This window comes from Anser cygnoides, chromosome 11 (genome assembly GCF_040182565.1).
Source record: "Anser cygnoides isolate HZ-2024a breed goose chromosome 11, Taihu_goose_T2T_genome, whole genome shotgun sequence".
NCBI classification, from domain to species: domain Eukaryota; kingdom Metazoa; phylum Chordata; class Aves; order Anseriformes; family Anatidae; genus Anser; species Anser cygnoides.
This window is the reverse complement of record NC_089883.1, coordinates 20,353,930-20,425,397: the sequence shown is the minus strand read 5'-3', so window position 1 is coordinate 20,425,397 and position 71,468 is coordinate 20,353,930. Positions and strand designations below refer to the sequence as shown.

The 71,468-nt window shown below is 43.2% G+C and overlaps 2 protein-coding genes across 4 annotated transcripts in view; both read right to left on the bottom strand.

The window, feature by feature from the left end:
- LYSMD2 (LysM domain containing 2) overlaps positions 1–9,747 on the bottom strand; it is a 9,799-nt gene extending 52 nt beyond the window's left edge. Inside the window, exons 1-3 of the mRNA XM_048060140.2 lie at positions 9,435–9,747; positions 5,344–5,681; positions 1–730 (exon numbers count right to left, since the gene is read on the bottom strand). The exon at positions 1–730 is cut by the window's left edge and continues 52 nt beyond it. Coding sequence (XP_047916097.1) covers positions 679–730; positions 5,344–5,681; positions 9,435–9,632 — 588 coding nt within the window. The 5' untranslated portion in view covers positions 9,633–9,747 and the 3' untranslated portion in view covers positions 1–678. The remainder of the gene's footprint in view (positions 731–5,343; positions 5,682–9,434) is intronic.
- A 24,401-nt stretch (positions 9,748–34,148) lies between these two features.
- On the bottom strand, positions 34,149–68,973 carry LOC106033657 (tropomodulin-2). 3 transcript variants are annotated; one of them, XM_048060139.2, is made up of 10 exons: positions 68,822–68,973; positions 58,055–58,260; positions 56,201–56,357; positions 45,201–45,323; positions 43,717–43,803; positions 40,983–41,113; positions 40,251–40,358; positions 39,851–39,994; positions 39,426–39,570; positions 34,149–37,370 (listed from the first exon to the last, which is right to left on the bottom strand). In XM_048060139.2, exons 2-10 carry the CDS (start codon positions 58,178–58,180, stop codon positions 37,336–37,338), a joined length of 1,056 nt encoding a protein of 351 aa, XP_047916096.1. In that variant the 5' UTR covers positions 58,181–58,260; positions 68,822–68,973; the 3' UTR covers positions 34,149–37,335. The 3 variants fall into 3 exon arrangements, with proteins under 3 accessions (XP_047916096.1, XP_013032744.1, XP_013032745.1); XM_013177290.3 differs by lacking the exon at positions 68,822–68,973 and adding an exon at positions 68,065–68,751; XM_013177291.3 differs by lacking the exon at positions 68,822–68,973 and adding an exon at positions 58,714–59,838.
- Between the last annotated feature and the right edge of the window lie 2,495 nt (positions 68,974–71,468).

Here is a 71,468-nt window from a genome sequence, read left to right as displayed (position 1 = left end):
TAACTGCACACAAGAACACACATCTGATATTTCAATGCTTTATCTTACAAAAAAATAATCTCTTGCTGTAACGCTTCCCTTTCACTAGCCAATGTTTGTAGACAGTTCTTTAATAGTAAAGGCTTTAACTAACGAAAACAAGCCAGACTCCCCTTCCTAGAAATAAAGGATGTTCTTATAACCACACAGCCACGTACAGTTCAGAGGCAAGTTCTGCACCCCTGAAGTAGACACAACTTCCACAGCAAGCTTGCCTGTGTCTGCAGAATAAGTAAACTTCCACTTATGGTTTTGTCATTTACAAGCAAACTTACTTAACATCTTAAATACTTAAAACAAATTTCACTTTAACCAGTATTTACAAAGTCTTTACTAAAGATCAACATCCTGCGTAAAGGGTGACCTCAAGGATATATTGTTGCTACCATGCTACAGTTTGCACAGAAGGGGTATAAAGGCCATTGCTAGTTTTGGAAGGCTTCAACCCTTTGTTCATATAGCATAAGGACATTAACCTATGGAAGGCAGAAGAGGTCATAATTTCAGTGCAATTACCCATTCATGACTTGTATAAAGTACATCATGATGATGAGTCCAAAAGACTTTTTTGAATTATTGACCATTTAGTTCTGTAAGAACTGATTTCATGGAAAGTTTTCAGGCCATCCCATCTGTCTTCTAGTGGTGATATGAAGAAGTTGCATAGGGACCTTCCTCATTCTCCTCCTCTCTAGAAAGGAAATGATCATAATTATCAGATCAGGGACAGATATCATGCCTCAACAGTACAAACTTATTAAAATGTGAACAACCACTTTTCCTAACTGATCAAAATAGTTAAGAGTAATTTCCTAAAAAGAACACTGTTGTATACTACGGTTCATTATACATGCCTGGAATTCTCATTGCTTACAAGAACAGAAGGCTAAAAGTAAGTAAAGCTGTAAAGGTTCCACAACATCAGGATGTTTAGAGCTTAACTATTTGTGGTATTACTGATTTGGCACTATTATAAAGGATAAGCAAGTAGAGAGCATGCTGGAGTTCTATTGTTCTATCTGTATCTATTCTATTCTCCCATTTCTCTTCAAAAATAGTATTTCAATTCTACATTTGCTTAAAGCCTTTTGAGTGGCAGAGGATGCAGATGGGCAAATGAGGCAGTAAGGGGAGTGATCCATCAGTTGTATCTGTCTTGATGCTGCAAGGATTTTCCCTGAGTAGATCTGTTAATATATTATCCCTGCGCATCACCCAGTATTGAGACTGATCACTTGGATTTTCTTAGTGGAAAATAGTTGCCTACAAGCTCTAGTGTGATGACTGGATAAACCACAGTAGTATTGCTATTAAACATCCTCAGGAAACATCAGTCTGCTTACTGTTTACTTGACAATACCACCCTTTTAAAAGTGTTCATATATAAAATGGCAGTGCAGCAACTGGTACTAATATGAACATGTTAAGTACTACAAAGACTATCATTTTCTAGTAGTATGTCTTTAAGGATAGGTTCAGTAACATAACTTGGAAGCTGCTGTCAATTCTAGCGTGTTGGTGAGGACTGAAAGACTTCAGTTGTTGTACTGTGAGCTTCAAAGGATTTATTATTCTTAATGCTGTACATGCCTGCATACAAAGGTACTGTTACTCAAATAACCTAATAATGGTACAGGGTATACTATGCGTTTCAGTCATGTTCCAAATGCCATCATGCTGACTTCTTCCTGCTAACTTCTAAACACCATTAACTACTGCTTAAATTTTGTATACCCCCCTAGAATACAAACGGGGGAAAGCATGGAGTAACCAAGCAGCTGAGTAACTTGTTCTCATTTTCACAATCTTCCTCTTTTCCTGAGTAGTCCAGAAAAAAAAAAATCTTAATCCAAAGATATTTCTTGAATTGAAACAACTTGTCAAAATATTAAACCTCCCAGAAAATAAAGTTTTGAGTTAAACTTGCAGTTATTGCAGGGATATGTGTGACAGCAGTACTAGAAAATTAGCCTATCAAAGTAGCAGAACAACTACAATCTAAGCTGTTCATACCTACTTCTCCTGTGAAATATGTCCTTAAACTATGGGCTCACATGGCAGTCTTCAATACAGGGCAGAAGACTGGCATTTGGGTCACAGCCAGCTTTGAGGGGTTTCTGTATGTGGTGGGACGTAAGAATTATGTAGTGGGTGACTGTGCTTGAAGCTAAGCAAAGCCGTGACTTGCTGTAATGTGCACAATAAACTTCTAACCAAGGCTCAGGAATGCTGCAGTTGGCAAGACAGTTTATGGCATTCTGTCCCAGGCTGAAGCGTTTTGCTAAGCGAAGAGGTAATGGTCAGGAAGTACTACTACTGTAGATCTTCAGAGTTGTACATAGCAAGTACAGCTTATTTCACACAGTCTAAAACCAAGCCAAGCTTTATATGAAGTAAGATTACATAGTAGCTTTGGTCCATTGTCCACAAGCAGCAAAATAGCAGTGTGTGTATGTTGAACGACTGAATCTTCCTTTACTTTTAAGATGCTTAAAATAGTGAAGTGGTAAGTCACTGTAACATTCCCCTTGAGACAGAGGGAAAGGAACAGCAAAGCATTACAGTGTTTTATAGTTCTGTCTCTTCCTGAATGCTGCTGCCACTTGGCCCGGCAGGATGCAAGCATAGAAAAATGCCTACTGCAAGCTATTGTATGCATCAGGCCACAACAACAAATGCTAATAACCGCTTTCATAAGACTGAGCACACTTGTGACTGAACAAGGAAATTTCAATCTAATCCTTAGATGCTTCTAGCACCCAAACTTAAACAAGGCACCAATATAAGCTCAGCTTCTGGAAATGTGAGTCTCCACAGGTACTGTCCTTTATTGAGGTATCTCTTTTGTGAGCTGATGGCTAATGATGGTGAACAACTATTGGACAAATTAACTGAACTTGCTGAAGCATTTAAAACTTGTAACACCATATTCTTTCCTAGACTCAGTTCTAGGCAACAAAGCTGGTGACAACATAAGGTTCTGTTCCAGTGCTGCATGCCATTTAATTATATTGTCTCATATAAGCACTGATGATTAGAGAGGCTCTATTCAGTTACAAGGTTTTCAAAATCAGTCACTGAAAAATGCAATTGCAGAAAGGTGTGACCTGTTCCAGAAGCATACATTTGGCCTTAAGAGTTCTAGCCTATCACACTCTGAAATCCTAAGTACCCTCCAAAGAGCTTGCATTAGATCTCTGGTGTTCTATCTGATATAATAAGCATCGCTAAACTCAATTTCAGTTTCAGCATCCTGAAACATACCTAATAGCATTTTGGGCAAGATGAAGCACTAGCATTTTCTCAAGCTACTAACTTGTGTGCCGTGTGTGGAATAAAACTAGTATCTTCCATAATATGCAAATATAAGAGTTCTCTAAATATGCTACAAACAACTTGTGCATTTTTTGGCCTATTATAAAAATACTGTCCGAAACAAAAACAGGGCTTCCTGTCTCAGGCTGCTCACCTAGGGCTGTATCTTGAATAAATCTGCTTGCTACAGGGATTCATTAGACAATGACTTCTTGGTCAGTGAAACTCCAGTAAAAGTAGTATTATGTGTAGGTCTAGATGTATTTTTCCATGAACTAAGAGCAAAAGGCAGTTAGCACAAACTGAGTAGATCACATTCTACGATCTCTAGCACTTGTCTGCTTGCATGGCTATTGAAGCTTAACTTATCTAAATCTATACCTGTGTGCTCCTCACTCTTTTTACCTAACAGCGAGAGGCTTTTGTTGGGATTAAGTTAACTTCAGAAGTTAATATATTACATTCCTTTGAGAGTACTGAAATGAGTTCTGCACCCCTGAAGTTATAATATTCAAGAGTTATAATTAAAGAACAATTCACCATAAGCCCCCTTTGTAGCACAGGACTGTTGCTGACTCTGAAATAGATACCTGTACCTAAGACAGATACCAGGTAAATGTGATCAGAATTGGTGTATGTATGTGCATGCATTCTTGGTGACTTTAAGGCAGACCAAAGTAAAGAGCCATTTGAGATGTCATAACATCTGTCAAATCAGGCTGACAGGTACGGTGAGATGTTATGACTTCAAGTTTTGGAGCTGATTTAAAAAAAACTGCAAGCAGAAGCAGATGTTCTTGGTAATGTAACTTGTCCTACTGCATTCCTTGTTTCTGGGAAGGAAACTTTGTAGTGGACCCTTGCTTCCTAAACTGTAGGTTAAGTAGTACAGGAAGTGGATAGTAGTAGTGGTGTGCTGCCTGTGCAGTGTCATTTTCAGCATATAGACTTTGCCACAGCATGAGCAGCACCAAAGTGAATTTTCTTCTGCAAACTTTGTTGAAGGGATGTTAAAAACAACTGCCTTCCTCTGACAGGAACCACAGTTCAATTTCACTCACCTTAACTGCTGGGTCAGCACCTACTCTAATGGATGTTAGATACACATCTAATGATCTGAGAGTCATCAGCAGCGCATATTTTGATAGGAATGCTCTCCGTGGTTTCAAATATAATAATGTAAATGAAAGAGTTTGAAGGAAGAGGGATTTGAGGTACAACAGCATTTTTCTTTCATGTGATCCAGTCAAAACAAAGTAAGTGTGCTAGCAAGATGTAACACTAAAAGCTGCCCAACCTTCCCTGAGAGAGCAGCTCTAAATTGCTGCTGTTCTAGCAACGGGGAGCTGTATATGGAGTACAATAGATTCTTCAGTTGTCTTACAGGATATTTTTCCCAAATGAGGCTTATCCAACTGCTAAATCTGGTGTACTGTTTCCCTTCAAGTTTCTGTCTGTTGAACTTAGTTCAAGTTGATGAAATGACCCTTTACCTTTTTGAAAAAAAGGGACTATGCTCAACAGATTTGGTCCTGGAAGGTATCAGTATTTGAAGTGAACTGGGATGATGAAAGAAGCTTTGTATCAAACAACTTTCTGAAAGCAAAGTATGTATCTGCTGGCACAACCTCTTTCCAGATCTCCATGTGAAGAGAAGAGATGCGAGGTCCCTGCAGTCATACCAAACTGGGTTTGCTTAAATAGTGCTCACTTACATAGCGAGACGCTTTGGAGAATACTGGCCTTCTAGCTTTCATAGGATGCTATTGCACTTCTATGAACAACATACGCTGAGGCAGCTTTTAACTGCCATGTCAAGGCATCTGCTAGTGGTGTACTGTAATTATATTTTGTGCATGATGATTGCATAGACTTGCTCTTGACAAAACTACAGCTGCTATCTGAGATACTCCACAGAGAGGGTCCAGCTTAAGACTAAAAAGCCTTCAGGATGAAATTAAGATGCTTAGTACTAAAAGTTGCATTTACCTGACGCTGTCATCTTTTAGTTTTCTGGCTGCTTGTTTGGATAACTTAATCTGCAAGTCCAATCTCTGTAGAAAATCTTTGGCAGACAGTTCTTCTGGTGCAGTGGGCTGATTGTCAGGTTCTTGAGGACTGGGAGAAGAACTACTTTCTTCCTGAACTGTCACTGGGCCTTCTTCACAAGAAGGGGAGCTGTCAACAGTTTCATTCTCAGGAGACTCCAGTGAATTAAGTCCATTGAACAGTAATGGTTTCTCTGACATAACAGGAATATTCAGGGTTTTCCTCAGAAATATACAGTCATTAGTGAACAGTTTATTTGCCCTCTTTATTTGTTCCATCTGAAAAAGATAGGAAAAATGTAAATTATTAGGTTTTGGCAAAGTATAAAATGCCACCTTCCTGAAGTACTACAGTAACCTTTAGTTAGAATAAGACTCTACTTTTGCAATGATTTCATTAGAGGATTTTTTTGCATTCAGAGACTTCACAGTGGATAGTAAATCTTAGCCTTGTTAACTCAGCGTTCTAGCTTCTTCCTTGCATATAGACTTGATTCCATTGTATTGGTCTTCCCAGAAGTCTTGTACTAGTTGAAGATGCATTTCTTGAATAGTCTTCCAATCTCTGTACAGGCTTACAGGAATAACTTATGAAAAAAAAAATTATATGGCAAAAGCACTGCTGGTTTGGTTTTCATTAGAGTAAGGCTCAGAACTGCTAGCAGCTGCTATAGCTAAACTACTTTAAAAAGCATGGATAAACAAGGGATGATGGTTACCTTGAGCATCCTAGGTCTTGCTGGTTTTGAATAGTGAGTACCACAAATGTTGGAAGAGCTGTATACACTTCATCCATACTGCTCTCCTCTGTCCACAGCTGATGTAATACATTCAGATTCAGCTGAAGTCCTGACTTTCAGTGAGGAGTCAGGCAGTGAAAGGGATGGGAGATTCTAAACAATTTCTGATACAGTTACATAGACTACATGCTGCATGTGTCCAGTAAGCTGATTCTACAGCATGATTAACAAGCTCTTGTGTGTCATAATGCATGTTAACAGCTGCTGCATAACTTAAATACTACTTAAGCAACTTTTAGCCACAATACTCCATAGCCTACTCATCAGCAAATGTTATCTCAGGACAGAAGCAAGAATTCATTAGATGCATCTCTCTCAGTACTAATGTATGAAGACCTGATTGTTCCATACTTAATGCTATTTTTAATAGCATCTCAGGTTGTTCTACAGAGAAAAAGCCCCAGCTGCAGTTCATACTGCTTCCCTACTAAGAATATTAAGTTCTTACTCATCAAATTTTCTTCCAAGTCAGTAAGTTAATGGCATGGTTGGATTTAATAGCTGAGTAACATCGAGTGTCAGAAACTCTTCAAGTAAGAAAAGCTCATTACTGTCCCAGCTCCTGAAGACTGGAGACTATTTTTGGTGAACCTTACGCAGTTTAGAGCCTGTTTAAGTTTCCTCCCAAGCAGAGTACTATCTGAAGGCCAATAAGAAAGCTATGTGACTTAGTAACAAAATCAATAATGGCCATCAGGTGCAAGTTTAAATGTCTATTTTCAAAATTTCTGAAAGTTAGTGCCTTTCTTGATAGTTATCAAAATAATTTAAAATGCCAGCTGGAGCTCTTCTCAATTAAAAATACAATATAAGATGAAAAATAGCTATTTCAACTCCAGTTCTCTCATCAATGGGACTAGGAAGCTGATGCTTCAGTAGCTGATAAATAATGCACTGTACTGCTCTTCTCTATCCTACTGCACTGTAATTCTACCTCTGGTTAATTCTTCCTGGAATATCTTTTAAGTAATCTGGTGGCGTTCTGCACTAAGTAACAATGAAATAGGAAATATGTCTCTAAAGAATGTCCTTTGCAATCCTGAACATGTTACTTGATAGTGTGCACTATATTCTACTCTTTCTACAGCTCTTACTCATACATTCATACGTGTATTGCCTAAGTAGCAGGTAGTTTACTTAGCGCTAGGAAAACTCACCTGATTTGTTAGCTGCAGACCTATAATAACAAATATTGCTCTTAATACTGTAACTGAAAATGCACTAATGCATAAACTGGTGCAGAATTCATCCAAACCACTTCCACCAACAGTGAAACAAGTAGGCCTCATCCTTCTCCCCCACTAGAAGGGATACCTTTGTATGATGGATACAGTACTCTAAGTGAACCATAAATATAATACTAAACATGTGAGCTATTAATTCCAGAGTTAATTTACCCAAGCGTTCAAAGAAGATCTAGTAAACATTATGCAAGATCAATGATATTTGGGGGGAGAAAGGCAGCAGAAGCTGAGGCCAAACAAAGCAAAGTGAACTCCCTCTGTCCAACGTGGTATTTTCATGCATCTTAAATTGCCTATACATATGTCAACTCAGGCACTGGACAAGGATGTCTTTTGCTACACAGTAATTCCCTCTGAGGAAAAGCACATGGGGGAGCTTCTAAAACTAGTAATGCTGGAAGTAATGGCAGCCTAAGATAATTCTGATGTTCCACAGTACAGCAACTCTCACTTTCAGATCAGTATACAGGACACAGGAAGCAAGTGTAATGGCTCCTTAGAGGAAGCCGGTCCTTGTCATTGTGTGAATGTGTAAGATTCTTCATTTTGTTTAAAGCAAACATGTCTGTATGCATTCATACCCTGGGCTGAAACCATCAAGACATTAACAAATGACTAACTTGGTAGTACCCATAGGTTAAACTGACATGGAATCTTCCTTTCTCAGTTTCAGTCTAATGATGCAGCTCCCGTTCCCTAAGCAGAATACTGGCAACACAGAATCGAACAACGAATGAGATCTTCAAAGCCAGCATTCACATTTTAAATGCATCAATAGCACAGCAAAAGTTTATTAACTTTGTTCACATGATGGGTTTATGGTTTTTAAGTTAAACACTTAAGACTGGTTAAGTTTATCTACAACTTTAATTTAGCTGAAATTGTAGAGTGTTTAGAAATGCCTTTTTTGAAACTATTTTGTAATTCATGTACATACTTTTCACTTGCTGCACAGTGCAAATACTTATGTTTTGTTCTTCTCTCAGAAGTGTAAATATTTAGGCCAGAGACTATCCATCATGGAAAGTGTTACCAAAATGTAGTAATATAATAATAATAAAAAAAAAGCAGCAAGGGTCACTTTGCTCTGCCTCAGTACTAAGAAAACCTTTATTTTAATGTAGACCACTGTAAATTCAAAATGCCACTAACTCTGTCAACATCATTTTGTTAAGCTACTTTCTATTTCTTCCCTTAAATATTCCTTTCACAATGAAGGCTGAATGCTGTTTAAGTTTATTGAATCTGGAAGGCCTTAGTAGATCTTTCTGAGCCAGAGAAGGAAATGAAACCCATTCCAGGCAGAACCTCCTAATTCAGGACTGCATTGTACTTCTTTCTCTGGAATGAGCCCAACTGGGAGGTGCTCTTTGCAGGGAGTGTGAAAGTGACATTCGCTGTGTTACCAGTGCCATGCTGCTGACTACGATCAATTGTCTGGCCCCCAGCGGTTCTGTATGTTGGGACTACTGAAGCTGCATTTAGACAGCTCAGCTGGTAGCTCGGTGTGCCCCAAATGAACTGGGATGACAATGTGAGGCGCGGTGTCAGAGCCTGCTGATAGACCAAGTGGCCTGTGCATGGAATGGGCTGGCCTGAGCCTCCCAGTGCTTTCACAGGAGTAAAGTCTCCTCTCCGTAGGGAGCGAAGCAGCACCGCTTCTTTAAGTCACCTCGGGCTGGCGGTGGTTGGCCGATGGGAGGATTGAGCCCTGAAGCTGCTGACAGATACTCTCCGGGTCACAGCTATGTGTCAATCTCGACACAAGGTGTTTTCTCCAGATAACCGTAATGGCCCCGTTCTTCACAGTCTGCAGCGAGCGTAGCGGTGGCTTGCCGTGTGAGCAAGGGCTGGTCGCCGCGCTGAGGTACGCAGCCCGCGGGGTGCGGGTGCTGCGGACAGCGAAAGCAGCAGCAGCGCGGCGCGGCTTCACGGCGGCCTCGGGGCCCAGCTCCCCCGGCTGCCGCCCCGTCCCGCTGCGGCCTTACCGTGACGCCGTACTTGAGGGCGATGCCCTGCAGCGTGTCCCCGGCGCTGAGGCGGTGCTCCACGTAGCGCTCGGCCAGCGGCGCCGCCACGCTCGCCGTGCTGCCGTACGAGCGGGCCTTGGTGCGGGCCAGCCGCTGCGACAGCTCGGCCTCCGACTCCGGCCCGCCCGGCGGCTCCTCCCGCAGCGACTCGGCCATGCTCCCGCCGCCCCCTCAGCGCCCTGCGCCCCGCCGCCCCCCGGCCATGGCGCGGGGCCCGCGCCCCCCCCTCGGCCGCCGCCCGCCGGCCCGGTAACGGCGGCAGCGGCACGGGGCGGGCTGGCGGCCGGCCCGCCCTGAACTGCGCCGCGAGCCGCACGGCGCCTGCGCGGGGGCGGCTGAGGCGGGGCGGGAGCCGTGAGGGGAGCGGGGCGGCTGAGGGGAGGTGGGAGGGCGGCGGGGGGACCCGCGGGCTTCTGCCTGGCGTGAAGGGTCGCGGGGGGGCTCCGGGTTTTCTGTCAGTGCTCGTTCCCTAGAAATCTGCGCACAGAGTTTCTTTGGAAGCTGAGCCCTTATTAAGTAATAAGCTTCATAACAAATGGTATGGTCTGTATATAAGGTGCTCATGTGCATGCATGCAGGGTACCAAAATACTAGGGCCACACATACGCAGGGTACCCAAATACCAGGACGTGCCCTATGCAGCCCTCTCAGGGTGGCTGGATGAGGGCAGGGCTTCTGGACCAGCTGCCCTCCAGGCCTCAAGCCAGTGCAATGCTGGAAGTGGTGGGTAACAAACACCATGGTGCATTTCTCTTCTGGAAGCTCCTAGAAAGACAGACCTGGCAAAACAAAAGATATGTAAGAGCTCAATTGGTTTATGTGATAACATCAGCATTCCTTAGTGCAGTGTGTATCCACATAGTTACTTATGGATATTTATGTCAGCTGACAATATCTAGTTGTGGCTTTTAAATGGGTTGTGTTCACTGACTGTATCGTAGTCTCTTGAAGGAATAAATACAGAAATGAATGATCTGACAAAGGCTGTTAATCTGGCCACCAGTTTCCATGCATGTGTCAAAGCTGCCCTGCGAGACGCACTGGTTACTGGTAAGAACTGACACAGCAGCACCTCACCGTCACATGAGAGAAGCCAGCGTGACAATCCCAGAGTCTAAACAAACAACAGCAGGCAACACATGGATAGAGCAGAAATTGGTTGCAAAAGTGCTTAGCTTTAATTTTTCTGCAGCTATAAAGCATATTTGGGAAGTTGTAGGAGTTGTAGGCTACCTTGGGATATCCAATTGAGGCTATACCGGCTCTGTAAAGAGCACCAGATTAATTGTGACCTCTGTGCTTTCAATTCCTTCGGAAACTAGTCAGCCTGCTGACCTGCATCAGCTTTCAGCTGCGGCCCACCTAGCGGGAGAGCTGAAGAACTGCAGGGCAGCCTTATTAAAAAATTTTGCTTTGTGCAGACATGGCTCAGCCTCAGCCTCTGACAGCCGATCAGCGGAAGCTACGAACATCCGGATGCCTGCCCGGAGCTGGAATTACTCTGACCAGTTACTTCAGCTAAGCAGCTTTTAGCACAGGGGAGTTGCAATTCAATAGAATGAAAATGCCATTCGGTCTTACTGATACAGTGAGTTGAATGTGTAATATCAGTTTGAAAATGCATTGTATGAGTGTAGTAATATTGGCTGCAATGTTATCTTAAAATCTATGTGGAGTGTGTGCAATACACTTTAAATCACTGTCACACCTGAGAGCAGCAGCAGCCCTTGCATTAATATATGGATACTATAGTTAATGCTGAAAGCTTTATTGTAGTAATACACCTTTTGAAGGATGGGTATGAGTGATTTTTTTTTTTTTCTTCCTGGAGTTGCCAAACTGTGTTCTTTACATCAGCAATTCATAGAGATGTTTGTTTCTTACCCCTCAAACCCAGAGTATAGCTGGGAGAACACTTGGATTCGGGATGTTGCCAAGATACCTGATTTGACTAGCTGTCTGCCTCTTCTCTAAATAAAGTGAATACCCTTGGAAACAAGAAAAAGTTAAATATTTGAGCCAGAGCTTAAATTAGGAAGCCCATTTTTACCTGCAAGCATTTCTTGTATGCATTGAAAGCAAGTTACAGAAGAAACTAGAAGTGCCTTACTGATGACGCTTTGTTTTTTAAGGAAGGAAAATGTTAGCAGTGAGAACGGGGTGTCTGTTCTACTGAGATGTCTTCATGTCTGTGACCTTCAGAAATTTGAGGGAAATGCTAGCTTGCCCAGGGCTTTTTGGTTTGGGGTTGTTAGCTGCCCCGTCTGTGGCTGAAGCTCACCAGCTTCCCAGTGTCATGTCAGCTGGGCCTGGAGTCGGTGCTGTAGTACGATTCTGCATTGTGCCTGTGCTGCCTGTTTGTTGGGTTGCCCTGTCTGACTCCAGACAAGGTAACAAGCTCCTCTGGCAGGCTGCAGGTCTGCATTGATTACCCATCCCCAAAGGTCTGATGTAGGGTTACCAAAATCGACGCACTAGAAATAACTCCTGCTGTAGCTTTGGGTTTCTCATTTCCCATAGTAATGTTCTCCCTACTGACCTCCAGATCAGCAGCTTACAGACATATCCAGGTAATTCCTGATGGATGGGGCTATGAGGCAATTAAAGCTTTAATTGCAGGGTTTAGTGCCTGGTCATGACCTCAGTTCAGCAAGGAAGTTTTTTGGCAGTACTGTCTGCTTCTTTCCTCCCTGTTCTCTTCTGCCCTTCCTGTTTCTGTGTTGCAGCTTCTGCCGCCTGAGCTTCTAGTTTGGAGGAGCTGTTCTCGCCCAAACCTGTTTCTTGCACTAATCAGTAATTCTTTAGGTAATGCTTGCACTGAAGTCACGTAACTAGGGGTTGCTCTAATCAAGTTTGTATGGGATGGAGGGGTTCACTCCTGAGTCATTCTGAGCTTGTCTGCAGACATCATTGCCTCTATTACTCATTTCATGTTTCGGAGGTTATTGCTGCAGCTATAGCAGTTGGAAACATAGTTTTTTAAATGAAAACTTTCACTTTAGACACCTCAACTAAGTACTGTGGAGTGTCTGCCTGACATAAGAGTTTCTTAGAGTTAAATCTGTGGAGAAGTGGAAACCTCTTTTTGCTTTTTCCCTGGGGACATATTCAGACCTAGATAATGGGCCCTGCATTCTTGTATAAAATCATTGTACAGGAATTGCCTATGGACAAAATTATGTTTAACTACTGCTTTGTAAGTATTGTAGCATTAGCTCAAACGTAACTGGTAATGAGTAATGCATTCAGTTAGGGACACTTCTGTCTCCTCTTGTCTATCTAAATTAGCTCTGAGGATGAATTTTCAGTAGAGCTTCATGATGAAACTTTAAGTAACCAACAGTATTTAAGTGTATGCAGTCCATTAACTGTCAGTTAGCATTGGGTATAGCTGCCCTTTTATCTTTGAAAATCATCCATACCTAGGTCGGTAACTGCACAGTGGTTTTGATTTATTTACTTCAGTTTGTTGACCTATATAATGGTTCTAAAGGTTCAGGAACCAAAGGTTCTAAATGGTTCAGGAAGGTTCTAAAATAGAGATCAGTATCAACTGAGTCTAGCTAAGGCAGCCTGTACAACTTAATGGCCAAGTAGAGAAGACGATGCTTTTTAGCTAGGTAATCATTCTGTTAATGATCAGGTATTCATCAGCTGCTTTGTCAGTAAAGAAACCTTGGGCCAAATCTACATTTCAAAGGGTTAAATGAAATAGAGCATTATCTAACTTCATTTATGAAGCAAGCTCAGACATTACAACTTACAGTATTTGTACTGATGGGGGACAGGGTTGTTCTAACTTCAGGAACAATATACAATCATCTTCATGGGTTAAATATGTGGGCAGGATCACAGTAACTAGGACAGAATAGATGAAAATAAGGCTGCCCTTGGCAATGGGCCATGTATCAAGCTGTGCTGCCCACCTCTGCTCATGTTGCAACCTCTGACCAAAAAAAACGGTGCAGTGTAGGACAAAGATCAGAGACAGTTTCTGCCTTTAAAAATAATAGCCCTGGGTTCTGGAATTAATTGCAACAAGGAGAAAAGGTCCTGTATGAATTTCAAAGGGTAGGTGAGTTTGTCTGAACTGATGCATGTTACTTAAGCTGTTCACATATTCCTCATCAAAATAAGCATGTTGCAGTAGCAGCTGCGAGCTGTTATTAATATTTAACACCCTTAGCAGGGGTTACTATGGGTTTCTATATTAAGGTCATAAGAGTGTTGCAATATGTGCTGTGAGTTTATGTTCTCAGGGCTTTTTTGCCTTATTGTGTAAAGTGCTGGTAAAATCTCGTTTGTTCCCTTTCCCTACCATTTGCAGCAGCTGAATACCTTTCCCAGCTGCATGCTGGGTGCATGATTACCCGTGGAAGGACTTTGCACTTCTTCGTTGCCTCTAGTTTTTCTTGTACACCACCTGCCACTTAGGAACGTGAATGCTGCAAGTCCCATGCTGATGGGAGCAGTCTTGCACAGGAAAGCATGTGAGTGGTTTGGGTTGTGCTATTACAGACATGTTCCATTTTCTCAAAGCATGTGGCTTCTGGTATCAGCTGCTGCAAAATGATACCAGCCAGTTTCCTCTTCCTAACCACATCTTATGACTGATTTTTGTTTATGACCTGTGCATGCTGAAAGGGCAGGCAGCCCTTGGGTGATTCATAGTTGTTCACACTGAAAATAGGTGGGGTGAACATGTAGGGTAGAATCACTGTTTGGCACACCTGTGAGGAGGCTGTCCATGGCTGTGTTTGACCTTGGGTTATGGGGCCAGAAGCCAGTACCCAGCAGAGCACTGCAGGCTTAGCAGACGGGGGGTTGCTGCTGACATTGCAGGAGGAGTGTGGGACAAGCTATCCGATGACCCTGGAGGGACAGCCGCTGGCCCCAAAGCTGTGTTCCTGTCCAGGTCTTTTTTAGCCTTTGTCAACTCTTCCTTTAGGTCATAAAGTCCTTGGAAATCAAGCTGTGTATAGCACTGCCTGGCTAATAAGTTGTCAGGCAGGGAAGTCAACAGCACAGGAGGAGGAAATGTTTGGAGCAGCAGCATATGTCCATTAGCATCACAAGTGCTATTCTCCACTGCAGTGACTGTTAGGGAGGCACCCAGGGGCACGAGCTGCTGTCCCTCAATGACGTCCGAGTTAAATGTGCTGTTCGCAGCTAAACCATCAGCCTATAACCTTCTTTAATGCATGCCTTGCTGATTGCTATACATAACTTGCTGCTGCACACACAGATGGATATGTGTTGACTAACCTCTTCATACATCGATAAAAGCTCCCCTTCACATTGTGGTGGTTTTACTGTGCTAGGCAGCTGAACACCACAACCGCTCTCTCACTCCCCCTCCTTAGAAGAGGAGGGGAAGAAGTAAAGGAAAGAACAACTCACAGGTTGAGATAAGGATAATTTAATTCAAGGGAAAAAATAATTATTAAGGAATTATTATTATTAATTAAACAATTTAAAGGGGGAAAAGAGAGGGGGAAAGGGGGGAAAAAAAAAGTAAAGGCTGTGTGGAAATGCAGAGGAAAGAAATTACTCTCTGCCTCCCACAAATGAGCGATGCTTGACCACGTCCTTGAAGCAGGGCCTCAACGCATGTAGCCAGTGTTCAGGAGGACAGATGTTTTTGCAATGAGAGCCCACCCTTCCCCTCTTCTTCCTTTTTCCACCTTTTATTGCTGAGTGTGACATCATATGGTATGGAATATCCCTTTGGCTGGTTTAGGTCAGCTGCCCTGGTGATGTTCCTTTCTCACTTTTTTGCCCACCCCTTAGGAGAGTTAGAGAGAGTCCTGATGCTGTGCCAGCACTGCTCAGCAGCAGACACAACACTGGTGTGATACCATTGCTGTTCTAGCTGCAAGTGCAGAGCACAGCACTATATGGGCTGCTGCAGGGAAAGTTAACATCCCAGCCAGACCCAGTACACACATTTAGTCAGACTGTCAGTGACGGGAGATAACTAGTAGCAAATCTTTTGCCTCCCAAGGTGGCTCATAGATTCACAGGTAGCAATGCCTTGTGCTGCTTATCTGCAGTGAAGTCTTCATTGAAAACATGGAGGTAGAGCTGTGTGAGGACAACTTCTTGAGCAGTTCCTGGATAGCTGTCTGTTTATCACTGGACCCCATGACACCATTATTTGATTTCAATTCTCAGAGTGAAACTAATGTCAAAATTATTCTTGCATATAGCATTAGAAAGTTAGTCATTGCAGAGTATTTCAGTGGTTCAAAGTGTTTAACTTGGCTCCCATATGTTTCTATTCATGCTGCCTTGCCTTTCTGTGCTAACTGCTTCTTCCCAGGTGCTTCCTCTGTTCATGTGCACCTGCACCCAACCAAGCCTTGTATGCAGCATCCTCACCGTCAGCCCACGCTGCTGAGCCTCTTGGTTATTTGTGTGCTGACTTAACATCTTCCTTTCACCACTGAATTCAAATTCAGTACAATTAACCCCTGCTTTTGCATCTTAACTAAAAAAAAAGCAGTTAATACGATAAATCTGACTGTCACATGATAGTGGCACCTCCACTGGTGTGTAAATCCGGCAATAAATGTAAGGACGACAGCTCTGTGGTGAGAGAAAGCTGTGCAGAATGGTCAGAGGGCTGGTAATAAGGGAGTCTTTCCTTGCCCCATTGCTTCTCTCTGAGTGGCTTTTTCAATCTGAACATCTTTGGACAGTGTTTTATTGGAAAATCTGCAAACAGATGCCTCACCACAACAAATGTTTTTGTCTAAATAAAACAACTTCTTAATATTCATTTGCCAGAGTGGGTGTTTTTTAGTGTCATTCTGCACCTCACTTGCTGAGGTAGCTCCAGTCACAGCTGAGCCAAAGGGAGCTTTCTTAATTAAAGGAAGAAATGCAGAGGAGAAGACTTGCTTATTATATATTGCAACTAGTTTTAGGATTACTTTTTTACAGACAGATTTGTATAACCTGTTTCCAACAGGTCAAGAATAACTTGTTAATTTTATATAGGCTTTTAACTCTGCTTAACTTTGCTTTAGTTCAGAGAGACTTAAAAAGCCTTTCTAATGCTTCCCTCAGTCAGAGGGTTCAGTAAGGACTGTCTTCTATGGAAGTGTATCTCAAACTGATAGTCAGGGATCCAAATAAGCTGTCCAGAAATTCCCTAAGAACATGAATAAGTTAGCAGACATCCAGAAATCCAGGTCGGCTTATCAAGCTTTTCATCCCCACATGCTGTCTATTGAACTATGCCTGCTCTGCCTTACGCCTCCTTACTGACCCTATTTCTCTCAAATGTCCATCCTCATCTTACACTTCCATCATTTTTTTTTTTTGCTCTGTCATTGTCTTCAAAGAGGATCTGGCTTCAGCTCTGGACTAAACCTAGCGTAAGGCAGAAGCTGAACTACCAGTAGGCTTGGCTCCCTAGACGGAAGTAAACAGGAGTCGGTGACTCAAGTGATCAAGAGTGCAACTCTTCTGAAACTTAAGCTGAACGCTTTCAGCCTCTCCCAGATACCCACTGCCTCTTAAGCCTGCAGAAATCCCACCAATGCCCTGCCCAAATGAAAGAAGATCTCGGGCAAGCATACAGATGTCAGCCCTTGCATGTGTCTGGCTTTGGGGTGGGAAGTGCTTGTAAAGAACAGCAGTTGAAAATAAGAGGGATTTTTGTTTGCTTTCCTTGAAGGAAGCTATTTGCAAAGATTAAGAATTACCTTGGAAAGAACAACTCTCGTTAAGTTTTTCCTGTGAGTCTCTTCCAAAATTGCCTACCTTCACTGACCACAGATGAGGCCCCAGACTACAGCTCCCAGGCCGAATGGATGTCCCTTGTGGCTGCTCCTCCGGGGCAGCCTGCCCTGCTGCAAAGGGAGGAAGAAGATGACAAAAGCAGTGATGAGGGTGCATTTGAAGCTGGGCAGCAAGTTTCTATTCCAAGAGCTTTTTGCCCTCTGAGCTGTTTACTAGTGCATGTTTTCTTCCTGTGGGAATGCGTTAATTGGGCCTAATCAGCCTTGTGGCTCATGTTATCACTTAGTGTCCAACGCGGGAGTGTGTTTTTGGTGTGTGCCTATTTTTAGCTCGTGTAAATAGGGCACTAAACTAGCAGTGTTCATACTTCTTGTAACAGGCTTCTCATCTGGGGCAGTGAGGAGTCAGTCTTAAAAGGACTGTGATGGTGTTATGGGAAATGAGGTGTGATGGCGGGTGAAGTGGATCCTTGTTTTGCATGCTGACAGTTTCTGGGTGCTGTTCCTTAACTTTTAAGGCGACAATTATAACAGCAGTCTTCTGTGATGTGGTAGAGGTAGAGCTGGCGGATCTGAGGGAAAGCTAGCTTGTTGCCTTTGCAGTCAGCTCCCGGCTGAACACGCTGCCCTTGGGAGGAGATGGAGTCTTGAAGGAAACTGGAGGATTCAGGACGCTGCTTTGACCACAAGCACTCTAAATGTAATCCGTATGAATGCTCCCAGCAGTAACTCATGCTGCTTTGTCTGGACTCATTCCTGCCTTTAACATACACTACAACTTTGTAGAAGAGTATTTTCTGTGACAGGGTAAAGATCTCTATGCCTCTCCAAGCAATACTTAGTTGTGCTCTGTCTTCCCACAGCATTTTCTTCTTGTTCTTCAGCATTTTCTGTCTTCTTCTCTGTTAAACTCTGAGCAGGCTCAAGTCAGAAACCCCTTACAATGACACCTGCCGAGGGAATGTCATGTAGCCACGTTCCTGTGTGAAGGTAGCCACTGAACAGCTCCAGAGATCTGAGCTGAAGTCGGAACACAAGATGAAGAGTTAAAGGGATAATGGTGGCTTGCAAGAAAGCAACTCAAGGCATTACTGCGGTTTCATACCGTGCCTCTCTGATAGAGGTTACCATCTGTACAGCAGTGTTGCTGGAAGCAAAAGGACACTGGCTCCTCCATCAGTAAGTCACAGCTTAGTGCTCCAGATGCTTGTTTTTCTGGGCCATTAGAAGGTGTGTCAGGGTGTGACCTGTTTTGTCTGTAAATTAAAAATCAGAAATAGGAAATGAGGAAGAGTTTAAGTGAAGGGAGTTGTGTCTTTTGGGGAGTACTTCGTTTTGACATTCATGGTATATTTGAAGAATATTCTATGTTTCCACACTTCATTATAGACCAATTGTCCAAAGGGATTATATATATCCCACCTGTATGTTATTCCTGACCTTACCGGAGGAGCTTACATCCTAATGAGAATGTTCTCAAGTCCTTATGTTTTCCAAAGGACAACAGATTGTGCAACAGGATGGTAGCATTTAACAGTACATCAGAAAAGCACTATGTGCAAACACCTGACTTTCTTTCTGCATTGGCACATCTAATTAGCGATAGACTTGTTTGTTCAAGCATTGGTATGGTTTGTGAGGTCAGATATAAATAATTGAATAAGGTCCTTATAATTAGTTTCTTCCTCCTCTAAGAGTTTCAGCTGCAGAATCCCTTCTAGGGAGTCCTTCAGGACTGATTATTTCAGTGTCTGTGTCTTCCCTACCTCACTTTCCATCTAGGTCTCTTTAAATGCCAGGTTGACTTTTTTTCAGCTGCTTTTTTCCCCACTCAGTGCCCAGCCCTTATCCTGTAAAGTACTTGCTGCAATGAGCAGCTAACTCTTGCTCACCACCCTTTGAGTGATTAGTCTTTGTAATTGTTGTGTCTGTGTATATGAAATACAGCATATCAGTGTGTGTGAAGGTCTCTCAGTCTGTGAAATGTCTGTCAGATATTGCCAGGAAAATAATCTTTTTGATGACTTGGCCCGACGGAAGACTGCCTGTACTGAGAAGATCTCTCAATGATTTACATCTCTATTTCCAGTTGCTGAGAGCTCCTTAATTAAGACTCTGGTACTGGCCATAAAATGTGATTATTTTCCACATGATCATAATGGCACTTCATGTGCTTTTACCCGGCACTCTCTGAAGTCTCATTAAGCCAGAGTAGAGCATGGGAATACTGTCTGGGGCATTTACACCACAGGCAAGAATGCGGGAAGGAAACACCCTGAATATTATGGTAGTATGTCCAATACTGGCTTATGCTCTGAATTCATGAACATGAGTGTCAAAGTTGCAAGCAGATATTATGAAATCTAATTCTAGAGTGGAATGTTGATGTTTGAAGCAGTGGTTAGCTGTGACATTAAAACAGCGATAGGTCAGATGTTGAATGTCAATGATTAGGCTGCATATATATGGAAGTTTGGGTGATGGTAGTTCCTGGAAGCAGTTAATTTTTACTGGATTTGCAACCAGAAATACTGAGCTGGTCATCCAGGGTCAGACATAGGCCAGGGCTGCAATGAGAGGAGCCAGAGCCAAGTGTCCCTGAAATTCTCTGAGGTAGACTGCACCGGTTATATTGGATTTCCCATTTACTTATAATGCACGTGAATGCCTTTTGATGCATTTAATTCATTCACATTTATTGTGAATTGTAAATGTGAATAAATTAAATGCATTGATATAGAAAGCAAATGTGTGATTTTTAAGAAAATCAGTCACTGTCACTATGCTAAAATGAAAAGCATCCTGCTTACTTCTATCAGAAGTTGTAATGACATCTTGTTACCATGGAACTTCCAGTTTTATCTACTCAAAAATGGATTTTTGGTGGGCAGGTAATCTAAATAAGGCCATAATAACATTATACTATAGCAATGTTGGACATAGGCCCAAACACCCATGAATATATTAAGTAGATTTTTACGCTGAAATAATGGGCAAGCATAAGCAGTAACTATACAGTGGCAAAGAGTAATAAATAGGAAAAATAGGTTAATATGCTCACTTGGAAAGGAACAGGCAAGCAGTTTCATTGTTAGGATTCATATTTGAATTCCATCCTTCTTGTGAAATAGGAATGAGATTAAAGGAAACGTTTTGCTTGGTGGGTGGGATAAATTGAGGATTTTTGTGAAAGCTTTCTATAGTGTTTTCTATAGAGTTTAGATGCAGTATGGTGGCAGAAGATGTGAGATAGTGAAACCTGAATTGCAATAGAGACCCACTGATTTCTCTGCTTACATCAAACAATTGTTCCTTCCCTTAAATTTCAAATTTGGTGATATATAGCATCTATGCTGGTGTCTTGTCTTTAAACATTCATTTGAAAGGAAACAAAGGAAATCGGAGAATATTAGCAAAACACACATGCTCACTCCTTGCAATGCAGAAAATGCTTTTCCAGTGCAGAAAAGCTTGTGACTTTTTTGTTCCCTTTCCTGGCTGAAATACTCAATTACTTTTGGCTTTAGTTTCCAAGCTCAGCCCAGCATCCATTTGTTACTGTGCAGTGAAACTGTGTATGATACTAACTAGACATGGCAGCTCTCTTCTAAAATAGACTGCTCCAATCTGTCACTTTATTCTTTGGCACCAGGGATTTTCATTTTCCTGAGATGAACTCTGCTGCTGGCCATGAACCTGATGGTGTGGAAGAACTGCAGAACAAACTGCGGCAATCAGCTAATTCACCTGAGCAGAGCTGCAAGACCTACTTCATCATGTGAGTGTTCTCATCCTCAGCAGCTGAATAAACATTTCCAAAACAGTGACTGAGCCAATAGGAGGAATTAAGTGAGAGCCCAAACACACTTTGCAAACACCTGTGCTGTTCTCAGTCATACAAATTTGCTGAAACTTGCCTCACATCATCCTTCCTGCTAAACAATTCTTTCAAGTTGCTCTGAACCAATTCCCAAACTCCATGTCATCTGAATAGGCGAGTGAGCCTGGAAAGATATCTTTAGGTTCTCAGGGCCATCATCTGCTTCCTGGTGAGCATCCCTGGTAGGTTTGTTTCATGGAATTCATTAGCATTTAGCATTAAGGTTGACGTTACTTGTAAAATTATACAAACCCATTGAGGTCTACCTGTTAGTTAAGCTGATTACAGTTGCTGGGGTGCTTTTCTACTTCAAAAATGCAGCTCAATCACTAATGTGGTGCTGTGAAGAGATGCCTTTGTTTATTATACATGTTGCAGTGTTGCTCAGTTTCTTGCTTGTAGAAGAACATGTCTCCTAAAAAAGGCAAAAGGTAAAGGAGGGGGAGCACGGGCCAAAGGAGTCCATCTGCAGAGCAAAGTGATGAGTTGTCTGTACCCTACAAGTACAAAATGCAGAACTCACCTCAGTTCCAGAGCTGGAAACAAAAGCTCAGAGACTTTGGGCATGTGTCAGGACTGGGATTGGCATAGCCTTCTGAAGATGGATGCTTTGTAAAGCCATGTCTCTGCCACTCTGGTTTTGTGTAAGAAAAAAAGTAGTTATTGTCATGATTTGGTCCCAAGTTTGTCTGGATCCTGAGGAGTTAGGAAGGTATCGTGGGATGGATGTTCAGAATCTTGTTGCCTCAGTCCTCTTCTGCAACACGATACAAGGTGATCTCTGCAAAGAGATCCTACTAGATTTTTTTTCTTGCCAGTATTAGTCATAAAGATTAAACTCAGTAAGCCGATTGCCAGGATTTAATGCATGAATTCAGAAACAAGATGTACTGAATATACTAATTTCTTCAGTGTTATAAGTGACCTAGTTGCCATCTGCTTTCATTAATTACCATTTTAATCATCTTTCACATGGAGGTTAACTTTCTTTCGTTAAAAGTAGGATTTTTTACAATCGCTATTTCTACTTACTCGTGACTGATTAGTATGAAATTTAACTAGAGTACAGAATATGCAAGAAAAAACTAAGTAGGGTATCACATATTGTTTTTCATGTTGAGGGAGATGTAAAATGTAATCAATCCAAGGTAGCACTTGCGGAAAAATAGATTAAATCCAAGAAAAAATTAGGAAATATCTGCTAAAATTGTGATTCTCACTGAAAGATATGAGTAGACATCAAGTGGTTCTGACGGTATAGTTTCTGTGAAGCTGCATGGTTTTTCATGTATCAAGTGCACTTAGTCATCTCCGTGAGTATTTGTACAAATGGCTCAAACAGCATGAGAACTCCTATAGTAAACAATTATATGCCTCCTAGGGCAAGAATGAGTGCCTTAAAATTAGTAGGCAGAAGGATAATGTTCAGCAGTAGCTCTGAGATGCTGGCTCTGAATTAGATACTAAAATTGGAATCTTACTTCACAGCTCTGAATAGCAAAAAGATGGATTTAAAGAACTATTTTTTAACTGCCAAAATAACTGCTTGAGTTTGGCAAATAATTCCTACTTGATAGAAAAGGTGTTGTGAATTTCAGCTAGCTCAGTTATACTAAGATTCTTCAGCCCGTACTGTTTTACTGAAGTAACACAAATACAAATGTTTAATTGTCCTGTGAACTGAGATCACTGTTAATGTAGTCATAACTGCAAAGAAAAATAATGGCAATCACTGAGGCTGGGTTGTGCAGTGACCTTTTAGATCCATGGAGTTTGCAGCTATTGGAAGGTATTGGTTGGAAAGCCCTTTCAGTAGTGGACTCAGAAATATGTCCAGTACTGAATTAAATGCTTCTGTCCAGAAGTTAATCAAATTAAAGAAAATGCTGCTTTCCCTTATTGGTTTTTGGATTCTTCATATAATGCATGCTGTGAATACAGAGGATGTCCTCTAGTGTTTCAGTAAGTGCTCTGAAACAGCAGCTTTCATCTTTTTCTTGATAAACTTGTGAAATGCTTTTTCTTTTTTTCTTGATTAAGAGGAGTTGATGTTTTGGTTTGGTATTTACATTAAATCTGAAACTGTAAATGAATCCCAGGTTCTTTCAGACAGATCTTTCTCTGCAGCAGAGCGGAGTTGTAGTTGAGTTGGCTGTGATGGTGCTGGTCCCCCGCGTGGGATTTCAGTGGGGAAAGCACCTGCCAACAAAGAAGGGGGTCTGTGGAAATAGAAATAATAGAACTGCCATTTTATTTTGAATCTCTTTGCAATGGTAGTCACATGTTTGCTATGTATTTGTGCCCTGTATGGCACACTGGGTCCTCCCGTTCAGCTGAGGCTGCTAGGCTCTGTAAAACATAAATAGCTGTCACAAATGCACATGCAAGCTTTAGAGCTAGTTTTGTAGCTTTTAATTGATCCAAGTGATTATCTATCTACAGTGAGAGCACTACCCGAGATGTTCCAGCACAGGGCTTAGACTCATCATCTTAAAAGCTTCTTTATTAATCATAACTCTGTGTCCTTGAGTAATTTAGAATCTAACAGCATTGCAAATCTTAAGATTAACAGTCGAAACCTTGTAATGATGGTTGGTTTTGACGCACATCTGAGGTAGGTACTATTACTCATCCTCACTTGGACTATAACCCTAGGTCCACTGTGTAACATTGTGTAGCTCTGTTCCTTCATCACCAGCTCCTCACCTAGCTCTGTGAACAGGGAGGCTTCTGGTGCTGCATGCTAAATCTGGCTCACAAGGAAATCAGTAGAATGTGTATTCAGAGCTCATGTTTCAAAGGTGAAGCCTATGGGGATCAGAGTAGGATACCCATTTAATTTATTTTTCCAGAAGCGATTGCACTAAAACTTGTTTGCAGCGGGTGATGCCATGCCATATGGGTAAGTTGGTCACTTCTGACTGATCAGCAATTCTCATAACAAATGTTTGTTTGCAAAGATTTCTGCTCGTCATATGTTGTCAACATACACAAAATCAACTTTTAGTTTCACTGACAGTCCATGAAGTTTCATTTTAAGGTATCAGCTGTTACCTTTAGCATTTCCATGCTGGCCTCGCCAGTGCTGTATCAGGTTCTCTTGTCCCGCTTAAAAACTCAGATCTTCTAGAGTAGCAGGATTTCCTTAGAGTGACCTCTGTCTCCCTCCATCTTCCCTGCTTGTGGCTTTGTTCTGGGTGGCTGCACCTGGTTTGGGGGTGAGGCAGCTAGTGTTTTGGCTGGGCTGTTACATCCAGCAGTGTAATGGTACCTTGCAGCTGAATGGCAGCTACTGTTGACACTGAATTTCAGGAGACTTAATGCTGGTCTGTCACCACAAACTGCGTCAGTGTTTCCTACCAGTTCCTATACCTTGTCTCCTAATAAAACCATGAACTCTGATTAGTCTGGGGTGTGAAATACAACAAATCTCAGGTCTCTCTGAACTGGTTGAAAACAAAAAAAAACGTGATTCTTCTCCCAGTTCACATATGTAAATGGATGAGATCAAGACAACAAAGCTTGTTCTTTATTACAACTGGACTGGTCATTCTGAAAAATAAACATCTTGTCAGTGTCATCCTGGCAATAATACCTGTAAATAGGTTACTTGCACCTTGTTAACATCAAACCCCACAGTGTCTCGGGTCTGAAGTGAAGGACACGTCTCATTGAAGAGAACGCTTCATGTTAGTCATGTTTTTCATCTGTACCTAGACTGGTTTTCCTCAACTGGCCTTCAAGAGAAGGTGATCTTCTGGGGGAAGAAAGAATGTGTCCCTGCTCCTTCCTGAGCCAAAGTCACTCCTCAGCTCCGCGGTCTGCCCTCCGGGCTCCCTGCTGGGCAGGACACTCACTGCCCTCAGTGATCGACAGGAGCAAGTTCAGCAGGAGCTCAGCCTTGGCGGAGCATCTTCTGGGAGGCAGAGCACGCTGCACCTGAGCAGTGGGGTAGGGAGGGAAATCCAGGTGCTGATTTACATCCCTCAGGGCTCAGATTTCAAATGGGTAGCTTGGTACAAGCCAGAGCTTTTAGCTAAAGGCTTGGCTGTATCTGGAGGAGTCTTTTCTTTTGTGTTATCTGCATTAAAGGCGATCACTTCAGACTTTTAACCTTGAAGCTGAATTGTGAAGTCTTAAAAGCGACAGAGCTGTGGTTGTATGCCTCACCCTGAGTGACTGCTGGCCACCTGCCTGCACGCTGTGCATCCTTTCTTACTGTGGCTATCCAGCAATCAGGGGAAGATGCTGCTCTCGTTCTGCATCCTGTTACATGCCTTAGTATCCATTAGCAGCACCATTTATTGTAAAATCTATATTTCATGCGTAAGAAAGAGATCAGCTTAAGGGCTGCCTGCTGCACACCATGCTGGTTGGATCTCAGCTGCCGTGGAGGTGCTGCCCAGGGTGCGGGAGCTGAGTCGGGCTGTTCCTGCTGCTCCTGTTGCCTGCGCCCGTGGGGTGATGCCGGTGCTGTTGTCACCCCCACCCCGGCTGTGAGCAGGGGCTTCAGTGACTCACTGCAGAGGTGTTCCTGATGAGCTGCACTGGGAGACAAATATGTGGCTAGTAGATAAATCTTCATGGACAGGGAAATGCATGAGGCTTGGCAGGTTAGAGAAATGTGTAAGGATGCGTCACCTGAAAATTATTTTTAATTCGTGATGCTCTATGTATTCCTCAGCTCTGGAAAAATCTTGATGCGTGCACAGCGAGGTTCACGCACACAGCCCAAATCTCTTCTGCCTCCTTGTGCTGCTTCTCTTCCCCGTTGGTTAACCGTGAGCTGTTTGTCAGCCCGCAGCCTTGTTGTTAAGAGGCAGACCCACCGTGCTGTCCCTGCAAGGCAGCAGCCGTGCTCGCCTTCCTGTGCTGCAGTAATGTGGGGAGCTGCATCGCACGGGGCTCCCTGCTGGGTGCCAGCACCTGATGCAGAGCTTTTTCTTTCTTGTTGCCTGTAAAGTCTGCTGAGGAAGTGTCATCACTTGCCTCTGCAATAAGTTGATGTTAATTAACAGGTGATTGTGGTGTTTCCAACAGTACACGTGAGTTCCCCCAACAGAACAGTGAACTACTCCCTGTTTGGTGGCAGTGACAGGAAAGGATGAGCAGTCAGTCACTGCCTGCTGGGGCTTTCCTGCATAGTATAGGAACACCCTCTGTGTCCTGTGCAGCAGATGCGAGGATTTCCATGTACAGCTCAGCCTAGCAGCGGTGTTTATTTAAGGCTCTTAAAAGGAAGATGCTTCCTTTTAGGTCTGCTTCAGCACCGACAGCATGCGTGCCTGCAGTGCTGGGCACAGCTTGGGTGCCGCCAGGTACAGGCGCTGCTCAGCTGGGGGGCTGTAGGGCTCACCCCAGTTGTGCAGTACCTCCATCCCTCGGAGCCAGGTAGAAGTGTTGCTATTTGTACCCTTGGTAGTATCTAAATTCTTTGGGGGATTTAATTTCAGAGCAGTTTTGTTCAGAGGAGGAGATCCAAAGGGTCATCCAGAGGGCCGAGCAGCTTGGCGCTGGCTTACATGCTCTGAGATGAATTCACTTGCTGAGGTCTCCTCTGTTAAGCTCCAAGTGGAGCAAATGATTGGGCTCCCTGTGAATGGCCGGAAAACAACCTTGAGCACTGGTGCCAATGCATTTCAATATCTGACAGACCTTGTGTGCCAAGCTGCTCATGTGTCCAAGGGTAAAGCCAATCACCTGCTGATATCCCCCCACCCCCTGAGGAGCTGACAGACCTTGTGCTTTTTACTTCTGCTACAGCGGCTGGGTTTTGCTGTCACTGTGTGGAAATATCTGCATGTATTCTACCTAATTCATTCCTGTCATTGCATCTCTTACTCCCTGGAAGAGCTTCAGAGTCAGTTTTTTTTGTTTTATTCCAAATGATGCAAGTATTTGGTTTGATTAGATTATAGGCTGGGTACTGGTATGCAAGTTAAGAGCATCAGATACACAAGATGCCAGAGCAGGTGGCGCCGTAGTCCCTGCTACAGAAAAGATGAGACAAAAAAGAATCAGTTTGTAAAGAAAAAATTCTGTTTCCAAACAGCAGAAGCTGATTAACTCACAGGGACAGCAGTGCCCTGTACCATCAGGGTGGCTGAGCATGCACATGGCCTTTGGAATAGCTTGTCTGACACTGAGTAGCATAACTGGATGTTACAATGACTGTGCACATTAGTGGGAAAACAATACACTGAACTCTTTTCACAAGTCTGTTCCTGTTTTCCTTGGCACCCAGAACTCCTCCTTGGATGTTCTTGCAGTGATTCACCCTGACGCCAAACCAGCAGGACAGCCCAGTGTGTCCTTCGCTTTGCTGGCACAGCAGGTACCTCAGCTGCTGTCTCTGGGGACTGCTCCTATCCTCAGCGGTGGCCTTGCACAAGTTTGAGTCCTGGCTGTCTTGGAAACAGTGCATCTTCCATTGTACAGATGTTAAATGTAAATCCTTCTGACTTGCTCATTTAACGATGCAGTCAGTTTGAGAGCTTCGAAAGTAAGGGAAAATCATATTTTTAAATGGAATTTTCTCATTAGTACAAACATAGAATAGGAAGTAACTAGAAGATATTAAGTACAACTATCCCATTTTAATGAAAAATGTATACCAAAAGAAGCAAATGCCTTTTTACTAATGTCATCACATACATGTTTAAACCTGCAGTCTTTCTCCTCATAGAAATGATCTCAAACTCTGAATCTCTAATGCTGTGAAAGCAGCGCTTGCTCCTGGCAGGTGGCATCACCGCTTTTGTCCCTGGTGCCTGGTTTGCTGCAGCTGCTGAGTGCTGTTGTCTGGTTGTGGGCTAAAACTGCCATTTCCCTCTGGCAGGCACGGTGCTGCTGTGCTCCACAAATGCATGTGAGACACTCCATAAAAGCCAGTTAAGGAGAGCTGCCTAAATGGGAGGTAACTAGGTCCAGCTTTGTAAGAGGTGCTCTTGACCTTATTACAGGCTCACAAAACTCCCTGCAGTGTGTTTAAGAGGATGCTGCAGTTGTTAGCCCAGATCAGCCGGCACGTTTGCAGTGTGAAGGTGGGGAGAGCTTAACCGGGGCTTTGATCAGCGACCGTGCCTCAGTCAAGTCTGAACACCAGAACATAAAGGTGGTTATTTTGAGGGGTCGTTCTTTGTTGTCTAGGGGGCTTGACACACTTGATGACACTTTTCACCGGCAGCCTAAAAGCCTGCAGAAAAACCACAGGATAGGATGGAGCGACTGTGCCGCCTAGTGGGGCTGGACCCCGCGGGGGGCAGCCATGGGTAAGGCTCGGCAGCAGCGCCTGTGGGGTCTTCGTCTTTCTGACCCGAAACGCAGAGGTGAGTGCTCTACGATGAGGAAGCACACTTGGCTTCTCAGCAACCCAGTTAATGTGGATGACGAACACCAGCGGCTGTGGTGTGCCAGTGTTGCTGGAGCACAAACTAGCCAGGAATGCCAACACCCCGCTTCACCAGGCATCTGTGACTGGTCATCTCCATCGCCTGAAAGCTCTTAATGCTGATTTAGACAGCTGATGAGTGTATAACATAACCTTTCTATGGGCAAATGACAGAATTAACACGAGATTATCAGGTTTGGGGAATTCCTTCTGTGTGTGTGAGCATATATATATGTATGTATACGCACACATCATGTTCACCAGCATAGCTTTGAGAGTCCAAACAACTTTTAGAGCTAGGAAATAAACAGTTTGCAGTATAAAATGTTACTTCCAGATTCTGTTCAGGATAGCAATGCATTTATTATTAGAAAAGATCAAGAGAAAAGCAATATATACAACTGCTTTAGCTGTAAACTTTGTCTTCTCCTCCCTTGCTCATTTACCAAGCCTACCTAATGTCAGGCTTGCTAAAGTCAAGCAGCTGTTATAGGAGACAAGCAGACCCTCACTAAGGGAGGCCCCTCATGCTGCTTTTCTTTGGGCTCATGCGCTTTACTGGACTGGAAGAGACAAGCATGAACATTGAAAGTACTTTGCCATGGTTGGGAACCAGCTGAACACAGTTCTGCTTTTACCCCTCTTCCTCTTCAAATAGGAAACCTCAGGTGCAGTTCACCATTCCTCTTTGCTCAGATATGGATGAATGCTTGCTACAGCTTAATCAGAGATTAGAGGGACAGATTCCTTGGCTGGTTTTAATATGCAAATACTAATATCTATTAAAATGGTTAAGAAGTGGGTGTTCGTTGGAGAGCTGTGTCTTAGTGGTTGCTATCCGAGATCCCTGACCTGGTGGAGTGTTACAGCCATGGTTCCTCCCCACAGCCTGCGTTTGGGTGGCAGCCTGCTGCAGGGGTGGCAGCAGTCTGATGCTGGGCACAGAGCTCCTGGCTGCGCTTAGAGGAGTGCAAAGAAACAGATCAGAGCTACTTGAATATGAGAGAAGACAAAGTCAGCTTGCACCTCGGTTTCTTGGAGGTTGTAATAAAACTTCCTAGAGTGTCTGTGCATCAGTCAGAACTGAGAAGATTGATGTACGGGCAGATATATCAGATTAAAAGTAAGGGACCTACATGGCAGCAGCAGCAGGTGGATGGCCAGAGGTCGATTGAGCTGGCTGCAGTCAGGCTGTCACTCCAGATCACATTCATACAGGCTGACCCGGCGTTCCTTGTAGAAAATAAAGCACCTGGGCTTTGCACTGCTGTTGCTCAGGCTTGAGAGAGGAATGAACAGATTGGAACACTGGAAGTATGAGGATACACACTCAGATTGCAGAAATAATATCAATCTTGTAAATAAGTTATTTTTCAGCTGTTTATACGTGAAACTTTCATACTGAAAAGAAACAGAAAGAAAAGCTGACTCCAAAACTGTTCAGAGTGAGAAGATGGAACAGAATATCTGTGTTCCCTGACACAGATTGCATTCATGGTCAAAATTGCAAGGGACTTCAGCACAACCCATGTAAAGAATGATGCAGGACCAAACCCAGTTTGTGAAGAACCCTTTCCTTTTTGCAAAAGCTATGATGCCTGTAGAAATAAAATCCTATCTTGGAGATGGGAACCGGAGTGCGTGACCTTATGAGTGGCTCTGCAGCTGTATTCTCTGATTTTGTTATAATTGAAGAGCTGGGAATTTTCCTACATAGTTCCCATGAGCACTCCCTCTGATGTTAGGCCCTACAAATCCCTACAGAACCACATCCTGGGACACACATGTGTATTTTCTCACTGAGATATTTCCTCATTTTCTTTGTCTCATCCCTTTTTTATTTTTTTTTCTTGGCATGCAAAAGCAAAGTCGAAAGATACTGTGATATTTCAGAGTTAAAGCAATGACATAAATAAAGGCGGTCTTCGGGCAGGGAAGGCGTTTTGTTTCTTTGTGCCTTTTGTTTAGTCAGCAGACAGGAGGAAATGTGAACCTGCTGGGAGGGAAGGGTTGAAAGCAAAAAGTTGGGCTTCCTGGGAAGCCACAGGTATGGAAATCGGAGGTGGGTGTTTACACTCCGTTACTATTGCCCAGCCAGGATGAGGTGCGCACTTCTTTACTGCTTCTGTCCCTGCCTGTGGCAGGGGGGTGGAATTAGATGATCTTTAAGGTCCTTTCCAACCCAGACCATTCTCTGATCCTCTTGTAGCTGGGAGGTGATCTGTGCAGGGTTTGCAAACAATCGAAGGTACAGCTGGCATTATTACAAGGGAGGGTTATTAAGAATAGAGAGAGGATAGCTGAAGAAAGCAAGAAGGTGATGTATCTCTGTGAAGGATAACATGCTGGTATCCCACTGACTGCTGGAAATAGCTACTGTTGATTGCTTTTGATTGTAAATGGCAATCACTGTAATGGCAATACAGAATTAGTAAAATCTTCTTGGCTGAGATGTTCACCTGTAACAGAGATTATTTGTGAAGACCCATTTAACAGTCTCTGGGATGGCTCCTAGCTGTCTGCCCCCTTCACCTGCCTGTTCCCAAACTTGTATGTCTGTTGGCTGAACTGTGAATTTCCCTGGGACTATAGAGCCCACAGTCTGTGAGGATATGTTCTGAGGTTTCTTTTGAACTGTCCTTATGCATGTGTAGTTATGTGTACCTTGTGGTGCCCAGTAATGTGCAGTACGGCTTCCAAGGGTCAGTGTAATGATTTCACTAACAGCCTGTAGGAGTTCTGCAGAGATACCTAAGCAGGCAATGTGCTTGCTTCCCCTGAAGCTTAAAGGGTTTTGTATGCAGCGGGAGAAATCAGTGTATGTTCTCAGTGTCTAATTCTAATGAGGTACTATATGGGAAACTGCTGAGATACTACGTGTGGAGAAAAGAGGAAGGCAAAGAAGTGCCTGTGTACTGAGGCTCATGCCAAGCCCATTTCATAGGCTTCCTGAGCAGAAGCTGGTCAAGGAGGGACCATTTCTCATAGTGCTTCTGCTACGTATTTCAGATACGACATCCTGACCAGACGATAGCAATCTTATGCCTACAAATGCATGTACCTTTTCATTGTATCCCTGTCAACAGTAATCCTTTCAGAACTGATCCTGACTGGGATTTGTTTCTGTGTTGTACAAAAATTTCATAGAAAAGGAAATCATAGATGGCTCATGCCCCATGAAATAACAGTAGCTCTATGGTAAACTAGCTTACAGCAGAAGATGGATTTCTTGATTAATTTTATAAGTAATAGGAGAGCGGCTCATTCTTTGGAAAACGTTATTGGTTTCACTAGAAAATGTTTAGCGTTGTTGAGTGCCACTGCAGATGTGTCAATGATAGATGATTCTCAATGGGACTAATGGAGGGTTTTTTAATCACAAAGCTAAAAATGTGAATTGGGTTCTAAATTTTTCAAAACAGTGAAATCTCTTTTCTGAGTTAGTGATGGAGGAAACATGCAATCCAGTCTTTGCAGCTCCAATGGCACAACTCATAATAAATTGCACTCACTTCAAAAAAGAGCAGCAGTCTGCAGAAATCTATTACTGCTTTGTCAGGTAACTCATCAGAGATCAGGCCCAGTCAGCATGGGTTTATGAAAGGCAGGTCCTGCTTGACGAACCCGATCTCCTTCTGTGACAAAGTGACGCACTTGGTGGATGAGGGGAAGGCTGTGGATGTGGTCTACCTTGACTTCATTAAGGCTTTTGACACCATTTCTCATAGCATTCTCCTCAAGAAACTGGCTGCTCGTGGCTTGCACTGGCGTATGCTTTGTTGGGTTAGAAACTGGCTGGAGAGCCAGGCCCAAAGAGTTGTGGTGAATGGAGTCAAATCCAGTTGGAGGCCGGTCACTAGTGGAGTCTCCCAGGGCTCAGTACTGGGGCCAGTCCTCTTTAATATCTTTATCGATGATCTGGATGAGGGGTTGAGTGCACCCTCAGTACGTTTGCAGACGACACCAAGTTAGGTGTGTGTGTCAACCTGCTCGAGGGCAGGAAGGCTCTGCAGGAGGATCTGGATAGGCTGGACCGATGGGCTGAGGCCAAATGTATGAAGATCAACAAGGCCAAGTGCCGGGTCCTGCACCTGGGGCACAACAACCCCAAGCAGCGCTACAGGCTGGGAGATGAGTGGTTGGAAGGCTGCCTGGTAGAGAAGGACCTGGGAGTGTTGGTTGATAGTCTGCTGAATATGAGCCAGCAGTGTGCTCAGGTGGCCAAGAAGGCCAACAGCATCCTGGCTTGTATAAGAAGCAGTGTGGCCAGCAGGTCTAGGGAAGTGATTGTGCCCCTGTACTCGGCTCTGGTGAGGCCGCACTTTGAGTACTGTGTTCAGTTTTGGGACCCTCGCTACAAGAAGGACATGGAGGTGCTCGAGAGAGTCCAGAGAAGGGCAACAAAGCTGGTGAGGGGTCTGGAGAACAAGTCTTACGAGGAGCAGCTGAGGGAGCTGGGGTTGTTCAGCCTGGAGAAGAGGAGGCTCAGGGGCGACCTTATCGCTCTCTATAGGTACATTACAGGAGGCTGTAGCGAGGTGGGGGTTGGTCTATTCTCCCACGTGCCTGGTGACAGGACGAGGGGGAATGGGCTAAAGTTGCGCCAGGGAAGGTTTAGGTTGGATGTTAGGAAGAACTTCTTTACGGAAAGGGTTGTTAGGCATCGGAATGGGCTGCCCAGGGAAGTGGTTGAGTCACCATCCCTGGAGGTCTTTAAAAGATGTTTAGATGTTGAGTTTAGTGATATGGTTTAGTGGAGGACTTGTGTTAGGTCAGAGGTTGGACTAGGTGATCTTGGAGGTTTCTTCCAACCTAGATGATGGTGTGATTCTGTGAAATCGAAACTGCAGGTAACGAAAATATTAAGCGTTGTAGAATAATAGTTCTGTTTTCCAGTCATCTTCATTTTTTCATTGTGTGCTTCTAGAGCTGTGACATACACTGAAAGCAAACATAAGAACGCTAGTAATACAACCTAGTCTTGGAATATGGGATACAATTTTCTAAACCATGCAAGATGCTGAAGAGAGGTTGGATGCCAGACTGTTACGGTATGTAGCTTTCTAAAGACAGGAACCATATCTCATGTATTTAAACTTCATTGGAGCTGGTACCTTGTCACTACTGAAAATCCCACTCCTGTGCATGTGCAGCTTTAGATGTGGAGATGCACCACAAAGTCTGATCCAGATCCTCTCAGATACTGACACGTTCTGAAAATGGGCATTTAAAACTTCCCATTTATCTGCTTTTGGACAAATGTGCAATTCTTTATGCTGCCTTTTTCCTCTGAGAAGCTCAGAGCTCTGCAAGCATTCACCCAACTGGGAGACAGGGAAGTATTAGGCTGATGTTAGAGTTGTGCAACTGAGGCACAGACAGGCCTGAGGAACTTGCTTTAAATGCCAGGGGAGGTCTGTTACACCCCGGAGGGGAATCCAGGTCTCCCTGCTCCCAGCTCTGGTTCTGAGCACACAGCAATCACTCAATCCAGTGCACATAATGGGGCGGGGAGGGAAGGGGAAGCCTGACAGAAGATCAAGCCATGTGGGAGCTGCAGGAGCCACACTGGAGGAACCGGCCTAATCTGATGTCAGAGCATTGAGGGAGGTCTGATTCAAGGCACAAAACCACAAGAAATTGCTAAAGCCCAATTCTTTATGAATATTTATTTAGAAAAACCACGATGTTGGGGAGTCACTGTTACATAGCGTGGTAATTCCCTTCCTCTTGAGTAATATGCACCACGGTGTGCGCATGCAGTTACTTATGTTCCAGCTATAACATCTTCACCTAGAGTTTTACATGTACACCACACTGTCCTTAGTGCACGCTACCAGTCACATACATGTTAGGACACGAACAAAGTTGAGCTTTTCCATGAAAAAAATGTATAAAAAATAGAAACCAAACTGAAGCTGTCGACACGAGAAGCAATGTGCAAAAGTAGACAAAGTTACTCCTGAAGGTTTGGTTAAGAAAAAGGACTCTTTTGTCCCTGTCCCCCATTCAGGATCAAGTATGCTAGATGAAAGTGTAGCATTAAAAGGGACTAGTCACATCCTGCCCCCCTTCCTGTTACTTGCAGGAATTTAACCAGCTAAATCGTCCTATAAATACGGAAATCTGCCTTCAAGCATCACCATCGTATGCTGTTGTATCAAACAGATCCTTTTATCGATGCATCGTTTGTGATACTCAAGGCCAGAGGCTGACCAAGCCCTTGTGTGGGGCATACAGAGAGGCAGGACAGATGTCCCCGGTCACTGAGAGAGGGGCAGAGGCTGGCAGAGGCTGCCTGGAGGAAAGGGCCAGGCCCTGCCAGTTCTCCTCACGTGCTGGAAGGAGCCAGGGCTGCGCTGAGAGGCGCGTGGCTCCAGGTGCTGCCTGCTGGTGCCTGCTGGGGCTGGTGTTGGAGATGGTGCTCGAATGCCTGAGGAGTCCTCCCCGCAGAGGCAACGTGCCTGTGCAAAGAGCATGGCAGATGAAGGGAAGGAGGTGGCCGCTTGGCCTTCCCGAGCAGTTACCTTGGTCCATGATGCAAACTGTAGCTGGCAGGAATGGAGCCACCTGATGGCGCGAGCATCTGCGTGGCTCGGAACAAAGCTATACAGGACGGCATGCTCCAGACATGGAGAAGCAGCCAGGCCAATCCGTCCTTACGGAACGGCTGCATGCAAACACCGACACTTGAAATGGCAATTAAGACTAGAAATGGATTGCACTTGTTTCCCTTGCACGCATAAATGTACCGTCCTTAAAAAAAAGTTACCGATAAAAAAAATTAAAATACATTTTAAAAAAATGATAGTTGGAATTCCCTTAGTTAGAACAAAATAAAAGAAGGAAATAGGAACAGTGTGATTCTAATCACTGAGGTCTGTCAGCAACCAAAATCTTTTGGCTTTGGGGATGAGGACTCTTACTGCAAAGCCCAGTATCACCCTGCTAATCCACTTGTTTTTTAAGGGCTGCTTATTTAAGACCATGCAGAGTTATGACTGTGTTACAGAACTTGCTATTTTTAAAGGAATATCTGACTTTTTCCACAACAAATCCTGCATGGATCCAGGGAAAATTTCAGGAAGACTCCCCTGTGTTATGTTTTTTACTTGCAAAGCAAAGGTTGCGGCCTTTTTCTGAGGAAGGGAAGGAGAGGTGGAAACTGTAAAGACTAGGAGCTCTCCAGGGAAGTCAACTGTGGATACTATACTTCAGATCCCAACTCAGCAGCCTACTTCAGCAAATTAGTTTAGGCGGGATTGAAGTGTATATTAGTCATTGTGGACCCTGTGAAGGCAAGTATCCTACAGGAAGAGCGTTGCCTCTGACCTACTCATTTCCATGAAAAAGGCATGGAGGGAGAGTGCATCCCGTTAGCTTGCACTCCAGCTCTGTGCAGCCAAACCCATGCTGGGGTCTCCTGGTGCCTGGAGGCTTTCTGCAAGCATTGGATTCAACAAGATGCCTAAGCCAAGTCTCCCTTAGCTTCACAGGATGCTTACAGACAGCCAAAATGAACCCCTGGCTGTTTGTCAGAGGCAACTGTTGGCAGTGTTAAAACAGTGGTAGAGAATAATTCTAAGCTGTAAAATTCACAAAGCAAAATATCAGACTTAATTCTTACTAAAATGTTGATGCTGTTGCAGGCTGGGGTTAGCCACTGCTTCATGAGTGCTTTCCACAGGGTTAAGAATTTGTGCAGCATCTGAGTTAAGGCCTGATTTAGCAAAGCGTTTGTGCCTATGCTTAAAACTGCCCTTACTTAGCCACGCGCTAACACAAATACCTGACTGAAGCCTATAAATAAAGTTCTGCAGTTGGTCCAACTACCCTCGTCGTGTTTTTTCCTGGTGGCACAGCTGCTGTCCAGGATTAACTATTTAATTAACCTTCATCTAAAAGGTCCTGAGAACAGTTCTATAATACTAACATGTACATAAACAACAACTAAAAAAGGTCAAACACATGGCTCAATGCAAAACAAGTATCGCGTAGAATACTTGTTTAGATTAATAGCTGTAAACTGTGCATTCTAGTAAAAAACAAAAACCTGTTGGCCTAGGAAAAAAAGTAAAAATCTAACATTCAAAGTATCCAGGATTGGCAGCACTACCATTACTTTACTCTCTGGGGTAAAGATAGCAAATGCCAGTGTAACATTGCCAAACGATCTACCTAAGCTTATGTAAACAAGTATGCTTTGACAAAGTTGGTATACCTCGGTGTGACCCTGCACTCGGACCGGGACGCATAGAGCCCTGCAGTAGGGTGCTGTTCGGCGCCATCCCCCTGCCCGGGTCCTGGTGCAGGAGAGGGGCATGGGGTGAGACCCCACAAACCTGTGGTGGCGTTACTAGTTCTACTCCTAGGAGCATCCCATTGCAGGACTCAGTTCAGCAGGACTGTACACACAGAAGTAGGGATTGATTATTTGCAAACATAAGGCATTGCAGGACTTGGCCCTAAAGTTTCTATTTTCAGCAGAGGATCCCTTATCCATACATGAGATCATATTTTAACACATGGAAGTGTCTAAAGGAAGGGTCAATGTCACTATACATTATGCTCAGTAACACAGTTAGGATTCTGCATATTGGTTTCAGATATTGTGAAACTTTCATTAAATTCCAACCAACTATGAATCTTTCATAAGAATTAAATTAACTATGGAAGTTAAAAGTGATCAGGCTGCATTTTCAAGGTTAAGAGGAGACGTTAACAGAAACAAGCAACCCCCGTTGCAATGGTTTTCCAGTGTCTTGCCTTCTGACCAGTGAACGCTCTGAGAGTGCAGCTGCTGGCAGGCTCCGGTCTTGCCTTGCATCGGCCGTGGCGTGGCTACTGCCGCTCTGCCTCCACTCGCTTCTTGCGAACTGGGCCAATAAAACAAGAAAAGAGTGGTCAGTATTGCTTTCCTGAGAACATGAGTGCTTTTCTCAGTGACACACTCTTCCCTGTGATGTGCATAAGAAGGAAGGAGCTTCTAACAAATACCCCGCAGTATTATGTCCATAAATGCCATAATTAACGGATCTTACTGCTAAACAAAGTAACACTATCTAAACTGCACTTTTCTATACCACAGACTGTAGGATTTCACCAAGTGTTCCAATCAATAACTTCTCTATGAAAATCAAATTCTGATGGAGAGCTTTTAGATGATGGAGAATTCACCATTTCCAGTGCTTCCTCCCAGTGGCTCCATTTAGATTTTTATTACAGTTTTATTGCCCTCCTTAAAGCCGCTGTGTTCCAACTGCTGTGTTCCAGCCAAGTTGATACTGGTCTGCTCTGGTCTGCATGGCAGTGCTCTGGATTACTTAAGCATTAGGCACCAAAAATTAATAACTTTGTTAATTGCAGGGGTCTCTGTTGTAGGTAAGCAACATTCATAATCTCTTACAAAATAATTTGAAGTGACAGTATCAGCGAGTCCTGGCAATGAGGAAAATATCATACTGGACCTTAAAATGTCTGTTTAAACTTCATGTGCTGTGATCACATCAGCCATCAAATAGTACCTTAAGTAACTCTAGATTCTTACGAGAAACAGAGTAGGTTTAAATTGCTATTTAGCAAAGAAAAATGAGGTAAGCTTTGTGATATGGACAGGATTATTTTGGCAAGAAGACCCATGTGAATGTTTACAGCACTTAAAGCAGTTTACAGCTGGTATAGAGCAGGTGTGGCTAGGCAGCATTTGCTGCTCTGTACTCTAGTAAAAATGCATTGAGTCTCCTCTGACTTGGCCAGATAAGATTAGCAAGGGTCTCCTGTTCATGTGATGCAAGTTGGTGTTGCATCAAACTGTCATGTCCTGTCTTCTGATATTAAAGTGCTTTAGTAAAGAACAAAAGCAGTAAAACTAGATGAATGAACACTTTTCACTACAATAGTCAATAGCAACAGTATATAACTACAAAAATCCTATTACTTTGCTATCAGAAGGTTTATTTCAGGGTGTTTTCTTGGCAAACAGATCGTACTACTCCAAATCTTCATCATTTAATCAGTGTCTTTCAGTGTTTTGTTGTTTTATTCAAAGTGTTCTGCCCTGCTAAACCTCGAATAAAACCATACAATACAAAACCAGGAAAATGAAGGTTAAGTACAGGATGTATGTCTAATGTTAGTCAATTAAATAGTGGAAAAAAAGTCTTTCTCTCTTTGTTGGTGGGATGTTTTAAACACTGTTTTACAAAAGCTAATAGTTTCAGGAACAAAAGTTTATCATGGAAATGCTAATAATTGAAACTGCTAAAACATAATGTTATGCATGAAAGAAGTGGGTTCTAGTTCAATTTTTATCTTAGTTTTCACTGAGAAAAACCCAACCAAAGGCATCATAATTTGGTGTTATCAATCAATTCTACTTTGTAGAGTTTATTGTATTTCTTTATTTTTCCATGAACTAGTCTCGCCTAGCCAGCTCCTCCCTGTGCTGTGTCTCAGGCACACAGGGCCGAGCACACCACACTCAGGTAAAACGTGCAAAGCTTTCCCGTCCGTGCCTGTAATTAGGCAGTCAGGCAAGTTGTCCTTGCTCCCTAGGTTGGCCAGGCATGCTCTGTTGTGGTCAGGGCAAAGAGGTGAGGACTGGGGTGTTCCCTGAGCAAACAGGATGGGTTTGGCTCTCTGCACTGACTGGCCAGAAGAGCTGATGGGGCAGCTGGGAATCCAGGGTGCTCCACAGAAAACACTGCAGTTCCCCCCTTCCCAGCACCAGTGGGAGAAGGATAGTAGCTCTTAATCACAGTAAGATCTTTGCTGTCCTGTCCAATAGAGCTTGTGGAGCTATGCATCACCCCTCATATAGAGCAGATTGGATGTTGCAAAGTTAATGTTGAGCCTTGAGTACAGACAGGAAGAGTTGTGTCTTGGGCTTGGCTCACCAGAACAGCTGATGAATGGATGTAATATTATCTTACCTAGATCGTTGTTTTTAGTGATTGCCGCTGCTACCCTGGTTCTTGGGCCCTGCTTTGTGAACTGGTACCCAAACTTGAGAATCTTGGAGTTCTCCTCCAGCATCTTGGCAATCTCCATCTCTACAGCCGTCCCCAGCTGCTGCCTCTGTTGGTGACATGGTGAAATGTCCCCAAAAGAAAAGAAAAGATTTCCTCTCAAATGAGAGAGAAGTGGTAATATTTCAGTACTGTGATCAAACTACAAAGAGAATCCCTCCCGCCACCTCCAGACATTTGCTCTGGGTTTTATGTTTAGCTTTGACCATTTTTATTTGGATGTTTTCCATGATTTCATTGCCTTGACTTCGCCCCCTCTAGGCAAACCCTCTGGGAATCCGTACAGAAGAGAGACAAAAGGGGACTGCAGTTCAACGCTCTCTCATTACCTGGTTGTCAATTTTGATCTCTGTCAGGGATTCGTTCTCCTTCAGTGCATCAATCAGTGCCAAAATACCGGTCCCAGTGATGAAATTGGATTCTACATTCAGACTCTTCAGTGTTTTGTTCACTTTCAGCATATCTGCAAATGCCTGAGGGGTCAAAAAGAGAGAATGAGATCAACTTCCTAAAAGCTTTAGGAAATGACAGAATCTGTAAAACATGGTTTAGTACCTACAAAGAAATAAAATACAGATAGGCTCAGAAGAGCAGAGATAGTTCAAAATAGACTGCACTTCCATCATGCATAGTATCAGGGAAATTCTGCAAGGGAAAATGACGGATGCATCCTAAAGCATACATTGACCTACTTGAACATTGTTTTTTTCCAAACAGCATTTAACTTACAATAGCTACGGGGTCATTGCTTCGAGTAGCTGCAAGGCTGAATATCTTCACGTGTGTGTTGCTTTCCAAAGCTTTTGCAAATTCTTTCAGTGTTGGAATAGGGATGTTCTGTATTCAGAAGATAAATCCAGTAATTAGGAAAGCCGGTCACAACACAAGACACCAGTTTTAATTGTTAGCAAGCTCATCAATAGCCACAGGCTATGCAATTGACCCATCCCCAGTGCCTTTAAGAGCGCCCCAGCATGGACCGCTCGCACTGTGCTCAGAGCAGCACTCTGAGCCCAGGCGGCCGCCCGCACTAGGCTGCTTTGTCAGCATTGCCTTTAACTGGGTCAGGCCAATGCCAGCACGTGACCCATCTCTGAGCTGCTTTCCTATTTTGCTGCTGGTGGTTCAGAGGCTCCGCATCCCAACTCCTCCTCCATTGGCATGTGTGGGCTAATTGAATTAGGGCAGCAATGATTGTATAGTGCCCATGAGATCTCTTGCTTTACGAGCTGCTAAAGAAAGGCAGCCAGCGTTCACCCCTTGGGCTTTTAATTGGTATCTGATTCAATATCAAGCATTGATGACCTTGGAGCCTTTCAAACAATTCCCTCCACTGCCCTCTCCTATATGTCCTGCTTTTTCGGTGCAGTACAGAGAGAAAAAAAATGTAAAGCTAAAAGGGGGTTGGAAATATTTGAATAAACCCTTCTATGAGGATGTAAGTTAAACCACAGCCCCTACCTTTATGTTGTTCAGGTTAATTTCTGTGAGACTAGGATCATTTGCTTTTATCCTTTGTAAACTTGCTTCCACGTTGGTGGGATTAGGTGGCTCCTCAAAAATGGGCTTGACCTTTTCACCTTTGACCACATCTGCAACACAAGAGCTCATTAAATGTTGACATAAGGAACAGGCACGATCAGTAAGTCTGGCTCTTCAGCTGTCACTTAGGTCTGCGCTCAAGAAAGGGTTTACATGAACCCCAGAACTTGGAAGAGGGGCATTAGTCCTGCATCCCAGCCTTGCCCCTTGACCCTTTGAGCACCCAGAGGCTGCAGCCGCAGCGGCCGGGCAGTATCATCGCAGGCAGTTTCCTCCTTTAGGTACAAAAGTCCCAGCACAATTAGTTAGAGCCAAAGCAGCTTTTAAGGTATAGGATGTAATATACAGCAAGGGCTGCTTTGTTCCCACTCTGACACTTGTAAAGGAAGGTGTGCTCAGAACATAGTCATTGCGTTAGTGAGCAGACCTCTCTGCACCTCCAGATAGCCTGTGCTGACTGAACAGACTGTGATGAGGAGGCCCCTCCGTTCCCTTCTCTAGCCCGATGCTATCAGCCTTACTACAAATGCAATTAGCTCTTGTAAAATTGCAACATCTGCACTTTTTAAATAATAAAACTATCAAAGCATGAAAAGCAAGTCTGTCTGCCAGCACCAAGATATATGAAGTCATTGGGTATTCATGCTCCAAAGAGATACTACTTTGACTGCTGGCAGCTGTGAGCTGTAAATATTCTCAGAAATGCATAAAAATCATAGTTTAGAACATAATTAGTACTTCTAATTCCCAGGCATATAGTTGTGGGGATTAATTTATAAACGCTGACCACCCAAGCCTCTAGAGGCAAGAAAGCAATCTGTCACTGGCCACAAGTATGTTTGAACCCTTTCATTTTACCACAGACAGATCAATGTACTATGCATTTCTGTTCAGTGCAAAGTTCATCCCATATTATGAGCCAAAACAAAACCAATTTTTTTTAGAACTTAGTAGAGATGAAGTCATACACAAACCTTGAGCTGGTTTTCACTTCACTCCCTTTTAACTCATTTTTATTTATTTTTATTTTTACCAGTTCCCTGAGAGACCTTGCATATGCCTGACTAACACTCCAGCCTTCCTAGGGCTTAGGAAGTCAAAAATTACTGGTACAACACACTTAGAGGGTTCGTTGTACCTTGGGTTCAAGGAAGGGAAGTAAAGAAAAACCAGCAGAGTGGGTTTGGTAGTGACACCCAGCTGGGAGCTGGGGACAGACCTGCCCCCATCCTCAGGCTAGGCAGCACATTACTCTCAGTCTACAGTCAGCAGTAGTCTTCATTTTCTACTTCTTGTTGCTTCCCATGAGTTTTATGTTGTTTCTTTAATCATGGCACTGTTTTGCCACATTGGTGGGCAACTTCTGAGCTGCATCTCCATCTTGTCCTGTAGTGTGTCACTTGGCCAAGGGAGGCATTGCTTTTGGACCACAGAATAAAGTGATGTGGCAGGGCCATTTTCTGGTTGTTAAGGCTGCGCTTGGAGCATAGCTTAGCTGACTCACATAGCTGACATTGTGACTCTGTGCAACTAAAATAATTTGAAATCTATGTGGATTAGTAAATGTATGCAGCTGCCTGTTACAAGATAGATGGCAGCCTGCACAGGGCCCCACTAGGGAGCTTGCAGGGAGTCTTAATCCTGAGAAAAATGAAGTGACAAAGTGGCACAGTGTCCTGTCTACTTTCCCACCTCCTTTTTAGCAGTGACGGATGGAAATGAAGGTCCTTGGCAAGACAGTTGCTTTTCTCATGGCCTTGCAAGAAGAAAACACTTTTGAGTACCATTTCCTCAGTAAAGGGCATTCCACAATTTCGTCTCAAAAAGCAAAGTTACCCTACTTGGTATCCCAGAGCTTGAGGAGCCCTGGATTGAGGCTTGGCAGCTCCTAAGCCTATGACAAGCAAAACTTGGAGTGCAGAATTACCCCTCACCCCTGCCAGTTGTTGAGCTAAGGTCTGCTACACCAAGGTCTGCTTTATTTAGTTGTACACATTTCTGGATTTAATAGCTACAGTTCTTTCTGCTGGGGGGGGATTTCCCGACTGATTATGCTTCCCGTACCTAAGGAGGCACATAACAGATGATGTTTAAAAAGGCTGCACAGAATTAATAGGAGGGAGAAGTAGATCCGAGAGAGCAGCCAGGGCAGGAACACCTTCCTGCAGTTTGTGCCACTGGCTGCAGCAAGATGTGATGATTCTGGTCAGAGATGTGACTGCCAGGTTCGAGCCCAGCGGTTAGCAGTTGTTCTTCACTTGTGTAAATGTGCATACTCAGGGTGAGACAGCACGACCTGTGCTCTGGCCATCTCATACCTACAGCTCACTATTTTCTGTCTGCTGCCTAAAATGAAGCGGAATAAAAATATGTCTTGGCTTCTTAAATACTCCCGTCCTTTCAAACACGTCTGCAGAGCCAGATTTTGCTCCCCAGCAAAACAAAGCTCCTTAGGAATCATTTCCCTGCATAGTACTGCTGTCATTATAGATAATTAATTCTAAGATTGTATTTCCTATAAAGAACTCCCCCTTGTGATTAGTTAGGTCAATCAAAGTCAAGCCAAGTTGCATTACACTTAATTAAACCAATACACCCAACCTACAGGTGTCTAAAAGATGATGTATAGCCCACAAAATAAATGTTTGCTTACTTCTCACAATTTCTTTTCCATCTTTACTGCGGGCTCCTCCTTCATCAAATTTAGGGTTGTTGACCATGTTGTGTACTCCAAGAACAGCTATAAATGTGTAAATAGCAGAACAGGATACAATGTTAATGGCAGGAGCAAAGATTGCAGACAAGTTCCCCAGATAAAGAAACCCCCTATAAAACTTGAACTCTGCCTGGTGCTTGTGGGTAGTATGCAGGTCAGGGAAATGCCAGCTGGAAGGAGCTGCAGGGGTCACCTTGTCCAGCTTCCGCCGCAAGCAGGAGTGCTGCCAACATTAACCAGGTCAGCTGTGGCTTTGTCTAGCTGGATCCTGAAAGCATCCAGCGATGGAAATCCCACAGTCTCTTTGGGTAGCTTGCTTCACTGCTAACACCGCTAATGATGTTTTTCAGTAATGTACAGCCTGAGTTTCTTATTGCTCCTCATTGTATTATACCAAAACTCCATAAAAGAAGCTTCAGACAAAGTTGTGTTCCGTGCAAATGAACTTCCCCAGTGTCAGAGAATAAATTGTGCTGTGTTTGCTGGTATTTCTCCCATAAATTGTCTGCTTGGACTTCTTGCTATAGGATCATGCATGAGTTAGAGGTTATGAACTTAATGCAGATTTTTACTGTTATTGTCATGTTTTTGTTATGAACAGTATTCTTTGTTCTGTAAGCACTGACAGTTGTTGCTACAGACTGGTTTTGAAACTCTGGGCAGTAGGTGTGTTCCTGGTTTTCATTAGACTTTGATACCTACAAACTCAGTCCTGAACGGCTGGCTCCCAGCCAGAGCTCAGCAGCACTTGGAACTTGATGCCATGAACTTCAGACTTTGTGCGAGGTGCCAGCTGCATTGTAACCCTGTGATTCCTGCGATACACCACATTTCAGTCAGAGACAAGGCTAATGCATCCAGAAATGTGCAGTGTAGCCAAGAATTACAGAAGATAATGGCAAGATCATGTCCTTTAATGGGACAGTGGAGTAATTACAAGAGTTTTGAGTTTACTGTTGATCCAACCCAGATTCAGATTAATGGGATACATTGAAATATTTCATTTAGATTTCCTAAAGAAAAACAGAAAAATGTCAATGGAGTTGAAACTTCCCCACCAAAGTTTTTGTATGGATTAGAGCCCTGAAGCACAGAGCATGCACGTCAGCATGCACTAACATCAGTGGTATCCAACACTGCAAATGCCCCAGCCTGCTGCCTGCCCCCTGTTGACCCTTCCCTTCCCCAGACCACATTAGCTGCCTTGTTTTCTCTCCTTGCCAGCCACACCAATTAGAAACAGATGAGAGAGGTCTGAGAAATGCCACAGGTACTGAGTCATGCCCGAAGTGCTCAGGGGCAGCGCCCATCTGCGCGGTGACACTGCAGGTACCTGGCGCGTGACCGTGGGACACTCCTGGTGGGAGGTGTGGCGGGGAAGGACCAGACCCATGGGGGCTCACACCTGTACATTATCTAACCTGCAAGATCATAGAGCTCGGTGTCTGAGGCGCTGGCCAGGGCTTCTTCTAGTTCTGGATCCAGGGTCACTTTTTCTTCTGTATGAGTTTCTATGGGCTTTTCTTTAGGGATAAATATTTTTCCTAAGAAAAGAAAATAGCCAGAGTGAGTAAGGAGTTATTGTAACAACCCATCTGCCTCCTGGCAGTGAAGGGAACAGGTCTGTGACAACGGAACTGCTTGGAAAAATATCAAGGGCATGTTTTCCTGTTTCTTACTCGATGCTATCCTCAACACCAGGATCTTAATAATAAGAGTCTAAAAATAAAAGGTGCAGACTTGTGATCTGTGTTGGTGATTGTTACTATGGAAGCACGTTTCCTAAGATAAATCCCCAGGAGCAGCGACAGCTGGGATTTTTCTGAAGTTCCTGTGGGCTTATATATGGTAGAATCAGGTCTACGCAAAAAGCTTGCAGACATCTCATCCTGAGATTTAAACAAGGCACCAGAGGCAATTAAAACCATCCCCCTGCAAGAACCTTTCAGTTTACAAATTCCATGCAGGAGCCTGAAAGCTCTGCAAACCTAATCTCTTCAAGTGATTCAGTTTAATGCCCAGCCTTCCCATTGGCATTTCCCCTCTCTGCCTCCTGGTGATCATTCACACACGTAGCCTTCTCCTGATCATCTGTGCAGGCCTGAAAGGACTGAACCGAACCTCATGTTCCTCGAGAGCTACTTGTTCCCTGACCTATTGGTTTGCTGTGCTTCATCTCTCCTGGGGTGCTACTGCTGCTGTGGTGGTAGCAGGAATTTCCCTGTGACATTGCCCAAAGACAGATCATCAGTCCTTCTGCTGAAATGGAGAAACTGTAGGGTAAATCCAGGAACAAAACACAAAGTCAAACTACTCCCTTAGCCCCTTGCTAGAGCTAATATCAATGCTGAGATGCTGCAACTGCAGGGCGTGAGGGCCTTGAGATTAAATTTAGGGCTGCACTTCAGTCACCAGTGGCACTGGGGTTTTTCTCCCACATAGCGGGAGAAAAAGCCCATACTGTCAGTAATACATTAGCTGATGCCACGTGCAACACATGGTGTCATTGCTCTGACAGGTCTGTGAATTCCCGTTTTCTGTTGTTCACTGCTGAGTGGTTCCCTCACCTTATCCCTGCCTACTACTTCTCACGCAGACTGTATAATCCCATTGGAATGAAGCTGTGATGGATGCAGGTGGCTTTGGCTCACTGTCTAGTTTGAACTGTCTTGTTTATGCAGCTTTGTACATTCTGGATGTAATGCTAGAAGCACATCTTGTGGCTTTTTGAAATGCCTCTAAAATAGGTTAATTTTCACGGTCTTGGCAATATTAATTTTGTTACCGGTACAAAATATGAAAACTATATTTACTCTTCAGACTTTCTGCCTCTTTTTTCAACACTGGCATCCTTACGTGACTTTAATTTTTTTCCCATTATGGTCCAAAGTATCATTGCTATTTAGATAATACCCAATTCGTCTATCTCTTTCATACAAATTTGTCTACAGCAATTTCTGTACTGTCAATGACGTCACTGAATAGGCTCAGGAAAAAAAAATAGGAAATTTCTGAAGCTGACAAGGTTTACTGATGTAGAATTTGACTCATTTGTTCTAGAGGTATTTGTACCAAGGCTAAATAATTTCAGAGTACAAAACTGGACAAAAGGTTATGCAGAAAGACAAAGTAGTATTGTATTATGATTCATTTTTCATGTGAAATTTTTAAGCAAGTCTTTTAACAAGAGGCTTCAAGGAGATAAAAGCCTTGGAAGGCCAAAGGTAAGAATCCTTTTCACTTTCACCATGCGCTAGGAGATATGAATCAGAGGCAGCCATCCCAGCGGCAACAAAAAAGTCGAGTGGCAAACTTGGGTGAGAAGTACTCTCCCTCTGAGAAGACGGATTACTCATGCTCTCCAGATTTCACAACAGTACAGGTGCTAAGATTTAAGACTCGCTCTGTACTGCTACTTCATCTGATGTGTTGGGTGGCAGTTTTCAGACACCACTGACCAGGAGTTAGCTGATGCAAACATGACTGGTTAGGATAACGCAGCAGGAAAAAAACATGACTATGTTGGAAGCTACAAGACCAAAATTAATCAGAATATCTGAGTAAATCAATAGTGAGGGGTACTGGCTGCAAAATGCTTTCCTTTTAGATAACTGGTGGTTCCCCAGGAGCTGTCAGTAATCAGTAGCTCATTTAAGATCTTGAAGGAATCCTACTTACCTTTATCCCGACCTATAACATTATCCCCTAACAGTTATACTCCACGGAGCCACAGCAGTGTGAACCATCTCAGGCAGCCAGCGGTTCTTCAGAGCCCCGAAGCCCAGCCAGACTGCTAACAAATGCTGACAGAAATCTGTACTTTAGCATCAGTCTCCTCATAGCACCCATCCCAGGCTGCCCAAGACCCCAAAATGTCTTTGGGTTGTCTTGCTTCCTGATTCACAAGGGCACTACTTGATCCTGGAGCTCCTTTCAAACAGCTTCTGAGAGGCATCTTTTCATGGCTGTATTCAGTGATGGGACTGCGGGACACTTCCATTTCAGAATCTAAAACTGTGAGATAAGAGGAGGCTAAATACTACTTTAAGTGGACACAGGACCTAAGGCCTTGGGTAAACTGGACATAGTATATATTTCAGTTGGGCCTTCTCCATGAACTTTGGAGTGGGTAGGCCAAGTATCTTGTGTAGAAGGAAATCCAGGGGTAATGGAAACCAGTGCAGGCTCATACTTTTTCCATGAAGTTCACATATGTAGGAATATAATTTTTAAGCATTTGTTACAGGCATATGTAATTCTTGGATGGCAGCCCAAATCTTTTTAAATGTGTATATGACTCTCAGTGATAGTTTCATTTAAAACATTCTTGGCAAATGTTTTAGAAAAAATATTCTATTACTGGTTATATGAAATATTTCAAGGGGCAAGGTCATGTCAAAGATGATAATATATATCTTTAATATATGTAGGCCTTTCTGGCATCCAATGGCTTTATAAAAATATTCTTTTTTCTGCTATCTAGACAAGAACATTCTTTTGCATTAGCCCGCTGTGAAGAGATTCTGCAGCCTAACAGGTTAGAAGAGCTTATACATTTAGCACATTATTAGGAATTCATTACCTTTCCACCAGCAGCAAAACTCTGTGCCTGTCTTTATGTATGGTTGTCAACAAGTTTTCCTTCGTTATTTTAAGGACAGAGTTGAAATATCCAGGAGGTCCTCCTGGCCCCTCATCCATACGTTGTAAATTCATTTTATAGTGCCATCGTGGAATTCACTAACAACAACATAGATTGTGGCTTGCTTGTTTCAGTGGTCCAGCTTAGATTTTAAATGTATTATTTTTAAATATGTTGAAGCCTTGGAGGAATAGTGAAGTTTTATATTTTTAAAATTAGATTTATGAAGAAAGGATGCTCTTCGTGGTGTTGTTTATATCACTCTTTCTGTTCACTTTCAATTTCAGAATTAAGTTATATTGAGTTTGGTTAGAATGTGTTACGTTTGCCTCCAGAATATGTTAATGTCCCATGCTAAGTCTTAGTAGTAATAGCTTATCTTTCTACCAAAGTAGTGACAGAAACATAGCAACAAAAGTTACGTCTATATGTGTCATACCCAACCTTCTTCAATGTTAACAACATCAAGATAACCATACTTATGTACAAAATTACACATTTTTGTATTTAACTGCAAAACAAATTTCCATTCTGGTAAAAACGAACTTGTAAGCATTACAATTTCATTTTATTTTTACACATGCATTTAATCCAAAAGATCTGGAATCAAAGGTGATTTTTTTCAACATGAAATTTTAAATGTAAATCGATGGAATTCTCCCCTTCCGTCAAACAGAGATAGCTGCCTGTGGTGACCTGGATGACAACTGAGGTAGCTTATTATAATGCAGGGGACTTTGTGACTGTGAGTGTAGTGAGCAGAGATTTGTACTGGCTCAGTATAACAGCAGAACTATTCTTTTTCACACACTGCAAAACTTCTATTCAAATTGAAATAGGATATGGCTTGTGTCTTACTCAAAAAAGGTTCAGGGGAAAAAAAAAGTCCATTGAAAACCAGAAAGAAGGATTCCGTAAAAAGGACTGAATGAAATTCAGAGAGACTTAGAAGATGAAAGGAAAACAAATTTTCTGGGAAAAAAAAAAAGTACTCTAGGTACAGTCATAAACCCTGAGATTTTGCCATTTGGTTTCAGGAAGCTGTGATTTCCTGCATTACACAAATGCCTCCTTTAAAGCAATGTCAAAGGAAAGCAAGGAAATAAGACAGATCCCTATTCCATCTCCTTATACAATAATAGTTAACTACATGACTATTATTGTTATCTGTAACAATATATGTGCTTATAGATGTAAGCACATCTATAGGAAAAGGTATTAATTGCGCAGGGAACTACTTCAGGTGTATTTTGCTGAAATACATTTATCTGCATATTGTTACTTCAGGGGAAAAACGGGAAATTGAGTAGTATAGTTGGTAGCATTTCACTAGTGTGTTCACTAAAATAAAATTTGAGGATTTCGTCTTCACTTGGAGTTTACAGCATGTGGAACATCATTTCTGGTGTGTCTTCTCTATGCTGTGCTTCTTATGTCATTAGACTTTTATGAATAAATATAAATTGCCACCCTTTTTATTCACTAAGTTATTTAGTATTTATTCCTACTTTGTACGAGCCCAACTGACTCAACAAAGTCCATAGCAATGGGAAATAAGTTCATTTTTACTAGCTGTAAAAATGTCCTTTCTATCAGTTTTACAAACAATAGTTGTTTGATTTTATAATACAAATGCTTTTTCTGCCATAATTGTAAAATAATTACTTTCTTTTCCTATAAACCATAACTCAGATTATTGCACTTTCAAGAAAATATGTGGTTACACTTATTACTTGTTACTGTTCAGTGAACCGCTGACTACAGTGAGTGCCTGTTTATTCTCAGTTACAGCATGCTGTAACTCTAGGGTCAGAGCACTGACCTTAGAAGTGAAATTCAATGATCTTAGAAATCTGCCTTGCATAAGTCACAGACACCCGATTCACTTTTTCCATTTTGAACTATTCTTTTCTTTTGAGGCTTATTTAAATTCTTCCTTACAAATATTCTATTAAAACAGAGCTAAATTAATACTTACCAAGACTGTATTTCTATTATGAAGAACAAAGCAGGCCAAGTTCAAATAAGTGTGAAGCTGAAAGCCAATAGTAATTAAAATGCAGTATCATAATTGCTGCTGTGCTGTTACTCTTGAATTACTGACTGCATATTCTATGCCTTAAACATCAGGATAATGGAATAGGAAGGTTGCAAAGTTTAGCTTTCCAAAGTTGTTAAATCTATTGTGCATATACACAGCGACATTAAATTGCCCCAGCATCCTTGACCTTGAGCAGCACGCTGTGATTCTGCCACCTTCATTATACCCTTTGAAGAATTCATCTGAAAATTACACTTTCTCAAATTCAAATAAAGAAGAGCCAACCTATCGTCTTTAAGACAGAAGGGAGCCCAGAGTTTCATCAGACCCTCACAGGGATCACCACAACAGTTAGGCTCCCGCTACTCCTCTGGCAGCCCTCTGGATTACCACCCGGATTCACTGGGTCACTGACAGCAGCAGAAGGCTTTCATGGCTGATGTGGAGCAGCAGCAGAGGAGGAACAGTCGAGCTCTGTCGCTGGGTTTCAGGTCCTCAGGGGCATCAAAGAATCTTGAAACCTGGGCAAAGCTCCAGTTCCTCTCTGCCCTCTTTTCTCCCTCTGCTCCTTTCCCCATTGCCAGCTGTTCCTTCCCCATCCTCTGTGTATTGTGGTCTTGCATATCTTTGAATCCTGACCCTTCCCACCACCTCCTTTCCCTCTGCCCTCTCTTTCCTATCACTGCTGTCTTCTACAGCTCCTTTCCCCAGAGCTGTTGCACCCAGTCCCTCACCCTGAGCATATTCATACAGCTTCTCACAAAGACAATTCCTCCACTACTCTGCACCAAACTCCCTGCTGGCCGTTTACTCTTTCTTCTCCTGTACAGCTCCTTTGCAAAGCACTGTCAGAACAAGAGTCTCCCTGCCTCGGCTGTGGTGTGACAGCAGCCTCTCAGATGAGCAACTGTGAAGATCATCCAGTACTGCCCACGCAACCCCGAGCCGACCACGCCAGGTCTCTGGGTGCAGCTCTGTTGTGATATGTGCCGTCTGCACATGGAGGCAGCTCTGAGGACATGACTAATACTCGCTGCAGGAGGAATCTGGAGACTACTGGAACAAACTGGAGGTACAAGTACAGTATCTCTAAGTTTCCAAATTCAAGTATATTTCCCTGGAGGTTGCAAAGGGCACACATTTCAGGTCCTGTCTTCAAAGCATGGAGGCACTGTAGCTCATAAAAAACAGCTGGAAAAATTTACTTGAGATGGCTAAAACAATGTGTTTTCTCCTAATCTTGTTCTTGGAAATAGTTGAGTCCGTTTTGCTGACACTTTCCAAAAATTCAGCCTGAGGCAGATTCTCAGCATGGGAAATTTCAGTGTAAACTGTGCAAGTTTGGCAAAGTCATGAGCAACTAAAACAAGGTCTTACAAAAGCAAGCAGTGAAAGGCATTGGCTACAGGCATTACTGTCAGCAACAGCAGCACTTTTCATGCTTTAGGAGATGAACACCAGTTCTAAATTTAAGCCTTGAAGAACAGGAAGAAGGTGGCAAAACTTAAACAAACCGTTTCAGCTTTGGGGGTGAAAAGGCTGCCTTTGTCAATCAAAAAAAAAAGAAGATATCACGTCTCTAACTAAACCCTAACGTTTCTATGTAGAGTCTGGTACAGAAACTGGAACAGGAACTCATTAGTGTCTGTTCTAATACTTTGACCTTCTGAAAACGACTCTCATTATCACTAGTGCTGAGTATTGATACTGTGCTGGGCACAAAACAACACACTAGATAGATGATCTCTGCCAGAGCAACTCTTTGGGTTTGCCCCAGAGTTCTCTGGTTCAATCATCATTTTTTTCCTGTTCCCTTCTATCGGTTGACTGAAAATGCTAGCATTTAATCACATACAAGCGTTTTCCCTTTCCCTTTCCAGCCACAAATAATAATAGCCCAATCCACTGGAGCTTTTCCATAACTTTGATGAGAACTGGATCAGATCCAAACTGAAATGGTTTGGCAAGGAGTAGAAGACCTTGCAGAAAACAGACAGTGGTGAAGAACTGAAGTAGCAATCCTTAGAGCAATTTAAAAGGGCATGGCCAACTTTTCATATCTAATAATATTTCACAGTAGAACTTTTTTCAATTATGTTTCATTAGCATCATGTAGTAAGAGAACCACTGCAACAAAGCAGAAGCAGAAGTGTGGCTAATAGTATATGCCTGTATTACAGTAGTCCTTGGATCCTAACTGAGGGCAGCTGCACACACATTCAGTAAGAGAAAGCTTCTGGCCCATCTCAACAAAGAAGACAAGTGAAGAATGGAGGATTATTTTCCTTTCTGGAATTGGACAGATAGGAAAACTTCAGGACAATCACAAGAAGGCTGTGAGAAAACTGGGGACAGGTCTCAAGTGCTAATTTTGATCCTAGGACATAAAATTATCACTTCCTCCTCTCAGACCTTCTCTCCACTGTGAACACAGTCTCATTCTCGTCTCCTTCTGTTATAACCATGTAGCATTGACATTGCTTTTTAACATTTTTTGCCTGAGAAATTAGCCAGCACTAGCCCTTCCTCTTTCCGTCTTTTATTCCTGGACCACTCTGAAAAGACTTCATTGTGATCTAAGTGCGATGGGTGGCTGTTCAAGCCTTGTATCTTAACTGCAGTGGGTCAGTCTGAACAACCTCGTTGGCTTCTATGTCAGGATTTCTGGGGCATCTATCTTAAGTAGGAACTAGTCCAAAAGTACATAAAATAAACACTTACAGGCTGCCAATCACTATGGCTACAATTATCAGCCCTAACTCCCTATCCCTCCATTGCTCATTATTAATGAACCCCGTTTGTGGGAATGGCTGATTAACAGCTGATTTACGGCACAAGGGTTCCTGAAAGCCACCGGATCATTTGCATACCGCTCATGGGAGTGAGCACTCCCAACAGGGACATTCAAATCAAGTACCCACCCCTGACTTGTGTCACAGAGGTGCAGGGCTCAGTGCTCTGGAAGAATTGCTCAGTGGCCGCTTTGGGTGTGCTCCTGCCAGGCTGTGAATGCTCTGGCCCAGGTTCAGCACAAAACTCGGGTTTTCAGTGAAATCTGAGAGCCATCCCATACAGGCTTTAAACCTTCTTTTTGTACGGCAATTAATGTAGTAAGTTAACAAGCTGAAATGTGGCAGAGGGCCAAAACTCTAATGCATGCCATACGTTTGGTTGTTTTTGCCAAGCATTTCCAATCTCTCAAAACCATGATTACAATCAAAACCAAGGCAATTCCCTGTGTGACCAGCCCCCCACCTTGAGCTCGTATTTAACACTTCCTCTGCTCCAACCATGCTGAATATCCCCCTTAGCTCTGGAATTTGTTTTGGCTTGTTTTCTAGCACAATCAAAACCTTATGGTTGTGTTGAGCATATAGAGACCCACAAAGGCAACTGATTTTTGTCCTTCAGCAGCTGCTTGGTATTGCTTTTTGGACAAGAATTCTCCAATAAAACATTAACAACAGAAAAAGAGAAACAGAGACACTAGAAAAAAATAATGATGTACCACAGACTGTTCTGGAAGGAGGAAATTTTAAATGCCACCCTTCTTTTCAGCTCATCATGGAATTTTCAAGTCAGTATCAGCTTTGCATGATAAACATAGGAACTGGTAGAAATGTCACTTAACATTTGGTAGAAACATCCCGCTTCCTAAATTTGGAAAAATAAATACTTTCCCACTGGAAGACAAACATCAAAGTACGAAACAGTGACAAAAGCTTAAACAACACCTGACATCTAATCCTACCGACAAGCAAATATTCTCAGGTGGTAAATAATGCCAAATGGCACATTGGCATTGGCATCTCCCACATCTAATTATACACAACTGGTTGCACTTTGGAGCTGTCCCAGGACTTAATTTTTAACTATCACGATTACCATAAAATGAATTTGTGGCTATTTACAGTATGGCTACATTATAGTGTTGCTATAACATAAGAAATCATTTAACAAGTGTATATGTAACATAATTATATAAATATTTGCCAAACTGTAAATAAACTTTAGAGCCCAACAACATGCATAAGGTGAAGAATAAGTTTTTCCCCAAGAGATACTCTTCTGTAGTTTCTTATATTTACATATTCTTACATATTTTCAAAATATAAACTATTTATCCTGGGATAACTACTCAGCTTTGGAAAACTGCTATTAATTCTTAAAAATTAGCATATGGTGTCATATATTGGACATCTGGAAGCATAGGAAACATAGGAAAAATGCTGGTTTAGCCTCATCAGAAGAAAACTCAAGTAGAATAAACAGGCCAGCCTGCAGAATAGCACTGTCATTGAACGACACCAGGATTAGCTTTATACAGCTGCAGTGCCAGTCCTGTGGGTATACACGATTCCGCACACCACTGTTGTTTTTTGTATTTATGTTTGAAGATTGCAGACATGACTACAGTGCAAAATGGCAAAGTCAGTAAATATCGGTGAGACCTAACTGAAGGTGTTGGCACAAATATGCAGAGGTCTGCAAGCAGTAACTTGTGCTGCTCTAACACAATGGTGCGTAGGAGACTGGGAAAGGGAAACAATTGGTAATAAATCCACAACACAATAAACCATTCTCCTTTCTGTACAGCATGTGCTCGATCCCTTCTGCTACCTGCAGGAACACGGCAATGTTCCTGTATTTCTGCAGGGCTCAGAATCAACCCTATGAATAGGATTGAGCTCAAGTTACGGTGGAGAAAAATGGAGGTAAATGAATATGCTGCAGGATAAAATAAAGCAGCCAACAGATCTAGCTGGAAACTGTCTCCTTCATCTAAACCCATTCTTCCAAAGAATGAATGCACAACATAAGGATTATAACAACAACTCTTGCCCTGCAAATGACATTTTATAACTTCAATAGTGAAATAGAAAGTAAAAAATGTTGCACTTGACTTTCTTGAAATACCTGCTTTTCTTTCAGCAGCATTGAAACAACGGGCAGATAATCAGATGGCCAGAAATGGACAGGCATCAGGTCCTTCTGGAATGAAGGAGTGGCCTGAGGCAGGCATTTTTATCCACTGTACATAGATGAGGAAATGGTGCTATAGGAACACTGCTTGCTTAAAAGTATGATTGTTCTTGCCCTAAGGTTATCCTACCAATATTTGGGTGATTAGAATAAAGTTTTCCTGTTTTTTTCTCTTTCCTCCTGTAGCTGTAGGGCAAGGGGAAACAGAGGAGCTGTCTGCATGAATAGTATTACCAGATGTGCTAGTAAACAAGTGGAAAAATACTTTTTTTTTTTTGTGAGTACATTCCCTGAGCTATTGCTTACAGTAATTGCAGGCAATACTTATTTAGAACGGCATCTGGTACTCTTCCTGCTAACCAGCTCCCCCAGCACAGCACCTTTTTGAGGCCAATGCTTGCTGTGGAAGCAGTCCCCACGAAGGCGCGAGGCCACTCGTGCTGCTCCTCCCTGCAGCCACAGGCACCTGCTGCTCTGCAAGCCGCTGCCTGAACCCAGGCAGCCGTGGGCTCCCAAATCCACAGCAGCCTGACCTAAACCAGTGGCTGGAACCGCAGAGCAGCAGGGCAGGCCACCACGCTACTGACAAAGGCACCACTTCTTCTCCTCCAACAACAGCACCACGCGTGGCTCGCGAGCCTTGCCCCGCACCATCACGGCCTCCTGCCTGGCTGGCTGGACGGGAGGGCTGGGCAGAAGGGCCCTGAGCGCTCGGGTGGGTCATAACGCAACCCTGGCACGAAGGTAGGCCCTACCTTTCTTCTCCCCTGTAAATGGCACGAAGTCTTCCCTGTCCTTATGCTCAAGCGCTTGCTTCTCCAAGTACGAAAGCAGGCGTTCTCTGTCGAAGGGGCCCGTGGCGGATTTAGTGGTCTGGTCCTTCTGCCGAAATCCGGCTGGAAGCAAGGCATTCTGTGAAGATGTGTGGAAGAGAAGGAGGGATGGAAATGAGATGAGGCAATTTCCTAAAGTCTTCTAAATTAAATTTCAGTGTTTTTTTTTTTTCAAGTGGAACTGTTCTTTGCATGTTACTTCACATAATGCCCCTTGGCGACAGCAATAACACATAGTACCTAAATGTAGGCATCAAAACCTGGGGCTCTTCCAGGCTTCTCGTTAGTAACACCTCTTAATATTTCAACAAACCATACCTACAGCCATAACACCAAAGAACAGAGCAAGACCATAGCCCTTTTTGTTACGCATACTACAACCATAGAGTTTACAGACCAGATAAATAGACTCAGATTTCTCTACATTTTCTTCCCCTCATTTGCTTGTTTGTCCTACCATTTCTCTCTCTCTCTCGGTTTTTTCAAAAATTCCTTTCATGCTAATGCAGATGTCCCTTGGACTTCAAAAATGAATGGAACGCACAGAAAGTAATTGGTGAATGATGTGGATGTCAGCTATGTAGAGTATGCAGGAAGCAAGCAGATGAAGTCCCACTTTAAACACATAGCTGTGTGACCACGTGCTTGCATCTGCCTCCCGCAACACAGGTAGATGCATAATGCTTGCACATTTCTGTTCAGGAAACCCCAGGAAGGGATACAGGTACATGGACTTTGCAGTGCATATGCAGGCTGGACCACACATAGTAAGTCTGATCATGGCAAATAGCCAGCAAATTCAGAGCATATCCAGTGAGCTCAGGACATTAGGCATTTCATCTGTGCATGCACAAACATGCCTGGAGTGCTACAAATTTACAGCATGTATGCAGCTTGGCCACAAATGAATGTGGCACTTTTTGAGATGCCACATACTTGAAAGCACCAGAAAATGGACTGTAGGAGTGGTAGTAGTGAGGGACGTGGGCAGCATGGAAAGACAGAACAATAAGGCCCACCCTTAAATTTCCAGGTAAATATGTGCTATAAATCTACAGGCTATAAATCTGTTGTTTTCTTACAGAATTTTTTGTCACCAGAGTGAGTGGGTTTTATCTGCTAGTTTACTTGCCAATTTCCAAACTCCTACACCAGTTTGGAAGTTTTTGAGGTAGGTACAATCAAATTTCCAACAAGAAGATCTGTGACTGTAACCTTGTTATTGTAGGACCGAGTGGTTCCGTGGACAGAGATCTTCAAGCTCTTTGTGACAGTGCTTTCAAATACCCAAATTATCCTTGTTCTCTAGAAAATGAGTTGTGTAGCTGAATCTTATTTTCCTTAATCATGCCTAAATATATTCTCTTCAGCTAAATATATCTGTGATGAATGACATAGGCAACGGATTTCTGAAGTTCAAAAGATTTGATCTTCACAAGCACAAGCACACATTATGTTTGTTTGTTTGTTGCTCTGTGCTCAGAAATAGCAGCTATAAAAAGCTTCTCAGCATGCTGCAGTGTACAAACATGATTAAAAATTTAGACTGCAGACAAGCTTGTGTCTAAACAGACAAGGGATAGAGAAAGCACGGTGACTCGTACAAAAGCAAGTAGCACATCACAGCAGAAATGAAACCAAAATGTCCCTGGCTGAGCTGCTCATCTGGTAGAGAATGCTGCCCCTCCTAAAACAGTACAAATCAAAATGCTGCAGTGCGTGGCATTTATAATGAACAGCTTCTGCACTGGGAGCCCTCTGACACCCACTACTAACCTCAGGATCAAGGTCGTCAAGAACATGCTCTAGCTGTTTCAGTTCATCCTCCGAGAGTTTGCTGAGTATTTCGTCTTCATTGATATTCTTGTATTTCTCCAGCTCTTTTCGGAAAGGCAGAGACATGGCTCCTGCTGCACTGCTCAGCTGACACTTCTCAGGATTTCAACCATGCAGGAGTATGGAGCTTCTTGCGGTTTCACTCACTGTTAACAATAAAGCATTATGAATATCTCCAGCTAGCAGACATAGTCCTAAAGAGCCTGCATGCTGAGAGCCACATTTACACTTTATTAACAAAAACAAAGCAGCAAGATGGTCTGGCTCTGCTGAGGGAGCGTGGGGATGTGCTGGGCTGTGCAGCAGTATCTGAGGGGTGGGAAGGGATGGCACGGTTTGCTCGGGAACTTCACATGTGCAGTGGCAAACAGAAGCTTTGAGACCTACGTAAGAAAAAACCGTAAGCTTATCCTTTTCCACAGAGATAAATCTGTTTTATTTAATTTGCTTAGAAACAGCAGTATCTACTTGTTCTTTTGGCTAACGGCATGAAAAGCATCAGAGGAAAGAGGCAGTCACAGAAAACAGTCCAGCTCTGCCAAATGTTATGCCTGAGGTATCCAATCTTACTCCAGCTTTGCTGCAGGCTAAAAGCTTACCCACATCATCTTGGCTGGCTTTCTGGTAGATCTTGGCTACCTAAGCAGCTTTAGACTATGGTGGTTTGCAGTGCTGTTTCAGAAACTGTGGCTACGAGTGGTGGTGCTTCTCATCAAAATAGGTCTTGCAGCGGGGATATGCTACTTGGAGCTCAAAGGATCACTTGTCATTCACATGGGCACAACAGTTAGTCATTGTCATGTTTTTTGTCATATGACAGAGAACTCTGTTTTTACTCTTTTTTTTTTTCCTCTTCAGAATCAATTTTAGAGCTAGAATGTGCTGTAAGTGGATGGAGTGAAAGAGAATTAATGCATAACCAGGCACAGCATCAGCTGCAGAGTTTAAATGCGATACAGGCCCCCCCAAGTCTGCCCAGCTCCCCACCCCGGCACCAGAGCTCTCCGAATTACATACAGTTTGCTGTGCAGTTTTATAGCCTAGTTTTTGCAGGCACAAATTTCAAAGATATGATTGATATGGAAACCAGCCAACTGGCACTTACATACGGCTTATCTATCAACTAGAATTTCCTTTGGCCAGGTCCTCCCTCAGTTGTCATAAGCTAACAAAATCCATGCAGGTTCTTTCACTCTTCATATGAGCTGGAAGCCTCATCTTTGGTTTTCCTTTTATTCAAAATCCAAATAAAAATGTTGCATTTACTTACAGATTCACTATTAAAATACTGAATATTGTAGCGTATATCGTTATCTTATTTATCATAAGACTAGAAAACAGCAGCCTATAGAAAAGGAAGAGAATAACTTGTAGAATTACAGATTTGAAAAATTTGGAATTATATGAATACCGCAAGGTATAATGAGCCTTCCCTTGAAATACCCAAACATGATATTCCAGGCAAAAGCATTATTTTCCCTATAGTCTCCATTTTTTCCTTATTACTGTTCTACTTATTATCTCTGTTTTCACAGCATGCCACTATTGTCAGGCCATTCCAAACGTCATGGTAGAATTCAACAGTTCTTTAAATTGTGAGTTTCCTTCTGGAAGTCAGTCAGCATATGATGTTTTGCACAGTTACAGTAGTTGAGAAAAAATATTATATTATCAAAATTCTATGATATGTGATGAGTGAGCTATATTTTTGGGAAAAAAAAACAGTGAAAAGAGCTATTTTTGTGTGCTTGGTGCTAAATGAGAACACTAGTTCTACATGCGTTCAATTAATCCAACTTGTTATCAAAACTACTTGTTAAAAAATGAAAGTATTTTAACTAAAAGTGAGCAGTATATTTTTTTAAACTGTAAAAACAAATTCAGATGCAGTACAGCACTTCTGTACTGAAGCATCAGGCGCCTTCTCAAAGTTCTGTGGATAAACTCGTTAAACACACAGCATTTCAGCTAGCGGTCATTAACGGGGCTGAAAAGTTTCTTTGAGGGGATTAGAGCTCCTTAAAACTCTGCTTAATGGTTTAAATGTTTATTTTATTGCAGTTTAATCGCATCCCTGGTAAAGACAGAAATGTAATCCCAAGGTCGGGTTCATTACACGGGAGAGCAGGAGCACACCGAGCTGCCCGCGGCTGAGCCGAGGATGCCCGGTACCAGCAGCTCTCCCCAGGCTCTAGGGCGTTGCTCAGGCAAATCGAGGAAAGCAGCTATGAAAGGTTTTTCCAGCATCAACTAGACCTTGTATGGAATGGCTTATGTGAAAAGGTTTGCAAAATTGAATCCAGACGCTAATGGCTATTTACTGCGGAGTAGGATTCGTTTCTTACTTCTTCGTGAACTCTTTAAGTGCTTAGCCACAAAGGGAAACATGTCAGGAGATGCTTTTCAACACGTGATGGTTCTCAATACCATAACTGTTTCATTTTAATCATTAGGGAGAGAAGATACGTGACCATGTGCAGCAAGGTTGCCCAAAGAGCAGTATAAGCCCTGACACTAAGTGTAGCAGTCTGCCTTCTCTCCCGGCATGAAGCACTGCGCTGGATAACCCTTCTTAGCGTCAGTGCTGCATGGGAGAGTCGGAATTCATGGTTTTCTTCCAAGAGTATATTTGTGACAGAAATTCCTGCGATATCTTCCCTTTCACAACTCAATCTAATTCTTCAGTGACTGAACAAAAGCAAAAGACACCACTTAGGGAGTTTCTTTGTCCCCAGTCCCTGCAGGTAGCAAAGCTTTTGTGGAGTTTGCCCCTTGCACTACAGGCCGCTGGCAGCGCTGCTGAAATGCCAGCCATCTCTGTGCGGCCTTCACGCTCCCTGTCGACCTTTCACCACCATCACTTTATCAGAAACCAAGGGAACGAGATAAATCTAACAAGTCAGCATCAATCAGTCTGGAAAGGAAATGCTGAAGTCTTGAGTTGACATACCCTGGAAATTGCACTCTAATGTGACGATGCTATCTCTGCCTTCCTAATTGGATTCCCTACTGTTAATTTTTTGTATGTAAACAGGGCCATATGCTGTCTGTGCAGCTCCTCAGTGTGCTTTGACTTTTGTGAGTGTGCACACACTGTTTACTTTTTACAGATTATATCCACTGGCTTCTTTTGTTATGGTTACTGTATGACATAAACATACTCCAAACTGAAAGAAGCAATTGTAAGCAACCAACAACTCCTAGCCACTGTTATTTTGTGTATGCAAAAGCAGATCAGGTGTCCCACAGAGAGGAGATGTTCAATCTAGTTGCAGAGGCGATGTGCTGGTGAATGTGGCCCTGCACTAGGGACACTGAGGGAAGCAGAATGAGGGCCATTGGTAAGACTGTGGAAGAGTGAATACAGAGAGCATGAAATAGAGGAGCACAGATTCCGTTTGCTTTTTCCATTTAGTTTCATTACTGAACAACAGTATACCATGGGCTCAAGCACCCGCTGTCACACTGCAAAGCATGCTGCTAGATGCCCAACAGGTGAAGTCGATGCTGACTCAGGATAGCACAAAATGAAGTAGCAGCACTTCTGCTAATTGTGTGCTACTTTTAAATCTCTGTGGAGCACAGATGCTTCACAGTGAGCTTCAAAGACTCCATTGCTGTATTTTTGCCTTTGATTCCTTCTAAGGAAAGAAATACATATTTCTGTTTAATTTAGGGCAGGTTTTTTTTACCCTTGGCTACCATTGTGAGAATTCAAAATATGTTTTCAAAGACAAAAAAGATGTCATTACTCAGCCCGCATATGATTATTATTGCTGCATGTAGTCAACACCTGCTGTGATATAACTCCTCTTTACTTTGTTATGCTCCATAAGTAGTTTTTGTTATAATTCTCCCATGCTACTGAAAGGGTTTTCTAGAGTAGCTAGGCTGTAGTTTCTGCTGATACCATGATACTGCCATAATTTCCTACTGCTGATACTGCTATTTTTTTTGAGATGCAATCAGTCCTCTGCTAAGTTAATGTCGGATGTCGGAGTGGTCCCATACTCATTTGCTTGGATGCCTTGAGAAGAGTTAGGATGACCTCAAATACATGACGTTCTGTGGACCAGAAGATAGAAAGGCTTGTGCTTTCTAAAACACAGGCTATATACCTAGAAAAACATAGTATCTCAGCGGTCCCATAGTGATGAGAATGCTGTGATACAGATGATGTGAATTCCTAGTTTCTGATAGTGTGTACAAGCTAAGAATAAAGTTACATGGCAATGTGCACTTATAAAGTAAAAAAAGATGTGCTAGATGGGAAATAATCCAATAGAGATATTTTCATTGTTATAGAAAAAAATATTTTTAAAAATCAAATTTAAGAAATTTTTCTTCTTAATTCTGCAAATCATGGCAACTGTTACTTAGAAAGGAAGTCCTGATGCATGATCTGTTTTGAACTATCTCCATATCCACAGTGACAGCTAGTTGTGTTTTGAAAAATATCTCCAAAACTGATCTGTAAATGTGGAAAAATCCTTCACTTTCTTTCGTCTTAAGTAGATAAGCACAAAAAGTAAGAAACAGGTGGAATAAATCCTAGGTTAAATTGATACTGGACCAAATGAATAGGATTAGGGCCATTATGATTAAGAGCAATGTTTGTGCAACACAAGCAGATGTTCGGTGGAACTCGTGATTGTTCTGCACCAGCCAGGCAATGGAGTGCTCCCAACAACGTGCCTTAATCCAGTGCCGGGCAGATGATCTCTCTGCTGTCCAGGAACTGCTATGAAAAATAAGGCGAGGCTGTTGAAAGCTGAAACTTAAAAATATATGTATTTTGAGAAGTGCTCTGTTATTTGACATATAACTAATGTTTCTTTTTTTTATGCAAATGTGAAAATCAAGAAAGGGAGATGCATACTTGGAGATTGTGGTTTGTGGTACAACATTTCATTCTGGTTTAGAACTAGGCAATTCCAAAATCTCAGAAGAGCTAGAAAGGGTGCATTAGGTCCAGCATAGCACAGAAGTATGGCAGTGATATACAGTGAAGCATTATGAGACTGGATTTTTTGTGTGTATGGTGAAAATGGTATTAGCTATAGGTCCTGATGTAAATAAGAGGTACTAGAGAGATGAAATAAACTCATGGAGGTAGAAAATGGAGAAGAGAAAAAAAGAAAAGGATTTGGTCTTCTAGAATCCACCTAACTTTTCTTTTTCCCCAAAAAAAAATTCTGAAGAACTTAACATAAGAAGCACTGAGCTGTACATTTTCAGTCACCTTTTCTAATTCTTTCCATCCCTGATCACTTGGTGGATCAAAATGGAGAAACTGCTAAAGCATTTGTAGAACTGGGCTCTTCAAGAGGGTGTCTCTGGGGCTGGCAGGGGGAACACACAGCACTGAGGTCAGGGCTGTCCTGGGGAAGTGATTACATTGCCAAACCTCTTCTATTCCCAGACCAGTTAGCCACCGTTTGTCAAACTTCAGCAAAAAATCCTGAAAAATCCTTTGATATTTAAAACAAACTTTACCTGAAGTGGGTTTCTCTGCACTGTTGTTCAGTAACTGACTTCTGTTCCTGACCATAGTTTTTTAGAAATGCCCTTAACTTCATTTATTGCAGAAAAAAAATCTCACCCACCTGGAAATCCAGGCAGACGGCTGAGCTCACCAGCTGAGGTGGTGCACATTTCACCATCAGACATCAAGTTCAAAGCAAGCACTAAAAATTTTCCACATCTAACCCAAGACTACAAAAGAGTTTTGTTGGTTTGTTTGTTTGCTTCCCTAAGTTAGAATCAGTATCTACCAATACAGTTTCTAGGTTTGCAAATTCTGGTCCATAAAGCATTATTTTCCTTTTATCCTGATTTACTACTAGATAAACATGCGAGCTGATTAGATAACCATTTGATTACTAAAATTACCACTAAATGCTAGTAGTGTGTTAGCAATGATGTATTTCATCTGAAAAATGATGTGTGGTTCCTGGTTTTATCTTTGGCAAATTATCTCATTAAATTTTCATTTGCATGTTTAAAACCTGTTTGGCAGAAAATGTCACTTTATGTAAATGCTTTTTCTCCCCAGGGCTAATCTAGGGCTAGTTCACATTCTGTTCCTAGCAACTGGTTTAGTCCCATAAAGAGACTGGTAAATAATTAACAATTATGTTGTCCTAATATTAGACTAGGCCAGAACCTTTAGGATGATCATTCAGTGATCAAAAACTCCATTTCATAATTGGATGAGCGTTCTGAACCTTGATTATGCTTATGCCTCTGTAGTATACGTTGCACTTAGCTTCTTTACTGAGGGATTGACACTTCCTATTCAAATATAACATGAGACATCAGTTTGCTTTAATTGGAGTTTGATCATGCCCTTTATAAGAAAATAACCATCATGTAAATTGCAAAATTATCCATGTGACAGTATGGTTATTTACAGAAGATACAAAGGGATGCAGTCCCTTTGATTCAGATAACGTGAGAGGTTTTTCACTGGCGATAAAAGAAAGATGAAACACGAATGCTTCTCCTACTTCAATGCAGAATAAAGTTATATAATAAGTAATTTCTAATTGTTTCTAAAATAACATTAGTGATACTATTCATAACCATTCAAAACAAGAAAGTAAGTCCTGGGAAGGAACTAGTTTTCTTTACAGTGGCTGATGAGTTTATAACCTGTTTCTGGATGACATTATATTTTAGATCATAACCACTAGAATTGTTTCCATATAAAAAATTATAATGACTAATTAGGCATTGACCATATGATAGTCTGTACACCACAAGCAAGTCTTACTAAAACACAGCAAACTTTAAATCAGTTCCTGCCTACAGGAAGACAGGACAACCGTAAGCTCTCCAGATACCGGTGAGATTGCTGACAGCACTTGAGCCTGGTGCTCAGGCACTCCAGTGCTGTGTTAGTGTGAGAAACAGGACAGAACAGAGGGGACCTGTCTGTGTGTTGTCCTGTCTCCTCCTCGGAGGTTCTCCGCTGTGGTCTTACGGGGGTGAAGCTTTGGTGATAAAATAACGAAGCCATCATCTTCTATTTCTGCTCATTGTGACTGGTAACTGCAGAGCTGGAACGGAGGTTTCTTGCATCTTTAGAACTTGAGAGGTCATTCAGGAAATCCATGCACGGTGGTGCACTGAGGCTGCATCACTGCCTGGGCTGACTGATGGCTACCCCCAGCAGCATTCAAACAAAAGGCAGAACTGAGACCTCAACTCTTCCCTTCACCAGGCATTATATCCAGCAGCTGTTTGACTAGAATGGAGCCCCAAGAAAAAATAAATTCAATTACTTAATGGAATTACTTTCTAAAACACAGTCTGGAAAGCTTTCACTGGATATCTGTATTTCATTTTAACTACCCCTCATTGTTTTTACACAACTTTTTTTTAATATATAAAATCATAACAATATTAGTTAGTTTTTCTAAAATTAAAAACATAAAATAGTTACTGTCTGAAACTAAGGGTGGTGTAAAGCACTAGCCTTTTAGAGTAAAGCCTTAGAGCAAAGTCTTTTTATACAGACAAAATGGACTATGAAATAGCAGCTCCACCCAAAATTTGTCATCTGTGAGCTTCAGCTCTGATGTGACCAGAAACACCTTGCTGCTGAGCTGTCCAAGTGACTGCTGAGTGCTGGTCAGAGATCAGATTTAATATCATTGTATTACTGCCAGTAGTGATGCTGGTCTGTTCTACATGACAGTGTAAGGATCTATGTGACAGCAACTGCAAGGAAGCAGCCTCATTTTCTCCTGTGGGGCACAGATGCTACTTTTACCTCTTTCAATACCTTCCACACTCTGCAGGTCTGATCCTGCCACAGAAGGTGCTGATTTATCTTGGAATAAGCGGTTGTACCTCCTCGGAGCACAAATCTTCCCAGCCCTGTGACACAGCAGCCCGTGGCTCTGCGGTCCCCAGACGAACATGGATGAGTCAGTTCCTGGATCATGCACGTTACAGTGACAGCTGGGATGTTTAGACAGAAGTGTCTGCATCCAGTTAGGTCTCCCCAGTTTGTGCTGTGTGAAGAATTGTCATTCTTGTTGTCAGCACATCTATCATGAATGCAAAGCAAAGCACACACTGGGGTCAGGAATTGTCCCCAGCGTGTGAAAAGGCATCAAGGGGATGCCAAAGGCCAGCTTCTTGTATCCTCACTGACTGAACACGTTTCTCTGGAACCAGCTCTTGTGACACCTTAAACACCATCGACCACACGAAAACCTCTCCATTTCACTGTCCTGTCAGAGGAAAGAAATGCCTTGTTTGAGGTCAAATGGAAAGTCTGCGGAATGACAAAGAATTGAACAGTCTTCCAGGTATCACGCATTGGGCACCATTTCCTTTGGCTACTTGTCCCTTCTTCCATGGACAGTCTGGTTCCTGTAAGTGGATCTTTAAATGAATGATACATGCCAGGTGAAACAGTCACAGAGAGAACCAAAGGTTGGGTTAAGAGCACACACTATTGATCACAGGACAGATCACTGATAATGATCACTGTTAGATCATTTTTAAAAAAATTCTTCTTGCATCCTTCCTAAGCTGTTTTTAGTTCTTACTGTGTGCAGAGACTTAGTAACTATCTACTTTTTTTTTTTTTTTTGGCCTTCTAGCTGTAAACCAATAATGGAAACCATCTATGGTGTGCCATGTCCTGATAGCTGAAACAAATAGAAGGAAACATGCCTGGAAATACACTTTCTATTTTTAGAACAAAACAGATCAGACCAGTCCTGGAGAAGACAACACTAAATGTTTGTTTTCACATGTTGGAAACATCAGCAGGAAAAAAGGATGCTGGCTAATACTAAGAGAAGTATTGTTCCACCTGTGCTGACAACAGATAGCAAATAGAGTGCTACTTTTCTATCAGTTCCCTTCTGAGATGCTCTATTTTAGAACAGCAGCTGGACCTTCGGACCCAGCTGTTCCTTGAAATAATCTTAACAAAGAAGGATTTTAAAAGTAAGTTTACAGATTTTTGTAGCATCAAATAATGATGACCAAATCCCACTGTTAAACAGAAACCACTGCTACACCTGCATGTTACATGCAATAGATAGAAAGTATGCATTCACCCTGCTATGAACCTGACATGTGCAAGTACACGTGGCTAAAGGACGCTGCCTGATGCCTCTTAATGCAAAACCCTGCAGAGCTACCACAGCCTCAGTCAAAAGGATACCCAGCCACAGGAAAACATCAAACTATGAGATTCGATAAGGAAAAAACCTACAAAAGCTTCAAAAAACTAGAGCTGATCAGTAACAGCCAGAATGCACAAACATTGCTTGCCAGAAATTGTAAAACAGTGGAAATAAACAATAATAGTTTGGGAAGGGAAGAAAAGTTATGCAACAAAAGAGCAAAGCGCACCATTTTGAACAAAATTATTTAGATTGTCAAGATGAGGGAGGCTATTGGCTAAGTTCAGACAAATCCAGCCAGGCTAGATGAATGGGAGACAAGATACATGTGGGACTTAGGTCAGCAAAGTCACTAAATGACTCACATAACCTTACTCCTTTTCCACCTAACGGCAAACATTTGAATACCTATATATTTTGTGGAAGTTCAGTTCAGAGCTGCACTGCATACAGCACCACAGCAAAGGCAGTCTGTTAGCTAGCAAATGGGCACAGAAAAATACCAAAAAGATGATAATGTCATCCTAATAGCAATATACGCATACAAGCTCTATACATCCCTGAAATTGAGTTTATTTTTCCAATAATGGTATATCCCTCGCAAGGATTTAGCAGAGGCGATATTAAGGCCAGTTGGTCCCAGGTGTTTCTTTCCCATTACACGTTCCTACCTCCAGGGCAGAACAGAGGAGTTCAAGGGCAATTTCTGGGAATACTCAGCCAAAGAAAAGCTTGCGTATGATGGGGAATTGGCAAGACTGCACCTACTTATTTCAAACACGCAACCGAGTGACTTACCGAAGGACTCCCTCTGCCAAACGTTTTCAAAAGCAGAGATGTACGCAGTGCATCATTCATGGTAGCAAAATACCTTGCTTCCAATTATTTTTAATTGGTATTTGATATTGTTACCTTTCTGAATTTGTTTCATCCCTAATGACGTTGCAGTGTTTTCTCATAAGTTTATTATTCCTTATCATAGGGTAGTCACACGCATCTAACCAGTTTTCATTTATGTTCCATTGCTGTGCTCCTCAGATTTCTCTCCACATTTCCCATTGCTCAACGGCTGCTTTTTTCCCATGGCAAGAGAAATTCCCTCAAAGCTTCCACCAGAGCCAAGCCCCGTGTACGAGCAGAGGGGCTCCCGACGGTCCCGCACCGGGCTGACCAGGCGGGGCCGTGCGGGATGCGCCCACAACGGCTCTGACACACAAAAGACCCGGGCAGGCGGCTCGCTGGCGTGTAGAACAACGCCTTCTTTCCCTATTTTATTGCAGCGCTCCGTCATGTACCGCTCTCCTAAGGGACGCGAGCTCCTGGCAGCAACCACGCCCGCCCTGCAGCAGGGGCAGCCGCGACCCGCGGGGCTCCGAGACGCTGCGCTGCGCTGCCCGGCTCCGCGCTTCGCGGGCGGCCCCGACTCGGCTCGGGACCGGCGGGGCGGCCGGCAGCCGGGGATGCTCCAGTGCCACCTCCCCCGGTGCCACCCCCCTCCCGCGGTGCCGCCGCCGCTCCGCTCCGCGCCGGGCCCCGCCGCTCGCCGCCGCCTTACCCCGGCCGTCGCCGCCTCCGCGCCCCTCCGCGCCCGGCGCCGGCGGCAGGTGGGTGCCCGGCGCGGCGGCTGCGCAGCGCGGCCCCGGCCCTGCCGGGCACGCCGGGACTCGTAGTCCGGCCCCCGGGGGGCCGCGGACACCGACCCCGCCAGCCCCGGCCACCCCCGGTGGGTTCCTCCCGGCCCACACACCCGCCCCAGCCACGTCTTTCTGCCCCCGGGCTGAGAAGGGAGTCCCGCCCGACCCTCCTCCCGAGCGCAGGTGTCCCCCCTGCCTCTGACCCCCTTTGTGAGGTTCCTCGAGCCAAGGACCCGTGGATGTGCCCTGGGTGCTCTGCTGGGTGCCGCGGTCACCCTGCCCCTCACACTTCCATACACGGCCAGGCACGCGCTCCCCGCAGATGAGCTCCCTGCATGTGGACGCGAGGCCTCGGCAGCTGTGCCGGATGGTTCTGGGAGCACAGGTAGGCATCAGGCCCTCGTGAGCACAGCCTACTGTTCTCACACGCCCTCTGTGACCAGCCAAATGGGTCCTGCTGCAGAAGACTGCCAGCACCAGCCCCACACAGCTGCACCTCGCTTCAGAGAGCCAGTTCTGGAGCGGAGACTGCCGGGCTCTGCCCAAAGCCTGCCAGGCTGCGGCTGGGCTGCAGGGCACAGCTGGAGGAGGACGAGGAGGAGGAGGAGGAGGACTCCTCAGTATCTGCTCCTCCATCTCCCTGAGGGTTCAGAGAGGTCTCTCTGGGTTTCACCTGCAGGCCGAAAGGACAGGAGCACTCAGTGACTCCCTCCGTTCAAGAAGGACAAGCCACTGCTCTGGCACTTCCTCACAGCCTGGTGCTTCTTTGAGGACAGCTCCGGCCGTATCATCCTGCAGTGCGGTTGTGGTGTTAGAGTGAGGTGAGAACCTCATGGAGAACACGTTCATCTTAACACAGCGTATAGGAAGAGACCATTCTGATGCTTTTCTCCTCTTCTTTTAATTAGCTTTGACATTCTAATTTATGTTTGGGCTTTGATACTATACCAGTTAACCAGTGGTTGAGTTCGTATATGGTATGTAATATGATTTGAATGTACCTCCTGTAATCAAGTATGTCCCTAATCTAATTTAACAGATTGCCTTTGCAGGACACTATGTTTTAGCTGAAGTGAGGCACTTGGTTCTGAGCATTACATGACGAGTCATGAGCAACAGAAAAGCTATTCCTGTGATTAAAATGTCTTTAAGTTTCATGAAGTGTTGGCAGGAAAACGAGACATTCCCTTGTTAAGAAGCAGATGCTGCACTGGAGCTGAATTTTCCTATGAAAAGAAAAAAGAAAAAGAAAAATACAGCTAGGAAATGTAATGCCTGCAGCTTCACTCCATACCCTGCCAAACACCTCAGGCACTCGTATGGGCGTGTGGCAGGAAGCGTGTCGCAGGCTCTGCAAGTTGCTTTCGGCAGCTCGGCACTGCTACCTGGGAAGGCACCTGTATCCCCAACGAGGTGCAGAACGCACAGCGGCTCCGAAGGTGTGGTTATCTATGAAACAGACCCATTTAGTCTTTCTTCTCCCTCTCTCCCTATGCTGCAGCCTTCAGATAAAACAGGGCTTGTGTCCGTGGCTTTGCCTGGCTCTCCTCAGTACCAAGACCGGCGGGGAACCGTCAAGGAAGTGCTTTGGAATCTGCTGCTCTGTAACCTGGTGCTTCAGGCTGGATGAATCTGTTGGTTTGGGTTTGGGTGGAAGCTTCACAGCGAACATGGTCCAAGTCAGATATGAGACAGGGAAACGCGGCTTCAGTTGTTAACATGGATTAAACCATCTTGGGGGATTTAATCTTGGTCTGTAGAATCAGGGGTTGAATGAGTTACTCAAATTATTATTATACAAATACTGGTAAAGGGAAATGTACAATATCAACAAAGAACAAAAGTTAACTTTGAGGTGTTTGCTTTTTGATAAACTTCTGTAAGTTTTTTTACTCGATTTTCCTGTCACACCTTACAATGTATTTGTTAAGTTGAAACTCTCCTCTTGGTTGAAGCCAATGGGAAGGACCCCTCCCATGCTAACTTTTCCTTTTGTATTTGCCTTGTATCAGCTGACCAATTCACTTCCTATTACTTTCTGTTAGAAATGTGACAGTGTAAGACCTCCGCAGGGAGCATAGGGCTTGGCTGGATTGAATTCTTCTCTTCTTTGGCTGTGTGTTCTTCTGTCTTTCTTCCTTTTATCTCATGCATAGAGTTTGCAACCGAAAAATAAGTAACACGATCAGTCTTTGTCTAAGAAAAGATACAGGTTAGCTGTATGAATGAGACATGCAGACAAAAAAATACAAAATAGTCTTTTATCCCTGATAGGATTCTTTGCATAGCATTGTGCCTGCCTAGGCCTCCTTGAAATTGGCTGGTTGGAAGAAGAGCAGTGGTGGAGTTAGCACCATAAGGATACAACATGCATGGGGAGAACTACTCTAGAACAGTTTTTGCTCCACTGTGGGGGGCACCTTCAAGAGCCAGCAGTCCCGTGGGTCCCGAAACAAAGTATTGCCTGGCTCTGCGTCCTCTTTGGCCAGTTTGGTCCAGAGCCATGGCATAGTGCGTGCAGTGCAGAGGTTTGGTGTTTTTCCAGCACTGCCTAAACCAAGCTTACTA

Bases quoted from the DNA above. Each gene is read 5' to 3' on its own strand.
- LOC106033657 (XM_048060139.2), bottom strand. From the start codon at position 58,180: ATGTCTCTGCCTTTCCGAAAAGAGCTGGAGAAATACAAGAATATCAAT. The intron at 56,358-58,054 runs GTTAGTAGTGGG...ACATCTTCACAG, and splicing joins TTGACGACCTTGATCCTGAG to AATGCCTTGCTTCCAGCCGG. The intron at 45,324-56,200 runs GTAGGGCCTACC...TTCTTTTCTTAG, and splicing joins ATTTACAGGGGAGAAGAAAG to GAAAAATATTTATCCCTAAA.